General features: G+C 40.7%; 1 protein-coding gene across 3 annotated transcripts; it reads right to left on the minus strand.

Annotated features, from left to right (window-relative positions):
- Positions 1 to 1550: 1550 nt before the first annotated feature.
- lgr4 (leucine-rich repeat containing G protein-coupled receptor 4) lies at positions 1551 to 29609 on the minus strand. Of its 3 annotated transcripts, XM_084014097.1 has the most exons (18): positions 28918 to 29609; positions 20152 to 20223; positions 15218 to 15289; positions 14225 to 14296; positions 11977 to 12192; positions 10658 to 10729; positions 8681 to 8749; positions 8084 to 8155; positions 7798 to 7869; positions 7642 to 7710; positions 7486 to 7557; positions 7091 to 7156; positions 6877 to 6948; positions 6701 to 6772; positions 6448 to 6573; positions 6013 to 6110; positions 5866 to 5919; positions 1551 to 5741 (listed from the first exon to the last, which is right to left on the minus strand). In XM_084014097.1, exons 1-18 carry the CDS (start codon positions 29097 to 29099, stop codon positions 4333 to 4335), a joined length of 2937 nt encoding a protein of 978 aa, XP_083870223.1. In that variant the 5' UTR covers positions 29100 to 29609; the 3' UTR covers positions 1551 to 4332. The 3 variants fall into 3 exon arrangements, with proteins under 3 accessions (XP_083870223.1, XP_083870224.1, XP_083870225.1); XM_084014098.1 differs by lacking the exon at positions 15218 to 15289; XM_084014099.1 differs by lacking the exons at positions 15218 to 15289; positions 20152 to 20223; positions 28918 to 29609 and adding an exon at positions 14827 to 14830.
- Positions 29610 to 72089: the final 42480 nt, after the last annotated feature.

The following is a 72089-nucleotide window of genomic DNA, read 5'->3' on the forward strand; positions in this document are numbered from 1 at the left end:
TATGTGTGAGCTATGTGCTCAGTGTGAACATCACAGAGGGTGAAAGGCGTTTTACTGCTGAAGACGTGGAGATGAAGAGGAACACATGGTGGTTTATGGAGCAGGAGCCGCTGAAACATCACTTCAGTTTTCCCTTTGATGCCCTCCATGTAAATATTTCCTGTCTCCTCTCAACGTACAGCTGCAAAAGATCCAGCCAGCCTTTTTACATGTCACCAGGACACTTTTAACACACGGGACGGATGCCTTACAGCGCTCCACGTTCGCCAGGTGTCAAAATCCATAATTTATGTGTCCTCTCAAATTACATGTCGGCTTCTCTACACAATGCCAAGGGATATTTCTTCTCTTCCTAAACCACCAAAACTAAAAGTATTCCTCATGCATTATGCATTTTAATAATGCAGCTAGTAAAGATGTTGCAGATTAATACATCATGACTTATTTGTTGAGTTTGTGAAACTGGAGTGAACGGTGTACAAGTACAGAGCAGCATGACACGGAAAAAGTACAAGTCCCCCAATATTGTACTTGAGTTGATATACTTTTCTGCCAACAACACTAGCCTGCTGATGTGGAGCAGGAATCACTTTAACCATTAAGCTTATCGAGTCACAATGCAAACATTGATTAGCACTGAACACAAAGCACCTGATGATGATGCTGGATGAAAGTAAGATTACATATCATGGATGTCTGTACATTGTTTATGCCAATATGTGGAGATATTTCAGTGGATAATGAAAACGCTGAGCCTGTTGTAGGGTTCCTTCTCTGGGGAGCATGAATGTCATGGTTCTCCGTGTAACGATTGTTGGGATACAACAATCATAGATCAAACATAGATCATTCTAGACCAGAGATGGACTTTCTATGGACATTAGCTATCTGTGATTGGACAGCTTGCTGAAGACGCTTCCAGCTGTGTGTTTAAGTAATGACCTGTCTTCCCATGAGGCCATTGGGCAGCCTGTCAGCCCGATGTTCCCCAGTCCTATAATACTGGTAAAATGTAAAATAACTTCAGATATATGATCAAATTGATGAAGATAAAAGTCTCTGAAGTGCTTTAATTTGATAACACATTTGATTAAAAATGGTTTTGTTCATCCAATTTTTGTGACAACAAAAATGTGGAGAGGTCAATATTAGAAGTTTAATTTAAAAAAAAATAAAAAAAATCTGAGAAAAACATCTTGAATATTCTCTGAGATTATGAAGTCTAACTCCTATATAAAAGTATATTGTAATGAGGTCATCCACTGCAAGCATCACACAAGGCAAGTTTTTTTTTCTGGCAAATTTGTGCAGTTTTTGGGGGGGAAATGTACCACTAAAATATCATAATACATTATTTATATATGTAAATATGTAATAATAGTTTGTAAATGTAAGACTTAAATCTAATCTTTCCTGGCTATGTTTTTATTATTATGATTTATTTTACCTACAATGGCCCTAATACGGCGTTGTGTATTTAGTTAATTCACAATTTTATGGAAATATTGTTCTACTTGAACAGAATAAAACAACTCAGGGAAATCTCACATAAAAACTACGCATAGGATTTTAATTTGAGCTGAAATTAAGTGAGATTCATTTCATAATCTGTATTATTGCTGAAAACAAAAAAAATGTCATAGTTTATAGTTTGGTTAAAAATAAATCACAGTATACAGTACATAGATTTCTCCCACAATTTGCACTTATCTAAAATGATGTACAACCATGTGTCAACATAAAGCTACGAATGCAAACAAAAAGAAGAACAGATGAAAACAGACTTTTCTTTTACAGAGCACTGCTGGTAGCCACTACAGTCGAGGAGGTAGCTTCCATAGTTAGCATCCCATTCTTGATTACTTGCTTTATTTTCAAATAATTTACATACAAAAAAAAAAAAAAAAAAGCTACTAAAAAACACAAAACATACATTTTCACCACATGGGATATCTCAAACAATCAACGGACATTTTTGTTTGGTGCCAGAATTTACACACCCGGTCGAGACAAATGCTGAAAATCCAATTAAAAAAGATTCAAATTAAAACGGTGCATTATAAGGACACAAGAATGTCTTGTTGAAAGAAAACGTTTCCCTACATTGCCTAAATTCCTGAGCACTCACATGGCGTGCACTTGTGGCTACACGCTCTGAGGGTGTAGCCACCTTTAATGTGTACAGTCACGCTCCGGCACACCAAACATCAGTCAATCCCTCGTCACACGCGGCCTCGCTCAGGGTGAAACATCTCTACGTTCATACGCTTACTTTATGATAACGCTCTTCTCATGACCTGTGCAATAGCACAGACTGACATTAACATAAGAGTGTATAATACAACTGGGTTGGAAAGACATTGGAGGCAGTGAATTGGTTTAAAGATAATTCCTCTTATTTTCAACATAGGCCTTATTTCATACAATCATGACCGTTTAAATTACTTTGCCTTAAAGCTGAATGTCAACATGAAAAAAATAAGATCCACACTGCAGAAATGTGTCTTTACATATCTGTGGTTAAGTAATAACCACGCACATTTCAATTAGAACAGATAATGTTGTACTTTTTGGCAGTGCCGACACACTTCCTTGTTAACTCAGCTGGCTGCCAGCCTTGTGCTGCATTCACGTCACGTTGGAAGAGGTGGAAGAGAGGGATTATATTTACTTGTTTGACTTGGACGGTATTCCTGTGTTTCATTTATTGCTCACAAGTCAAATGTTTAATGATACGTTTGAAATCAAACAGTAATGTTGGCCAGCTATCACTCTTCTCACGAGATTGACTGTGTTGATGCAATGGATGACATTTTTTGGGGGGATTTTTAGGTTTGTTGTTGCTGATTGGTCACCAAACATCAACATTAGTCTCACTCTGTCCATATGTAACATACCAGCAGATCTAAAGCTCAGTAATTAACAAGGTATAATTATTTCTTTTTAATCCTTCAATTTTAGAATGGATTAAATGGGTCAGCTGTTTACCTCTGCTTCCATTCTTTATGCTAAACTAAGCTAAGCTAAGCTAAGCTAAGCTAAGCAGTTTGAAGCTTAATTTCAGCATACAAATATGAAATGAGTTGTATTGATCTTCTCACCTCACATATTTCCCAAAATTATTCCTTTGATTCGACGTGAACTTTTTAACACCGGATGACAGTTTTTATTTAGTTTATGCTCATTAAACACGCTGTATTCAACAGAGCAATGAGTCAAAAATCAGATAAAAGCAGGTCTTATTTTATTTTATTATTGAAGCGTTGCTGCACTGTAAAGGAAATATTTGTTGGAGTGATGTAGCTCAGAAGTTATCAAAAAAATGTTTAAAGTTTGACAATCTAACAGCAAGAAGTCAAAAACTCAGAAAATAAGGCCCAGATTTAAAAAATAACTACAATTAACCTTCAACTAACATTAATGACCTAAACCTGTATCTGGTACTAGTTTTTTGTGATGAATTTAATAAAGAGAAGTGCTGTCGTTTTGGTGAACGCTCGGATTACATCATATGTTCATCATTCAAAGGCCACCTGAAATCGTCTCCACCCTCCTACTGCTCAAACAATAAATAACATCTTTCACCACCACCAAGCATAGCGGTTGCTATAACAGTGATATCTGCTACTTTTATCACATTCTTAGTCTTAGTAACTTAAAGCAAAGACAAGTTATTATAGACAGGCAGTTACTTCTACCAATCTCACAAGGAGAGATTACGATCACAGGTAGGCGGGGCAGGAGTTATTGCTCACGTTACATTATCCCCCTCTGGTAGGTGAAGACCACCTGAAAGTTACATTCACACAGAAAAGTCTAGGATGATTATTACATTTGCTACATTTATGTAAAAAAAAAATCAAAGTATAAAATCAACAGTTGCTGTGGAGAAACTCTTAAATTGACACGGCGTGTAACAATTAAAATTGAAAAGCTTATAAGCACAGGTAAAACAGAGAAATCACAAAATCTTTGACACACATTGAGGCTTGCAACATCGTGACATCCAATCGATAGCAAGAGGGCAGGCACTGGTGGCAAGATATTCCTTTGCAAGATCCTTTGTCGGCCAGTTTCTAACACGATGTGCTCGGTTCATTTCACGTATAGAAATGCTCTCCAAGTCCAAAAAGCATACCAAGTTCCCTTTAAATGATTGGTTGCACCTCTGTTTACACAGTAATTACAAACATAAGTGCTTGCTGAAAAGTCTTTTAGTGTGGTAGTTGGCACATTTTGTTGTTTGATATAAAAATGTTTATATGTTCTTGTTAGCATCTAAATTCACATGACAGAGAGATCCGTGCACACAGACGGAGCTCTGCAGCTTCCTTAGTCCTTGACTCGAGGTATGTTGTATGAGTAGTGTACCAGAGGAAGGCCTCTGCTCTGACAGAAGCAGGCCCGGCCACAGGCCTGAACCTGGTCTGAACTGTCCGACACAAACGAGTCCCCCTCGTCTGCGTACTCAGACTGGGCAGAGGGCGTGCCGCTGTCTGCCCAAAACCCTGCAGCGCGCTGGCAGACTGCAGCTCCCGCCAGGAGGGTGGGACAGCTGTGAGACTTCACCAAGTGTCTACAGATTGTGGAGGACGAGGGAGAGGAGCAGGTCCTGGCATGTAGCGCAGCTTCGCACTGCTCGCATACAACCGTCTCTCCACAAAGCTGGGAGTACATCCCACAGTCAAAGCCCAGGTGGGTGGAGGAGCCGCTGTCTGTGAGCTCCGACCCGGCGCCGCCATCATCTCTGTGGCTATCGGCTCCGTTTTTCACCTCCCTGGTCAGTCCTCCGCGGCCGCGTAGTCTCAGCCAGTCCTCCCTGAAGGCCGGGCTGAAGAACACGTACAGCACCGGGTTCAGGCACGCGGGCAACGGGAAGAAAATGAGGGTGACAGACTTGGCGATCTCTGGGCCGCCGCCTGTAGAGCCAGTCAAGAGAGGGGCGAAGGAGAACGCTGCCACCGGGCAGAAGAAGATGCAGTTGGTGAAGATGAGCCAGGCCACGTGTCGCAGGGCACCCGTCTGCTCCGGGTCGGCCAGCTCCACCCTGCCCAGATGGCAGTACAGCTGGGTGTACACAGCTGCAGTGAACAGGTAAGCCAGCGCATTGAGCAGCACCAGAACAACCGTCACACTCAGAGCTGGACTCTCTCCTCCGGCGAAGGGCAGACAGAGAGGAGAGGCGGACTGGTCACTGGAGGTCAGCAGAGGCAGGCAGGCTCCGGCGGCAGCCAGCAGGCCCAGCAGTCCCGCGGCAAGTCTGAAGCGTCGATCCCCTCTCCAGCACCCGTGGTGGCTGCCAACGTTCCTCCTGGGTGACATCATTACCTTCCCGAGAATCGTCCGTACGGCCACGCTCCGCTCCACGGCTGCCAGTGAGAGTAACAAGACCGCCCACTCCGACGAGAAGACGGCCAGAGCTCCTGTGACCTGACAGCCCGGCCCCATCTCCCACCACACGCCGAACTCAGCGAAGGAGCCCCAGGTGGCAACGTCCAGCACGGTCAGAACGCCGACATACAGGCCCGTGAGCAGGTTGGCCACGGCCAGAAGGCCCATCAGCAGCCGTGCAGGGGAAAGGGTCGGCGTGTGGGTGTGGGAGTGGCCGGCAGCTCGGTGTGTGGGGGAGAAGGTGGCCACCAGCACCAGGCTGTTAAAGACCAGCGAGACCAGGCAGATGAACCAGACGGTCAGACGAATCATCCAGTTACCCAGCAAGTGCTCACAAGGCTTGAAGGCTCCTGAAGACAGAAAACACGTTGTTGCTCAAAAGTTAACACTTCATTCATCAATGTACTGTTTTAGCTGTTAAACATTGATACACAGACACATAAGCAAAGATATAAAGAGGTGTTTAATGCTGACCTGGTGAAGGAGAGCAATGCATAATCATCGATATCCTTTCCACATCCTCCCCTCCTAGAAATAAAAAAATAATGTCATGTAAGGAACACAAACGTTACAAAGATTATCTCAATTCAAATTCAATTCAGAGGAGTTTCTCGGGCTCACCTGTAGATTTCTTTACTTCATTTTCATCAGAAGAACTCGTCAATGAGTCACATCCAACAAATGCACAGCATTGGTAGGCATAAGGGACAGAGATGGATCTACAAACAAACAATAATCATTTAGAAAAACTGCTAGCATCCTTCTGATGTCCAGTGTTGAGAATTTCACTTTGTCTAGTTATGATGTGATCTTTATTTCCGAAACTGAGATTTCAGGGATTTACCCAAAAGTTTTAGCTAAGCCTTTTACATAGTTTACTCATTTTGCTTATTGGAAGATTTTTATTATTTCACAGCTTGATTTTTGTGTTTGTCTTGTGTTTTAAACTAGAGCATTTAAAGCATTTGGAGGGAACATTTTGTACCATAGAGAGAGTGAAATGAAAACACTTGAGATAACAGAACTTGACAGTAGACCACATTAGTTCTTCCTCACCTGAGTTTGGGCAGATTTTTTGCAGTCAGGACATTTTTCATCTGCGGGTTTCCCGAAAGTTTCAACTGACTGAGCATGCTCAGTCCAGTTGTCGGGATCACAGTGAGAGAGTTCATACTCAGATCTCTGCAAAAAGATATTAGACACAAGCAGTTTTATTCTGAGCAACGCAGTCAAACCAAGCGTTGTGACTGGAGAGTCCAGCACTCATTATGATCAGAGGTAGTAAACCAATAAGACGGGTCATACTCACAGGTTGGTGAGGGCCGTGAGGGAGAGGAAAGCATCTCTGTGAATAACTCGGATCTCGTTTCTACTCAGGTCTCTGTGTAAAGCAACAAAATGGTGAACTCACAAGGCATAAAACATTTGTTTATACAGCATGCATCGTGTGTGTGTGTGTGTGTGTGTGTGACTAAGTGGACTTACAGTAAACGGAGTGCAGAGAGACCCTGGAAAGTGTCCCTGTGGATTTGTTGAATATGGTTGTGCTGAAAGCTTCTGTAGATTGAAAACAGATTATGAACTAGTTAACAATTACCTTTATTCCTTGTGTTTTTTTTTTTGTTATTACACATTGTAATATGTTTTTCTTCTAAGCTTTTAGGATTTGTGAACTGACTGCTGCACGTTCAACACTCACATCTCCTGCAGACGGATGCAACCCTGGAGGGATGGGAGCTCCTTGATCTCGTTGTAGGACAAGTCACTGATGGATGAAAACAAACGGCTTCAACAATTAGACATGTGGGACTCATTTACATTAAAGAATGAAGACAATAAGTTGGATTGTTGTCATGCTCCATGAATTCCCCTAAACCTCAGTATGCACACTTGTCTAAAATGCCACATGTTTTGGAGTGAATGGGAATCCAAATCCTGTCTGTCGCAGTGTTTAAAGCATCGTTTACCCATCGAGCTATACTGGGACAGTTTTTACTGTCCCGGTAAGTTCCTAATGATCTTAAATCTTCAGGGAGTGCAATTAGTTGTATTTTAAGCACTACTGCAGGTGTCAGGAAAGGAGAAGTCTCTTACAGCGTCCGAAGCAACTTGAGGTCCTCACACAGGTCGGCTGGGATGGAGGATATCTGGGTTCCTGACAGGGTCCTGGAAATGAAAAACCTAATCAGTCCCCTCTCGAGACACACAAAAGCACAAGCAGGAACCGATGCTGCATCCAAGTTCACTCACAGACTTTCTAGGTTATTAGTCCACGTAAGGATGGGGAAGTCCTGCATCATGCTGGCCCCACGCAGCATCCTGAAACATAAATGTGGACGAATAGTAAAATCACTAAGTCACAAGCTGGGATGGATTAAACAAGACGCCAAGTCTGATTTGACTTACAGGGAGTGCAGGTCAGACAGATTCTGGAAAGCGGAAGCTCCCACGAAGGACAGAGGGTTGTCATACAGATGTCTGGTAGGGCGGCAAAAGCAGAGGAGAAGAGTTCAAACCAAAATCAATTACGATGCGAGAATGGCACCATCTTCTGGACATTCATCAACTGAATCCTCACATGGTCAGCCGATACTGTATGTAAGCATACTGTACACGGTCCACTATGTAAACAAATATGAGTTGGTAGTGTGCTATGTGTGTTTCCAAGCTGTGCCGGTGAGTTTGACCTTACATGGTTCGCAGCAGGGGGTTGTTGTGGAAGGCCCCTTCAGGTATGGAATCAATATCGTTGCTGTGAAACCCGCTGCAGGAAGAATACGAAGGAGACCACGTGATGTCACCAATATGATACCGATATGAAACCATGACATAATAGGTAAGTTCAGGTTAAGTTAAGAAGATTACAAAAGGCAAAGGGTGTGCAGGAAATCCTATCATTAAATAAATAATGTTCTTATCAGGGAATCTAGGAAATAAGACGTGTTCTTTTTAGCCTTCAAAATAAAAGCACAGATATTTAAACATGTTTCAAAAGGCTTCAGCTATGTATTTTCTATTCTGTTCATAATATTATGCAAATAAGATGCATTGCATTTTTACTTGTGTGTGAATAGGCACTTTTAGACCAAAGAAGAGTTTTGCTACTTTGCGTGTGCACTCTAGTTTTCCTCTTATTCAGTTCAGAGCTATTTTGTCAGATGTGTCTGTTATAAATCACATAAAAACTAAAAGACATTGAAAAGTCTCCCACATGCACTGATAAGTTAACCAAGTCCCTGACTTGAGTGTCGGTACAAAATATTGAGGAGAAGCAGGACCATGTACTCACAGTTCCTTGAGTTTGGGCAAAGCCTGTATTGCTTTGGGAAAAGCCATCAGGTTGTTGAAGTTGAGATCTCTAGGATGAGACAGAGTGAGATGCAGAAAGTCATTGATGTTTTCCTGCATTTTGATGTAACACATTTATTCTATAAATAAAAAATAAATGTAAATGTATTATAACAGAAACAATAGTTTTTTTTATAATTAACCAATGAAACAACTGACCATTACAAATACTGAAATTATATACAGAGGATAGAGATTTATTTGTCCTTGCCGAAAATTGTTCTGCGCCATACATCTGATACATTTATACAAAAAGACAATAAGACAGTTAGACAAGACAGGCTAAACAAACAGAGTTTCCCTCAAAACCCTATATAACCAACGCCTAGTCCACTGTTATGGGAATTTTTAATTTTTTTAAAAATTAAATCATAAATTGACTCCAAATGTCCAAACATGGTGAAAATGTTTGGAGAATGCATCTTCACATTGCTTGTTTTGTCCAACACCAAAAGATCAGTTTACAAAGATATGAAACAAGGGAAATCCAGCAAATCCTCACTTTTGAGAAACCGGAAATGTTTTTTCCTTAGTAAATGTCATGTAATCCATTATTGAAAATCTTAATTTAATTTCTATCAATCAACTAATCGAGGCGTGGTTATCGTTTCATCACAACATGAAAACACATGAACAGCATAAACATAACAAAACACTAAAGGCTATAAAACACTATTGGAAGCCATTGCAGAAAACTTTTGGAACTGCGTTTACCAATTTTAATATATGCTTACATTTGGCCCCTATGGGTGGTACGGGACACAGAATCCACGGTTTGGTACGAACCTCGGTTTTTGGGTCAAGGTTTAGTATGGTTTGATTCAAGGGTTATCTCCATCATACAACTCTGATTAAGACCTGTTGATAATGAACTGACTCTAACTTCTACTCGTTGCTTTGACATGTGAAGGTATATAGTGGGAGGAGCCTGAACGCTGTGAGGAGGACTCGACTGTTTCGTTCCGTTAATCGACACATTCAGGTGATGCCATCGTAAATTAAATGTCTGCTGTATCAAAAGGTTACCGGACGTCGTGTACCGAACATTTCCAGTACAAGTACATGTTCTGACCTTCTACACCCATAGTAGATACTGTGCTGTACTATTATGTAGGAAAATGTAAACACCGGATCAGCCTGATATTAACATCTTTAATTTAAAGTTGAATAAATTAAAAAGATTGGGATTTCGGTTGCCTCTCAACAGCTCTCAACATCGCAGCTAATGTTCAAACTTCAGCAAACGTGCTGACGGAGCTTCCACTGTTTACCGGAGGGGGAACTGGAGGCAGGGTGCTACATTTCACGAGGACGCTGTCTGTTGGGGATGACGCTATCAGCTGTAACACATGAGAGCATCGCAGAGCGGTGGCCGTGAGCTAGCCAGTGGGGCGCGCTCTCATGAAGGAACATGCACTAAAAGCATACGCGCCGGGCCTGGCTATGTAAACAACGAGGGACAACACACACAGAGGGACAGCGATCGTATTCTCTTCTCAGGTAGAAGTTACTCCAGTATGTTTTTACTTAAGTAGTTGTTTGCTGCTATATAAATGCTCTGAATGTCGTGCATTGCTCCTTTAAATGTATGTACGATGGTATTCAGAAGGAAAACTCTGAGGACATTCCAGGTCTCCTGTAAAGGCATGTGTGCTGTGCAGTAGCTGTTTGCCTTTAGGTACGGCTGTCACTAAAAGCTTTTTCATGGCTGTGTGGCAGGCGGAAGTGAACAGTGGGAGGGCAGATATGATAAGCATCATGTACTTTGCTCTATTTATCCTAGAGCAATTAAAGGAGGAAGTGGACACAATGATGTCTGGAGGACTGGAGCAGAGGTGGGTGGGGGAGCTGTTAGCATACACAAACACACACACACACACACACACACACACAACCTGCTGTACGAGGGTGAACTTACAGCGTCTCCAGGTTCATGAGTCCGGCAAAACAGTTGTCTCTTATCTCCTTAATTCTGTTGTTATGAAGATGCCTATAAAGCAAAAAGAGTTTTACACACAGCCGTGAGATCGTTATGCCATGACAGATTTTAAATCATTTTTGCATAAATCATAGGTTTTATTTCAGTCTTGTTTTGCAGTTTCGTGAGACGGTCCACCAACCATGTCTGAACGGCAGGGTGTGTTGTGAATCAGGTGTCTGTACCGTATGTGTGTATACAGAAGGCTGTCTTGGCCTAATAGATTCAAGGTCTGTTCTTCCTGTTTACCCTGACGTGTTTATGCTAACCCTGCCGCATACCACTCAATGTGTGTGTCTGTGTGTGTGTTTGCGTGAATGTATAACAATCCCACAGATTCGTAATAGGCAACATATTTGTACAAGCTCCTCTCATGGAAAGTTGTAGCATTTCCCCTCCATGCATAAAACAACAAGATTATCTTGATTTTACATTGATGCTCAAACTTTTGCAGTGAACTGTGCCGTTGGAGTTTGAATGCCAACGGCACTTTGTGCTTTTTTTGCATGCAATAACATGGCAGGGCAAGAGTAGCCACCTGATTTTTTTACTTATTAACTTTAAATTGTGGAAATGAATAAAGCAGGTAAGTTGCATTAAATTGTGTTGACAGAATAATAGATATGATGAACCGATGAAAACCTTAATTACATCTGTTAAAATGTAGTGCAGAGAACTAGCAGTACAGTCATATGGTGCTAACTGGAAGGTACACAGTCAGAACTGAACGTCCTCTTATTACACGCCATGGCTCCGGAACCAAAAGGACATCAAACTATTACTGTTTACTCACACTACAGAGAATGTGCATGTTGTTGACTCCCATCTTGAGAATTATCCTGATCTACTTAACACCCAATGAATTAATTTCTTCAGCTACACCCTCGGGTCATTTTAGTCAACATGAGAATGTTCTCAGTCAGTGCGCCTGGTTAATTAGGGTTTTCAAAAAGCACCCCAGCAGGTTGTTCCTGCTGAGTTATTTAGTGTATAGGTCTACAAAGGCTGCATGCAAAGTTCGCCTGGCTGTCCTCGGGAAGTTCCCTTTAATGACTCTGAAACTGTTAATTACTCAAATAAAAACTACCTTTTAAATGACGTCTTATCGATTCTTGTGTTATTGATTGATCAGATGATATATGTGACTGTCCAAACAGCAGTGAAACAGATACATAGTAAATGTGTGTACTTTAACACTACTGAGCAGATTGGTTTTTTTTTTTAAACCACAATTAGAACAGGAGCTTAATATAACTTACAGCACAACTAGACTGGTGAGGTTTGCGAAGGCGTTGTCAGGTATGTACGAGATGCGGTTGAGCGCCAACGTCAGAGCCTGTAGATTCGCCTGGTGTCTCAGAGAACCGACGGGGACCTCCGTCAGGTTGTTATCATCCAACCAGAGATGACGCAGCTGCTGAAGGCCTTCAAAACTGTCGTCTGGAACGGTGGTGATGTGGTTCGCATCCAGGCGACTGCAGCAGAACAAATAAAACAAAACAATATTCAGACACACTGCTATGAATGCCTCAAAAACAGCAAATAATAAAAAACAACAAAGAGAAATATATAAATATATTAATCATATCACAAGATTTGGGAAACTTGTACCAGAAAATGTATCTTGCAGCTCCAAATCCATCTATTTGGGTGGATTTACTTTTAGTCTCCGGTTATTTAAATCAACCATCATTTCGAGCACCACTTCTTCAAGGCATCGAAAAGTCTTGGAAAAACTCCAAAAATAAGCACCCAAGTGGTGTTTGCACCGAAAGGGTTCCTGTCAATGCAGTGGAGCATTGCCTTACACAATAATAAGTAATATAATATAGCAATGTTGTTCATGATGTGAATATTCAGGGAATCGGACGTTCAGTGTTACCCATTGGCCAGTAAGTTTGGTGGTAAAAAAGGAAATATGTTTCATTGAAGACGTATTATGAACAGACAAGTGTTCTTTTCACCATCACCACCCTGTTTTCTCCTGCTAGCCTCCCTCACTGACTGTCTCGCCCTCCCTCAAAATTCCTCAAGTGTCTGGGCTGGAAGGAAAACAGTCTTGATTGACATTTAGCTCTCTAAGGCTTTATACAAACCAAGTCCTGGCTCTGTCAAAGCATATTACTTCAGCTACAGACCTTAAAACCCTCACAGAGAAAAGACATCTGCTAAAAAGAAAGAAGAGTGGCAGAAAAAAAGAGGGGGGGAGCAAGGGACAAGGGGAGGGATAGAGGAGTGATAATAGCTGAAAGCTGGACTTTCAGCACATTTCCCCTGCTGGATCCATTCTGCCATTTGTCTCTGGAGGTGGCAAAAATAGAGCCATGTATGTATCATGGTCTCTATGAAAATGACATTCGGTAGTCACAGAAAGAAAAATGCTGAGACTGAGGGAGAGCGGAGCAGGAAATCGTGAGAGTTACGAGTAAACAGGTGGAAAAACATGTTCCTGGAAAACTCAACAATCCAACATAAGAAGGAAAAGGTTAGCTATAGATCTGCTAAGTAAGACTGACCTACATTTGCACAGGGCTATGGCTGGATTTAGTGAACAACAAAAGCTGCAGCAGGAGTAAAGTATGTGATTTGAGTGGAGCCGCCCCTAGATGACATCAACAATGTTTTGAGTAAATATTTGAGCTTTCAACAGTAATTCTCGACTTGGAGGAAGAGTAAAGTCTTTACTCTCATAATGTTGCCATCCTACCGTAGAGTAACAACGGCCTGAGTCTATTCTATAGACCACGATAGAAGCAATCTGATGCTGGCTGTGACCAGGACTCCACTAGTAACTATGGTGAAAGTTGATGAGTCAGTGACATAAACCCATTTTTGCATATATTTGTTAAGCAAATTTTCAGCACCAAACGTTTAGATTTCTGAGTAGATTAACTGTTCTGCAGTATTCCTGTTGCTTTTTGCCGTATCTTTTTTTACACGATGCATTGTACCCTAGATCGTCAGTTGTGTAAATGCACCACAGTGCTTTCTCTGACAAAGGCACTGATGGCTGCAGCGGATCTTCCTGTCCAGGAATTCTGGGCAAAATTCTCATTAACTGCACTTTCTAGAGAGAACATTGGTATTCATAAATCTCGCAGGGTAGTGTGATTTCTTACATGTTAACATGAATGTTTTTTGCAGCAGCAGCACCACCATTGATATGTATATCTTCCAATTCACTGTATACCTTCCAGACATTTTTGTGTCCAAAGATGAAGGTGTTTTTCTTCTGCCCCGTTAGGCCATGCTTGGCACTTATAATCAACTGAAAATACTTCAACCCAACAAAACACAGTGACCTGTGTGATGACGCTGACAAATAATTAATACAATCACCGCAGCCATAGCAGTGTGTGTTTTTCTAATACAGTATGTTTTTCTACTACAGCGCAAGATGGAAACTTCCACTTAAAACTCAAAGGTTTTCTGAGCAGACAATACCCGGCACGCGCGCGCGCATGTGTGTGTGTGTGTGTGTGTGTGAGTGTGTGTCAGATGACTTACAGAGACTGGAGAGAGTGAAGGTTCGTCAGGGCTGCACTGGGCACAGTCTCCAGTTGATTATTCTGGAGCATCCTGAGGGTAAAATGGTAAAATAATGATTTCAACTCAACTCACGGCACCTTTTCTTGCACCATGAATATAAAACAATATGTATCCATGGATATATTTGTTGCCGACTATGGCTAACTATGGAAGGGAGCTCACTGAAGGCCTCCTCTATGTGTTGTTGTTGTTTATATGGCTCCACACTGAGCGACACTGACTTCATGGAGTTTCCCTGATCCCTGATACTGTCGCCAACAGAAGAAACTTTAAACAAGGACCGCATTGTGAAGGTATCTGTTTTCATCTTTACTTATAAGAGCATGTAACATTGTGTATGATCACGTCATTGCAGTATTTGTTAAAAAAAAAAAAAACTGACCCAAATCTGATGTGAATGGGGCTTGTTTGAGCTGCATTTAGTCAAAATAATTGTTTGTTTTCACTTGGGTGGTTACGAGTAACAATGTGAATAAATCACTCGATATAATAAGTATATACAATGCCTCCATGTGTTTGTGTTTGCAGTCACGTAACCAAGACCCCACCTGTGGATCAACAGGACTTTGAACTTTTGGCCCGTTGCAGAATCAACAGGGAAGCGCTTTGTGTGTCGCTCAATGTGTTCGAGCCTGTGCAAGCACACTAGGGTGTGCTGCCCAGTGTAAATTACGCAGAACTAATTTTTACACATGGGTTGTATGGAATGCTCCGCTAGGTGTTTTCACAGCCACCGATACTGTTAGGGCAAGGATGGAAATTCAGTCTATTCAAAGTGGATGTAAATTGTGTAAATATGTTTAGGGTGACTTTCTGGCAGCACCACAAACAATATGCAACATTTACTCTCTCTCCCAGTGAGCGGAAAAATTCACGGCGTCACACCATAAGTGTGTGTGTGTGTGTGTGTGTGTTGACGGTGGTGGTGGTGACAGAGAGGGTCATGCTTACAGGACTTTGAGCTGATGCAGTCCAGACATGGCTTCAGGGTGGATGAATGACAGGTCATTCCCCGCAAGTCGTCTGTTGTGAGAGAAAGATTCACACGTTTATTTTGGAAATTTCTCAAACATATAAAACCTACGAGCTACATCTCCTCCACCTCCCGTGCCTGAGTCGATTCGTGTCCAGGTCTCAAGTTGAACGTGGGGCCTGGGGTGTCAAAGACATGTATCTATCCCATGGCCTGTTGTCACTTCGTCTGTCACCTACGAGAGATTAGAGCTGTTCCTGGGTATCCCCTCTTTAGACCCCTTTCTGAGCCTCCCAACTATTTACAATTCGGTGCTCCCTATCGAGAGAGAGAAAAACTGATTCGCCCCTCTGAGGCTGATACAAGCAGTGGAGCCTTGTGAGAGTCCCAGCCTGGTAACATATATCACTGGGAAGCTTCTTCAGCCCCTGCATCAATTACTTGAGACAGAGGGGACACCTCCCTTTCCTATTGGGAACAGGAAGCGTATAGGAAATAGTGGTGTAAATAAGCATGGGACAGGCCGACGGGGACACACAGCCCAAGTATACTGGCCACAGAGATTAGCACCAGATTTATCACTCTGCAACGTGAGTCAGACCAGGCTGAATTCCCTGCAACAAGAGCTGCAGGGTGTGAGCCTGAGAATTAAAGCTCAAGTGTTAGAAGACTACGTACCCTTCTTGTGGACTAAAAACTGCTCATTTGCCATTCTTTTCACTGAATTAGAGAGCTGGTTTAAGTATAAACAGCTACGAATCCCAGATGAGACTGAAATAATTAGTGAATAACTTGTTCCCATAGTATACTGTACAAATACAAATAGCCCTCTAGCAAAATGCTCCCCAATGTAAGCTTAGACTTGTGTAAATCCCGATAAGCATGACCTTGTTGGAACAAATCAGAACTGAACCTGATCAAGGTATTTTTTGATTGATCAGTCCTGCTTACAGGTGCCTTTTATCAAATCGTAATCCATTACCTCTACAAACTAAATGTATGTGACCTAAATAATGTTGCAAAAATTCCCTGCAACATTCAATTTGGAAACTTTCCACGGCAACTGCAGGAATTTATGAAAATTGACTGGAATAAAAAATAAATGGAGGGGTTATTTGGTCAAGAAGTGTTTACCTTGTAATATGCAGCTAGAAATGAACATTTTCCCACATAATAAAACTGACATCATTTGAAACCCTTCTAATAGAAAAAGAGTTGACTCATTTAATATGGTATTGAACTTTCAGTGAATAACAATACAAAAAAAATCCCTGTGATGCCCCTCCAACAAAAAGCAGACTTTTCTCCAATAATTTGCCTGAATATCCTCCTCATCGTCAGACACTGATGCCTCATCTTCACTATCACTTTGCTTTAGGTTACTTTCTGCTGGCTATCTTAAGTATCATCGAATACATTAGCATATTCACTCCGGTAATGTAATAAAAACTTCCCTGAAAGCATGTAGTCCTTTGGCTCAGACAGTGCAGTGGTCTGCACATGTGATGGGAGAATGCACTGTGCTCACAGATGTTTGTAATTTTACTGAATTCCTATTTAATGAGATGCTGGCAAATAATCTGTACTTGTGATTGAAGAGTAGTGCATGCAGGGCTCTCAACTCCACCATCCTCCCAGCACTGTTCTGAAATACGACCTAAGACATCCCAAAATGAATGTGGATCAAGATTTCAAAGTGTTTTAAGCGTCTTAAACTTGAAGGAGTGTACAATTTATGTGTCTATCTTTGTTGTGGTCAACAAAAGCTGCCATATAAGGATGTGAATGCTCGCCGGCTTTATAAATTAGGTTTACTTGGCTTTGTGACAAACCCAATCAATAACTTCAAGATCGATTCCAAAATTCACAATACCACCAGATCAACCGATCAATGTGTCTACTGAGCCACAATACGCCAAGAGGAAGTCTTGTGGCAGCTTTAATAATTAAATAACGCCAAACCATAATCTGCCCTTATTATCATGACTACAGTACAAGTTGGTGTGCAGCTGTTGGTTCATTGTTCTTGATTTCCAACATACAGGGACCTTAATTCCTAAAGAACTCGCCCAACGAAGGGCCAACAATCAATGTCACAAACAGTTAACCACCACATGCCAACATGGTTTGACAAATCATTCAGAAATCCTCCAGGTGACATAAAGAGCTTCTCCTCCTCTCGCATCTTTTAGTAAATTCAGTACACGTCCCCCCCGGGCTTCAACGAGGAAAAAAGAATGTGCTAAGTCTCGTTGAGGAAGGGCTAAATCCTCTCCTTGTGTAACACCACTTCCACAGGTCTACCTTCGTCAACAGCACATTTACAAAGAGCCCTGCAGTGCACTCTGGCTACACAAACTTGTGGGCTTCAACTTTTGCCAAATAATACAGTTTAAGTTTCAAATTACAAAACTGCTATGGCAAAACCCAAACAAGCACCCTTCTTCCATGACATGCTCTCACCTGTAGTACACACCTTTTTGTACCATTGTTGAAATAGGTAGCTGCGGCAATAAACCTATGACTTAATTGTATGTTGTTTGCAATGAAGATTTCCAATAATCATGTAACAGAGTTGTCAAGTGAGAGAAGTTATTTCAGGCGCCTCTGGTTCTAGAAGTAAAAGTCACATTCATTTTCCCACAGACAATGTGACTCACAGTTGGAGCACTTTTTACGGCTTGGATCAGCATCACACTTTCCTGGTTGAATCATCAGAACAAAAGATTAACAAGTGTGTTAGAGATTAAAGTACCTAACACCTCTGATTAAAAAGTTAAAAGGTACAAGTCCGGGTACATAAAAACTTAAGGGTAGATGTTAACTACGGCTCCCAAGGTACATTTCTGGAGGAAACATCCTATCACCAAGGTTACCATGCAGCAAGCAGTGCAAGTTCAAAATGATGCTGTTGAGAAAATCCATTTAACAACAGTTTGAAGCAAATTTTCTTCTCTATTCTGGCTTCATTTTGGATTAAATCACCAGTCGTGTTTTATTCCCAACTGTAATGGCAAAGTGTTTTACATTTCTAAGACGATATCTCCAAGTTTTTTTTTGCTGGCAAGACAGGCTCTTGGCTGCTACTGGAGGCTCAACTGTGGGGGAGTGCCAGTACATAGCTGTAGCCCTGCTGTTTATCATGTTAACATTATTGTTCGTCTCAGCCATAAATAACTTGATAAGTTCTGATAGGGCACAGCAATAGTGGGGCCCACGTGTTGCGATAAATCTCTTTCATGTACGACGGGTCTTGCCTATTAGATCACGGTTTGGGGGGGGGGGGGGGTTACATAAAGCAGATACATAAATGCTCATTTCCAGCAAAAACACACTTTTGACACACAATACGTGTATTGCTGGAAACACTAGTATAGAGTTCCTCCTCAACTGGACCAATTCAGCACAAGCCAAAAAGGATGCTTCGGCTTGTCTGGTCTCTCTTTGTCCGGCCTGTCAGGTCTGTGAGCCTCGGTCCACCAAGGCGCGTGACAAAGGCGGAGTTACACCCCAAACATGCCACATACATAAGTGAGTCAGTCATAGGTGATAATGAGAGGGCTTATTTTTGCATCACTCTACACATTGTTTTTTAGGAAATTGCTGCATATTGTACCTTTAAATCATTCCATCAACAAAATCCAACAGGCTGACCCAGATGTCATTAACCACAATTTACTAAAGACATATAGGGAGCCTATCTGTCATAGGTTATTCCAAGACTATAAACAAACGGCAAAGGAGACAGAGAATATCTGTCATCACGTCTGCTGAGCTTTGTGGTGCCGTTGGCAAGAAAGAAAAAGAGCAGAGGAGATTGCGTGACTACGAAGGAGTGCATATTCCTCCCTCGTCTCCGCTCATGTCCTGTATGAGGACGTCCCACTCTGTTTTCTCTCCCCGATGTCTTTCTCTGTCAACTCTTTCTCCCCCTGTCTTTGCCCTCAGGGCCCATGCTCTGGTTCACTGACACTGCTGCAGCCCTGCAGCGAAAAAAGTCATCCACCAAAGTTTACTGAGACACGCCTGCAGATCTGTTCCCAGAAACAAGGTTAAACAAACACGCACATGAACTAAGGGAATATGTCAATCAATGACACCCCAACGACAGTCCATCCATTATGATGACCTAAGAAAAGAAAGAAGCAGGAGTGAGACTGGGTCGGTTTTCTTTTTCAGCTCTGTTGCCGTGGAAACCATTGTTTTGCGCTCTTCCTTCCTGCCTTGCATTCCTCCACACAATGCGATGAAAAGTAAATTGCCTTTCGACAAAGCAGAATGGAGTGGCGTATGGAAAAGAAGAGGGTGAAGACTCGGCCGGCTGAAAGATGCATGAGAGTTTAAAAAAAAAAAAAAAAAAAACACGCCTGCAAAGAACCGCTGGAGTTTGTTCACTCACCGGTAATTTGGCTTTCTCAGGGCTGCATGTTACCTGATACCAGGTAGACAGATTTTATCTCTGACTCCCAGCAGCACTGAGTGAGACAGCGGAGAACTTAAAGAGTAAAGAAATAACAAACACCCACTAAGATTAGATGTACGGCACTCAAAAAGCCCCGGAGCAGAGATGTGCTATTGCCACCCCGATAATCCTTTAAAAGCAAAAATGCACACAGGATGTCAGATGATCGAGGCTTCAATAAATGTTGTCTCACGTCACCTTTTTAATTGAGCTTTACTGCACCTTTTATAACCGCCCTTGTTCAACTAAACTTGAATGGTTGAGTGATTGGTAACCTCGCGTAATTGCGGTGCTTATCTTCTTCAGCTGAGAAGAAGGACATGTTGTTCACCTATAATGTGTGTTTTGCAGCACGAGCTCAAATACCCAGGTGCATATCATGAGCCCTCATGTCAACATTGTATAGAGCAAATACATCATTAGCAAGAGAGAAACGGGGCATGTACTCACAGTTCTTCCAGGTAGGGGAAGTTCTTGAATACGAATGCTGGAAGCTCGGTGATGTTGTTCATGCTCAGGTCACTGTGGAAACAAATCATCAGTTAGAAAGGCAGACTTAACTGATATCTTTAAATCAGTTTGTTAATATATTAATATATATTTATTTTTTTGTGAAAAATGTGTAGTTTTAAAACTGTCTTCTGTTCACTTCCACTTTCTTCTCAAAATGTATATCCTTAATACTTAAAAAATGTTTTAACCATTTATTTAAATGATTTGTATCGCGTTGCCTTTTCTAATTATGAAGACCTTGAACCCCTGTTTTAAGTAGGAATTTTACAATTAAATAATGATCTGATTTTTTTTCCTGTGTATGGCCCTATTTTATCTACTAAGCTGTAGACTACATGAAGTTAATTTATTGACATGATGAGGTTTTTTACTGTAATTTTAAATTGCATTAAAAGCAATATGGTAGCTGTGCCAACATCCCTTATGTGGATTTAAAGTCTTTTAACTGTGCCTGCATGAGTGTAACCTCAACCAAAAAAAGCCTTGAAAAAGCCCTTCTCTTTTGCCCCAGGGATCTTCGTTTTTCTGAACAACTTTCAAGTAAAGATAGGCATGTAGCAGCATGAAAAATATGCACACAGGACTTGATTTGCTTCCCCACAAAGCTAATATGAGTATATGTGCTTATATTATGCTCTCCATAATTATAATAATCATAGAAAAAACCACATATACATATGCTAATAGAATGTGTTAAGTGTGACAATAAAAGAGACAAAAGGCTGTCTTTGGTTTACTGAGGAAACCTGTATGGGGGAGAGCAGACTCAGCTCTGGATGCCTAATCTGATTAGGAATCCACGAACCCGCTTTCCTTGATATATAAAGAGACGGGACATATCAAGAATGAAAAAAAAAAACATAAGGGATTCACAAATGAAGCAAACCCCTGCCCCCCTTTCACTCTCCAACTGGCCATCTTGAATTTCACTGCCAGATCTCTCTAGGACCTTGTGTGTGGGCCCCTGAATCCTACAAGGATCATATTGCCCTTCCTCTGCAGTCCCAACCACACACACACACACACACACACACACACACACACACACACACACACACGCACACACACACAAGCTTTAAAAGGCGGGTCCTAACAGAACCCTCATCATCCATGCTACCTGTGGCCCATCTCCACTTACCTGGTTATCCAATTACTATACAGACTGAGCAGCTGCAAGAAAACTTCCATCAACAACTTATCTTTTTGTTTCCTAGCCAGACAACATCTCTGGTGGTGTTCAGCAACCACTGCTGCAGATCTGCCACCACTGGTGGTACCTCCCTAACCACATTTGAAACAGTTTGACTACATCTTCCGCAAACTGTTGACTGGTCTGGTCTGAACCACATGCAGGGCTGGGGAGTACGGGAGGCCTGCAGGACTATCACACTTCCTCCCTCCCCTCTGTGTCTGGCTGCTTTACTCATCAAGGTCCTGGCCTGTCCCATGCTAAGAGAGATTGAAGGGGACACTAAAAATGCAGCTGTGATAAATGGTGACAAGCCTAAACGCTTCTACAAACAGGTATCAGTAAATGTCTATCCCATGTGCCAGTTGGCTTCACTTCAGCAGAGAGGAAGCACAGCAAGAATCTCAGAAAGGTAGCAGACACCACTGAGAAAAGGGAAAATACAGCTGCTAAGGTGAAGCATGAACAGATCCTAATCGTCAAAATACAACATCCACTTTCTATATTAGTCAGTCAACATCTGAAGTACTGTTGTGTTCCTGCCCTGCCGTCACATCTCTGACATTTCTTACAACCTTCCACAAATATATACACACAGAATGGAAGCACAGAACTGTTTTGGCCTGGTTATACCGTGTTTACCAAGTACATAAGGACGAGTCACCAAATAACCACACAAACTCTTGCACAGAGGCCAGTTGTTACTAAATATTTACATCTAAACTATTACTGGATGTAGCTGTTGTGTCGCTCATCTGACAAAAATTACTTGTTGGGAAATGGTGTAAAAGAATTAAAAGAAGAGCACAAAAGTCGCAAAAAAAACATATCTTTTAATGAATCTTGTCTACTGACCAAACAAAACCAGGAAAGAACTTGGGTTGAGCTCTTCGCCAAGAAGCGAAAAACTCAAGTGATAGAGCCAACAATCAGTGAAGCCCTTCACAAATCAATCCTGCATGGCAGAATGTACAAAACAAACACACTCCAAGTAAAAAAGCACATGAACAAAGTTCCTGTGGTCTGATAAAATTACAATCCACCATTTCAGCCATAATGCAAACTACAATTCTTCATTGAAGCCAGACCCGGCTACTGTATTATTCATTCATTCAACACTGTGCTACCACATATTGTAAAATGTTGAAGAAAACTTTTCATTTTTCATTTTAAGTGAATACAAGAAAGATAATTTAGTAAAAAAAGGCCTTGTTACATATGCTTTAAACAGATGCCTGTCTGTCTGTCTGTCTGTCTGTCTGTCTGTCTGTCTGTCTGTAAGCAGCAATACTGAAAGCTAAGCAATCTGTGTGTTTTGAACAGACCATTACACTAGTCCATTATAATGTGATTCAATGCTGTGAAACTTTAAGACTTGAACAGGTATTGTTTTCTTTTTTTAAACAGCAAGCAGCCTTTAAACACATTTGGATGTTATACACATAGCTAGGTCCGTTTCCCTAAAGTGAACTGGTAATGCAAAGCAGGAGACCAGTTGCCGTGGTAATCTTCAGTTTAATAAGCCTTGCACACTGACGGTGGTTAAACTGCGTGACCCGTTTTTATGATCTTAATGAACCCAGAAAAGAAATATACAAAGGCTCCTCTCATGAAGATATTCAACGGCACGTATACAGACAATCTGTCACATGGTCTTCTTCTCTTTCTGTCACAGTTTGTTAGTAATGGATATGACAGCAAGGTCACTCGGGCAGTCTGTTAATTGCTTCACCATCAGATGGTTTAAGTGTTTTGATCTGGTTAGATGTCAGCAGCAGCTCTAGAATCTGCAAACACTTTTGTTTCCCTTTCACTTAGGCTTTCATGATGCTATACCCCTGTGACGGTAGGATGGGTGATATAACCTTAAATTGATATCTCGCTGTTTTGGGATATTTTTTTCCTGAAGTAATGAAACATAATGAGGTATGGACCTACAGGGTTTTGGGAGCCTGCTCCATAATATAAATGTAATGTAATCCATTCAGAGTTAGTAGCTTAGTAACAGCCGCGCTGTTGTTTTGAGTTGTGAGTGAACTGTATTGCTGGGCAACCTGGATCTCAGCAATAAAGACAATTTGGAAAGAAGGTTTGTTTTTACCACATATTTACTGTTTTTTCCACCTCTTTTCACCACAGGCAAAATGTGAATTACACGACACTTGAAACATCTTAACCCACATCAAAAAAGGAGTTTGAAATGGACCAGCACTGTACAAAAGACACGTGGACCATGAGCAGCACGGCTCGGCTCAACTACAGATTCGGCATGTGTCGCCTATTTTTTCTCAGCTAAAATAGACGGTGAAAATGATCTGTTAAGTGCTGGCTGTAGCAGCGCTGCAGCACCAATGCTGTTTGTGTGTCCGCCACATGCGTACGGGTCACCGCAGTTCAGCGGTTGTGGCTGCGCCGCTCACACTGGACGCTCACGCTGGACGCTCACGCTGGCCGCTCACGCAGGCCACTCTAACCTATTAACATGGGGGCCAAAGTTAAACGCAAGAGGTTCTGCACCGAAGCGGAACAACAGTAGATTGTACGTCACCACAGACGGTATAAGCTCTGTGGGGGTGTAGTAGTAGTTAAAACGGCTATTATATCTCCTTCATGCTCATAACATGTGTGGGTTTATCACAGTAAAGTGAGACCGGTGACAGTGATGAAGCCGGTATGCCGCCCATATGTGAAGGCAACTTTCCCCCATGTTTTCAAAAGGAATGTGTAGGTTTGCAACAAATAGAAGTAGTTTTAACGCGTTTTAGTGTTGCAACTATTAGTCAATGAATCTCATCAATGTTTTGCATCATTGTTAAATGTCAGACAAAACATTTGAAGACAGAAGACTACACAATCGAATAGAAGCTTTTCACTATTTTCTGAAATATTAAAGATTAAATAACTGATTGAGATTTGTTGTTACTGTTTTTTAAAGCAATGTCCAAAATGAAGACTCCGAGATGTGGAAACCCAGAGGAGGTCTAGATTCGGGTAAAGCAAGGTTCAATTCCTGACTGTGTTTCTGAGTTGTTTGAACCAGCTGCAGCAATACACTGGCCTGTACAACAGCTTTCATTTGACTTGCATACTTGCAACCTGAAATGTTTATTTAACATCAAGATGTTGTTTTTTTCACTTAGGAATATAAGAAGGTCCCTGTGTGGCGGGCACTGAGCTCTGTCAGACACCTCAGAGTGCAGCAACACTGCAAGTGAATGGATCCAGTGTGCGCTGACAGTTGCTGCTGCTTTCACTGCACCGCCAACAGTGACTAGTGTTAGTTGTAAAAATTCAGTTGGAGTGGACAAATATTTTTATATGGAATCTGTACTAATAGGGAAACAGCTTCAGATAACATGTTTTAATTTTGTGTTTTTTTTAATCTTCAATCAAGACTGAAATTGTGTCTCTAATTATTTCCCTGTTTTCTGAAATGTATCAAAAAAGGATTCTAAACAGTATGACTCTCGTGGGAATGTTATCAATAATTTAGTGCAAAAAGTAACATAAAGAAAATACCTTTGAAGGCTTTGCAACCATATTGAAGAGCCTAATACCGACTATTGCATACATTACATTTCCATGCACCATGTTTAATAGTAACAAATTATTTGGCTTTTGTATAGTAGGAATTACAAATCTCAGAATGCAGATTATTAGGTTTTTATTTTAACAGTATCTCTTTCTTGAAAAAGGGAAAGCTGATTTCCAGACGTGGAGGAGCTTTCCCCAGTCTTTCCCCAATTTAACACTTTAAACCTTTTTGGAAAGTAAACTGCATTGCAAAGATCAAGACCATACCAAACTCTCTCCCATGACTTTTGGGAAACCTATGTGTGTTCTGGCATATAACACTCTTTACCCCTTTTTGTAATCAGGCACTGAATGCCAACTAGACTTATTTCTACTACCCACTAAACGACAGCAACTACTTTACCCTTCATGTTATGCCCCTGATGCAATGCATCATAACTTCCAATAAAATAAAGGATGAGTGAAGGTTTTCTGTGTAACCTACAATTAAACTAATGCTGCAGCACAATCACAGGCCTTTCAATATAACAATAAGTATGCAGTTACGACAAGCTTGACCCTGCAACGGGTTTGCAAAATCTCATCAGAATTATCCAATAAAAAACTTTTCTTTTTTTTAATTTATGAACACTGGCACAAGATTCAGAAAACCAGCAGCCATTAGCTGTTAGAAACTGTGATGGGGGGATGGGAATAGGTGTATAAGTGGAGGACGGGGTTGGGGACTCAGAGGGGGAGGGAGCGTTAATATTCACCCATCCACAAGTCATCCTGTTTTGAGAGTGGGAACCACTGACTGGCTCCTTTCACCTCTGCTGACCAAGAACAAAAGTATCATTCAGTTAAAAATGGATTGAGGGCACCAATGGAGATGCCGGCAAGCTCCACCAGCAGAGTGCAAGACCCCTGACGCCACCCCTCCTTTCTCCCTTAGTCTCAACCTTGTTCAGGCTATGAAAGGACCCAACACAACTGAGATGCATGCTGAACTAACCCACTTTTGCTCCCTTAAAATGCACAAGAGTCCATGCAAACACCGTACCAAAAAACTGGGCAGAGACTTGATGGCAGGTAAACTACATACCTTCAAAAGGAGTGTTTGCTTTGTAACTGGCTGAGGGGCCTCCTCTTTTCTCTCATCTGCTTTTCTGTGACAGAGCTGTTTCCATTACAGACGCCAAAACTCAAACCCCTGTGGGCTGTAGGTAAGAGTCCACTCCAACATCCTCATATGATTTATTGTAAAACGTGTGGTCTCCCACTGCCATGAGGTTTTACTTTTTATCCCGAAGCAAAGATACAAATCAACAGTAGAGAAGCAACAACAGAACTCCCCTAAAATACTCGTCCTTGATACTTCTTCACCTTTGGATACTGCTGCACCTACAAAACATTACTTTGAATCTGTTGTATCTTTAAATTTGCAACCTTCCTGTTGTTGGCAGGCGAGGCTAGATTTTTTTTCCTGTGTCTCTAAGCCGTCAAACTGATTCTGAAGACATGATAACTGCACACACAAAAACCTCTCCAATCCCAGTTCAAATGTTGTAACAACAAAACAAAAATATGGAAAAATGTTTCCCTTTACACATCGGCAGACCATTGTGGGCGCATTAGCCCCGAGATAAGGAGCCCTTGCAGCTGCAATATGTCTCACTAATCCATCATGATCCCTAACCCCAGTGCTCCACATACAAAAGATGAAGGGAGTGGGAGAGGACAACTTAAGTTCAAGAGACCAGGAGAACAAATGAGAGTGGGACAGAGAGGGGGACAAACAACCTTTCACATACTTTTAGGTGGAAACAAAGATGTGAGGCAGTTTGGCGTTTAAAACCATTCCCAGCATTTAGATGACCATGTGCAGAGCAGAGACAGAAAGCACAATCTTCAACAACAAAAAAACATATTGTTGTGGAATTAAACAGGCCGGTGGAGTGTCAGTAAGGGACAGGATATAATTCAGTGAAACATCGTCATGTTGTGATAGAGATATTAGTCTGCCCATGAAAAGTATGCTTAATTTCAGGAATAAGCATTAGTCATATGAATCCACTTCCTCTGTTTACTTTAACCAACACGTTCCTAACAATGGTGATTTCAAGTGGCACAATATATTGGTTGTGGTGTAGCCAGACTTTGGCCACCATTCATAAAAAAAAGGTGGCAAAACAGCACAGAGGTTTCCTTAAAACGACAACAAACATTTTTAGATTAAAGGTTAATTTGTTGACCAAAATAACAAATTTAATGTAATCTTAAAGTCATAACTTCTTCTATTTGTTTGTGTTGAGGAAGAACAGTAATAACAAAAAAAGGCCACAGTTTATTACTGTTTTAAATGCTGTTGTTGAAGTGGTTACTTTAGTTTATGATTAACCCAGAAGTTGTGAAACAAAGTTTCTCCGTGGGGCAATCATCAACTGTATCGGCACCAACCCTTAGAGATCTGACCTACCTGGTGCACATTTGCTTCACTTTCTATTTTAAAAAAAAGAAATGAGCCCTACCATGAAGCAGTAGTTAAACTCTTACTCTGACTTGTTGTGAGAATGTGATATTGGCTCCTAATTATTTTGTTCTAATCATACCGCTGCTGGCTACAATCCACCCAGCATTGCTCAACCGAATCAAGCCCTATATGTGACCTCAGCAACGCTATGCTTTGTAACCGAACCATGTTACATAGCATTTCCTAAGCAAACCTTGTGGGTAAGGGAGGAGATTAAAGCATTGTGTGTTTGCCTGTTATCTAGCAGCAGGTTGCGTCTTCGAAAAGGTATTTTTGTGATCCTAGAAACATCTTGTGTTTGTCCTTAAAATCCCACGAGCTACAGCAAAGTTTGAATCCTATATTTCCACAGCCTGCACCAGCTTCTACTGCAGTTTGCACTGGTTTGACTAACTACGTCTTAAAGATCACAAAAAATACCTCTGAAGATGCAACCTGCTGCTGGACAAGAGAAAAAAGAAACTAATAATGCTTTGAGGGAACATGTGGAATGCTGGGATTACAGATGGGGCTAACCATGTTTATCAGAAAGTTTGGGGAAAAACCTCACCAACATGTCTGGAGCTGCAACAAGTTGTTGATTAACAGCAAACTAATCTGCAACAATTATGATAATTGATTAGTTTGTTATTATAATTTAGTCTTCGATCAAGCAAAAATGTTCACCATATACTGGTTCGCCATATTTTATATAATTGTAAATTGATTTAAATATTTTTAATTGTGTGCTGTTGTTTGGAGCAAACAAGCAGTAGATGGAACATTGGCCCTGGAAGCGTGTGGTGGAAGTTTTTCACTTTTTTATAGACTAAATGCAGCACCTAAAAAATATTCTCATTACTGATCGAACTTAACATTAAAAATCACCCGAAAACTAGTGACCAGAGCATGTCGAGAGTCCAAGATGATCCAAGCAACAAGACCCAAACCCCAAGCAGTTTAGCCTCCTATCATACATGACAAAGAATCCACTCTGCATGTCTGACATGCTGGAACCAGAACATGTTATGCATGCTTACTATGCTTTTGCTTGAATTTTATTTTTATCGATGATTTCTTTTAAAAGGTGCAGATAGGTTTTGTGTAGATTTGTGAATCTAGTGATTCAACTCTAAAATGATTGTTTGAATAGCTGATCATGTATATAATCATTAGTTACAGCGTTACGTTGCACTGTGAGCAGATTTAATGTTGTTTGAGGGAAGGATTTAACTTTTTTTGGCTGCAATTGAAAGTTTGTGACAAGCTGTCAAGCTTCAACCGTGTATAGTTGAGCTGAACTCCGAGTTATGGCACATTAATGATGAGTATAAACGAAAAAGATCAGGTCTTTCTTCCCCTCTGGTGGGCCGTCTGTAGAAGGTTTACCCCCATGGTGGTGCCTGTCCACTACTCGTGTAAACACAGCAGCCTCCCCGGGCCTTCACCGGGAGCTTTCGAGCCTGTGGATGTCGATGGGTCTACTTACAGGTAGTAGGTGAAGGCGCGGAGCCCGGTCGGGACGGCGGTGAGCCCTCTCCCGGAGCAGTCTGCACCCCCATCTTCATCGCAGCTGCATGAGGGCGAACAAACGGCCGTCGTCTGCCCTTGACCGGCGGCACAGGGACGCAGGAAACACCACAAACACATCCAAAACAAATCCACACGCATTTTCTCTCCGTCCGTTCAGGTGGCAGCGATAAAACGGGGGGCCTTTCTTTGTGGTTCGAGTCTATTCCGGACGCGGACTTCTCATGTGGTCGGTCGGTGGAGGCATTAAGAGATGAAGCCTAACCGACGCTTTTCAAAACAACATAAACGTCCGAGCCCTTCATACATTCACGACCCGGGAGAGAGACGGTCGTAGCGGCTCCGCTAGCGTCGACAGCCGGACGAGTGTGTTACCTTCCTGGGAAACATTTCTCAACCCCCCGTGTGTCGTATTAGTCCATAAAAATAAGTAGCAGGGCTCGGGACAGGAGCGGTAGCCTACCTTGCGTCTTTTTTGCGTTTTCGCTGTCCCATCAAATAACCCCCCCAAAATAACGAACGGTGCCCGCTAATGCCTCGCTAACAGGCTGATCCGGGGTCGGTGGAGTGCTCCGTTAAAACAACCTCGGTCTGTTTCCTCGCAGAAGAGCACCGACAGCGTTCAGCCATTCCTCGCGTTCCCCCCTCCGCTCCTGACATCAACAGCGTGCTGTAGCTCGGCGGGCACCCTACCGGACAACCTGCAGCACTGGGCCCGGCCTGCAGCACTCCGAGACCTGCGCCGACGTCACAGTCCACCAAGCAGCAGTTAGGGGGGAAGGAGTCAGGTACAGCTATGGAGGTTCAGTAGCCTTCCTGTGAAAACTACTCAGTTACCATGTTACAAGAGGTGGAATATATCACCTAGTAGGCTACAGTGGTGTAAACAGGTTACTAGGGAAGCCCACACATCAGAATAATGACATACTACACTAACACATTATGTTGAGAAAGAGTCTCACTATTTTGAAAACGTTTCTCATTGTTTTAAGAAAGTTATTTCATAATTTTAAGAAAGTGTCTCATTATTTTGAGAATGTTTCTCATTATTTTAAGAAAGGTTTTCATTATTTTAAGAACGTTTTTCATTATTTTGAGAAAGTTTTTTCATTGTTTTAAGAAAGTTTCTCATTATTACTACCACTATACTACTACTAAGCCATTATTTTTTTTAAAGTTTCTTTATTTTTTCTGACATTGGTGGAAATGGTATTCAGTATTCAGATACATTTATCAGGGCTGCATGGTGGTGTAGTGGGTAGCACTCTCGTCTCACAGCAAGATGGTCCTGGGTTCGATTCCCGGGTCGGGTTCGAGTTCAGGCTCCTTCTGTGTGGAGTTTGCATGTTCTCCCCGTTAAAGCGTGGGTTCTCTCCGGGTTCTCCGGCTTCCTCCCACAGTCCAAAGACATGCAGGATGGTTGATTGGTGACTCTAAATTGCCCGTAGGTGTGAATGTGAGCGTGAATGGTTGTTTGTCTCTACATGTCGGCCCTGTGATAGACTGGTTACCTGTCCAGGGTGAACCCTGCCTTCGGCCCTGTGATAGACTGGTTACCTGTCCAGGGTGAACCCTGCCTTCACCCAATGTCAGCTGGGATCGGCTCCAGCCCCCCTGCGACCCTGAATACAGGATAAGCGGTAGACAATGGATGGAGATACATTTATCAAGTAAAATTATCAATAGTGATACATCCCATTACTGGGAACTACTCCACTACAAGCAAAGGAACTATAAGTAGCAGGAAATGAAACAAATACCTCAAAAATGTACTTAAGTACAGTACTTAAATACCCTAAAAGCTGTTCAGGGACCCGGCTACTTTGATATTTTTGGTCTTTGAATAGTAAATTTCACTTGTCAGACATGGCCATGTAAACAGTTAGAGGTCAAAAGGTAAATCAGTTGTTGGGCTCCTTTTGACCCCTCTCCCATCTTTTATACTATACGCTGGAAGAACAGTAACTGTCAGTTTGGGGCAATTTGAGGAAACACATATTTATTTTGGAATATGCACCATGTGACCAATATAAACCATACTATATAACTCAATATTGTTGGGGAATTTCACCGCCTTGGAGCATCCGCCTGCCTCTCCCGTTGTTAACCCAGCCTTGCTCATGCAGGCTTACATACTGAATTGTTATTAACTTTCAATGTCACAGCAAGATAAGATCAGATTCTTTAAGCAAAATATAAAAGTACAGAGTTCAATTATGATTAAATATAGCAGCATTTGAGTATAAGCATTGAAAGAAAGCATTACACATTTCACGGTATTGGCAGAGAAATGTTTGTGAAGTTAGTGCAGAGTTAAGTTGTGAATAGGGACAAATAATAACTCACATTCAGGTTGTCCATACTACCATGTCTGACTCCTTTTCTATACTCAGGCTTTTCATCGCACTTAATTATGTCATTGCGTGTTTATTGTGTAAAATCTTTATTTGAGGAGTAACTTAATACATAATAAACTGGAGTCAAAAGGACACTTTTTCCTATTTGTTCCATGAAAGGGGACCAAAGTATTACATTTCTCAGAACAGAAAGTGCTTTTACTTAACATGCTTTACACCTCTAATGTGATGATTATACCAGTAGTTTTCCTCACTGGTCTGATGCGTTGGATAATTGACTGACAAGGGAGAGTCACTATGTGCAGAGTTCAGTGGAGATCACATTAAGTATGCGTGCATAATTCAAGTATCCGTACATGGCGTGCCAATGGGGATGTAATTACAAAATCATACAATAATAAATAATACAAGGTGAAGAACGCAGGGACTAACACATCCTGCCTCAAATGGATAGCATATTGTTGTTTTTAGGGTTACTTATTACTTCCTTCATGTTTAACCTACAATACACAAGAAAGCACAATCATGAAGAGGTGAATGAATAACAAAAACTAAACTAAAACAGTTCCCATCAAAGGCCTTTAAGCAAGAAGACATTAAACCAGGATATCCCGTTGAGTTGTAAGTTCTTTCTCCAGGCCAAAAGCATTTACAACAGACTTAAAACAATGATTTAATAGTATTGTTCAATAACAGAACAAAAATGAGGAGCAGTTTACGTAATACGGCCATAAAAGAAAAATGTACCAGTATTCCATTCTTCTGTTTAAGGAAGACGAACTGATGTGTGCAGAAATCAGAGTCAGAGACAACGCACGGCACATTCAATATTTCACAAAAGATGGATTTTCATCTATATATGAAATTACATAGATTTGTTTCCATAAGAGAAACCTAACTTCACACTGAGTTTGTGTGTCGGACATTAGATCGTCTTTTTTCTTCTGTGGCTTATTTTAAATTATATGCCACTTCTTTTAAATTTCTCTTCAAAACACATTTTTACAGAATTGCTTTTATGTGATGTCATCTTTTTTATTTATTTTTTATCCTATGATCTGTTAAATACATTTCATTTTTTAGTTATACATTTCTTATTATTGTCCTATAAAGGCGTCCTCCTTTTATCTTATTTCACGATCATTAAAATGGATATAGGAAGGTCTTTCTATCAGTGATCTTGCTCCTGCCTCCACATCTTTTTTTCCCCCACAAATATTTACACAATAAATAAAGAGCTCTTCTTAACACACCAACTCACTCTTACAGCACTTGACACCTAGAGCATCTCCACCCTTCACATTATGGGATAATCAATGGTGCATGAGGGAAAGGGCAGTCAACCAGACAGGGAACAAGGTGCATGGGGTGTGGCGACTATGTTTGGTATTCTTGTCGCCAGAGGCATACGGCACACCTGCAGCATGTATGGGAACTGGGATTGGTTTACGAGCAATACATTATCGGTGGGGTGGTTCGTGTGTCAATCACGGCCAGTCGGGTCAGCCCGCTGTCCATACACCTCTCTACTGTGGAAGCAAGTTGCTCGGAGTGGTTTCTCACCAGAATTAACTAATATCTCATCCAGAAGTTGCAGAAGTTATTTCAATGAAATGTCCCCTTGCTGACGTTGGTGAAATAATGCTATTACACTCAAACTGTAAGCAACATTTTTGTTTACAGCCAAACCAATTTTATTGTAACTGCACACAGCTCCTCAGAGGCCCCCGCGATCAGCTTCGCACACTGTTGTGCTGTATTACAGGTGATGCTTGAATGATTTGCTGACTAGTTTGCCAGCTAATGGAATGCAATATGTAAAAAAGACACATTTGGAGCAGGAATTCATGTTTTTCTTTCACTGTTAATTTGATGGTTCAGTCTCTTCCTTTCATAAAAGCCGGGCTGAAGACATCCTGGACCTCCATGGATCCACAAACTAAGATGACAGATATCTCAAGACAGAAACCAAGTTATGTAAAGTAGCAAAGTTTCTATGCTTCAACCTGTAATTAAATTAGGAAGCTCTATTCTTTTAACATTGAAATATTGTGAAAAATCATATGAGAGAGCGGATTAAGTGAGCGAAGGGTCAAAACACAAAGATTCATCCACTAGAGTGAAGTTGCAGACAACCTTGAGTCCATAGTGCCTGCAGTGCATTGTGCTGTCCTATGACGAATGAAATGAACCCACGCAGAGGTAATCGCACAGACACCTTCCATTTTCTTTGTTGAATCAGTTTGTTGAAATATTCAAAAGGATTAGCAGTAAAATCTTGCGTTATTACTACTATGACTAAAATCAAGTCCGTGTCCACTGGCATGAGTCAAACATGCAGTGAGGGCCGGTATTTCTTTAAATTCTACTATTTAAAATCAGTACTATCACCTTGCATTCATTTTTTCATTCATGTAGTTTTGTGAGACAAAAAAATAATGTAGTGAAAGTAAAGTACAGACATGAAATCAGGAAAAAAATATTAAAAAAAATATGTGATTGGTTCACAACTTATTTTGGTCAAGAATTCTAGTTTACTTATTACAGTATGTTCTTAAATCCTTCCATTTAGCCTGTTTCATGACTTCAACAAAACTACACTTTATTTCCACTCCATATACTGACATATATTTGACATATACTTGTCGTATGTCTTAGAGGAGGTAAATGAAAACCAACCTTCGTGTTTTAAGGCAGTATGCCAACAAACACTGATCAAGGTCCATTATTACTGATTATGTACACTCTCATATTTAAACAAAAGTACCCAGATATTAAGCATATTAGTTTTTGTATCTTACTCAACACAGTTGTGGGTGTAACCAGGTTCTTCTGAAGAGAAACACTACCCCACAGTGGTTAGATTTTCTCAGTGCTCCAAACTACTTTCCATTCACAGTCAATGGTCTGAATGAGCGTCGCCCCTCAGGAGTACAATCCTGTAATGAATCAGAAACTGGACCGTACCATAATGCATTCCACATGACAGAAGATTAAGACGTGGAGGAATTCAAATGCGACAACTGGCTTAAATCTTTGTACCATGTGTGAAAAATGTCGTCTCTGTTGTTGGAAAGGCTTAAAAAAGAAAAAAAAAAGACAAAGAACACGAGACAATAGAGGAAATCATCCGAGCAGCACACCAAAATAAGTGAAAAACGTGATATTGAAAAAAAACGGTTGATGACAATACAATGCAATAAAATAAATCATTATTTTGAAATGACTAGCAGAGCTCCTTGATACAGCTGTGATTCCCTGTAATGCCAAACAGAACTGTGGTTTTCACACATGCCTATCCTCCTCTACTGAGGTCGGATTGGACTTATTTGTCCCGTCACCATACGAGATGTGCAACCCCACTCGATGCTGTGAAAAATGTCAGTGATTGTCACTTTTTTGTGTCTCTCTGCTCGGCGATTCATTTTAGCTCTGATGCTCAATAAGAAAGCCAAGCCCCGAGGGACAATTTGATGCTCAGGCCAGATTAGTTATTAGCAAGTAAGGGATAGTGTGACCATAACGCCAGATGATGCTATCTGTCTGTCCTCAGAGGAGTGTCACTGCTCACAATGATCACCTTCTTCTGTGACGGCTTTGGATGTCTGATCTTCGTCATTTCGAAGGCTATAATAAAGCTTCTTTTGTCTGACCATCACTGACACAAATAAGAACTATCTCAGGCAAAGACCGCAGAACCAGAAGGGGGGCGGGGAAGCGGACTAATGAAAATAAGTCGTCATTGACATTTCAAGGTAATGAAGCACTTGTGATTTGGTACAGAGAGTATTATATAAATAACCTTGGGACAATGCTGCTGTGTTTTTGGGCATGTGAAAGGGGGCTTTGAGGTTTGTATTGTAGCCATTCAGAGTCTCAATGTGCTGTTGATGCTCATGAGTGTCATTTACACCCAATTTTATATCGCCCAAACAAGAGCTACGACGTTTACCATAAACCTGCGGTCATGGTACTAAATAGAAACTGGATCGGGTTGTACTGACTCGGATAGATGAGGCTTGTGGATATGGTGACCTAGAAATGTTAACTATTAAGGCCTACAGCTAACAGTCTCATATTAAAGGTTACTCAAGGATATAATTCCTCAGCAGCAATGGAGGACAAATTGGTCTAAAGAAGCGTCTAAGTCTTAAGGCCTAAAGCTACCACTCTCATTAAAAGTTACTCATGGATATAATGCCTTACCAGCAAAAGGGGGCAAATTGTTCCACGTTTTTAAATAAAAAAAAATGGTTGTTAATGAAGCCAACGTCGCATATTAGTGCATGTTTCAGTTGTGATTTTTTTGTTGAAATGCTCCTGGCGAAGGAACGTTGTGGGACACATTTTCTGTAAGTTAATACATTTCATCCCTAAATTACCCTTTAAATCTGGCAGAATGCATGCCCAGTTTTTGCATTCTTTTATGATCGACATATGTGGTCCTGTCATTCATCCTTTCTGTCTGTATAAATGCTCATTGTGATACTGTCCCCTCCAGCTATATTCTAGTGTCTGAGCATGCATCAGGACAGTGCTTGCTGTTGTTTGGTGACATATGTCTGATATAGAGTATCCTCTCAGATGAACAAGATGTGCCTTCATCAGATTGACTTCTGTCAATGTTCAGAACTGACAATGCAATGACGTGGTGGAGTTAACTGTCCCTGTCGTGACCCTCAATGTATTCTATTTTGTCCCAATTTTCTTTGTATTAAAAAGGATGGAGTTTCTTTCATACTTTCACAAGTTGTATTGATAACATCCATGCATGCATATTGACTTTAACCATGCAATGCAAAGCAATAGATAGATAATAAAGGGTATAACATACAACAACAATACAATAATTATCTTTTATTCTCAATTATTACAATAGATTATTTGTTGGGTCTAAAAATGTCAGAAAAAAGGCAAAATGCCCATCACAGCTGTCCACAACTATAGAGGTCATTTGAGCAGTCTGGACAGGTGAACTGAGTTGAGATGTGTTTTTCTTTTTTCTTTTTTCAGTTAAGTGTCTGTGCTTTGAAATAAATCAACTCTGGCACATTCCCTGGCAATAAAACATTTACAAGATGTTATCAGTATAAATATTCATAATATACAACAAGAAAACAAAACTCTAGTTGATTAATTAAATGTGGGCCTTTTTAGTCACAAAGAGCAGCCCAGTGTGAAACTCATGCCTAAACAGTCCCATCACATAATAATTGAAAACCACAGAGGCTAGAGAAACGTAGAAACACATATTAGCCCATGTGTGTCCTGTAGCTCCAGGCTGTCTTTTGAAAGCATGCTGTCAGATTAATTTTCAACCTCTCAATCTTAAAGTCCTGCTGATGGCGAGGTTCGGCTTATCCTGCCTGTTCATTGTGGGGCTGCATTTGCAATTGATGGAGCACCAGAAAACCATGCTGCTTTCCTTTTGTGTGCTCACAAAGTCTACTGGGTGTAGACAATGAAAAGAAACAGTGGTGTAATTCGAACAGTGCAGTGCGTAGGGGGTGGGGAATGAAAATCAGTTAAAAGGTTGCAAGTTTGTTGCAGGTTTGGGCTGAAATTACCGACAAAGAAAATGCAATCTTAGTGAGTTGTTTGCTATTGATGGATGCAATAAATTGAAACAAAAGCTATGTAATAAACAGGCCGGATGTTATACTTTCTGACACTGAAGTTCTTGAGGATTTCCTGCTTCTTTAGGGGAAAATGCTCAAATCTCATGAATTAGACTCACATTGAGATTTTTGTGTAAATTCAAATTCAAGTATAAAAATAATAAAAGGGTATGTGATAATGTATGTGAATTGGAAAAATAGTGATGAATTGTCAATTGCACAAACCAATAAACTTGACTGACATTTGATGTGAAGCGGTGTTACTCTGATAACAACTGTCGAAAATGATCATTCACAGCACCCGACTGATGATTATCGCTAACAGCACGCAGCTTTCCATCCAAAATATCAAAAATCAGGACCATTTAGTAGCTGATTGAACTTGCGCACCTTGCAGTCCCCCTGCCTCACTCCCTGCAGCGAACTCTGCCGGGGGTAGAACGAAGGAGTCAGCAGTTCCAGCTGTAGCAACTTGAAATCAGCCAGCGAAAACCCTGTCACAGCGGACTAGTGGCCGGTGTTGGTATTGTGTCGGACTTGTGTAACTTGTGATCTGTCGTGGAGATGAGGTCCGGGATCAGAACCCTGGTGCTTTAGAACTTAGCGGCGAGTGAGTTGGATCCTCTGGGTTCCCCTGTTAGCTCGATCAGCAGGAGAGAGGTGGCGGGAGCTAACGTTAGCTTAAACAAGTTAGTAAGAGGCCCTGGTTTGGTGAGTTGGCATTTTGGGTGGAAGTAGGACAAATTGTGTGCTGTAAACCTAGAATGTCAGTTGGGTTTGTGAATGGTGAATTACAAGAATGTAGCACTATTTTTCAATTCATGTGTTTGCTCTTGAGACCACGTTCCTTAAATGATAAATGGCAATGTTGTGCTTTGAATGGTGAATGTAAGATGGGGGGAATTATGAAACCTGCAAATGTTTTAATCATATCACATCAAATCTGATTAAAATGAATCAAATCACTTGATACTTTATCATTCATTTGAACTCCATTTTATCACCTCCATTTTTTCTATTTTTAGTGTTAATTTTTGTTATTTCCACCCGTTGAAAATATAATATTTTTGTATGATCTGTAATAGAATGTTGTGGTTACTTTGTGTAGATATAGTATGAACTATAGATAGCATGTGTAAAATATACTGTGGCACTTCTAAGTTTACTGACTAATTGTAATGTGATCCTGTTGGATAGGGTAGGGACAACCCTCCCTGGTTTAAATGAAAGATGGGTTGCGGGGGAAGGGGGAACACCGGCGTCTATTAGTATGCAGTTGACTTTTTCTGCCTGGGTTGTTGAATTGCAGAATTTTTAGTGTGTTATGTTAATCAGAGGAACATCGCCAAACAAGCACATCACTCATGCTCATGCATGCAAATTATACAAAAACGGGGAAAAACTAAAATATTGCTCAATAGTGGATCAATGGTGGGCAAAACTCTACTACATCCAGTTTTAATGGTGTAGACCAGTTCTTCCCAAACATGACCCCTTCATATGAATAAATATCTATTCACTTTTTTGAGCAGTTCAATCGAATCACTTTCTTTTTCAGATTGAGTGACTCTTGATATTCTTTGTGAAACTATAGAAAACTATGCAGTATTTCACAAGAAAAACAGCAAAGATTAGTGAAATTTCCTTACCTGGTAATTAACTCATGACCCCTTAGATTCATTTTGAGCCCCCTTGTGGGAGTGCTGGCCCCAAGGTTGGGCACCACTATTGTAGACCAAGAAAACTTAAAGTTGTACTCCGTAAGATTTGAGATATGTTGCTTCTAGCGGCCTCTTTGGCAGTAGATGTAACTGCAGGCGAGCCTCTGGGACCTCATCTCCCAGAGTTCCTTTGGAAGCGAACAGTGTGGACTGTATAACCTCTACGAAGAGAGACGTGGAATGCCACTGGACTTTGCGCGGGATTGTCGCCACAGACACAGAGATCCTATTTCTGGGCAAAGCAGCAAGTACAAGCACTTTCATTAGGGGGTCATATGATCAATCACCATTGTTTGAGATAGTAACTTAAAGGTGCTATTGACAACATTGATAACATCCAGCCACTAGATGTCACACTCGTACTCCCCCCTTCCATTACATTCACGTCACAACACAGCTGTTGCTCGAAGTGCATGCACCCTCAATGGGTTGCCAGTTCATTGCACGACCTGTGTTTTCATGGTTGAGTAGAGTGACACTTAAGACAGACTCAGTCATGTCAATTGATGAATTTTTCGTGGTAATTCATTTTGCAACATGTAGCTATACAGTACATTTACTGAAAATGTACCGAAATGCTAACCGCTTAACGTTAAAACTCAGCCATTTTTCCATTTTTTCCACACTAACTGGCAACCCCAAAGATTCTTGACCTCTGACTACACAAAGATTCCACGTGATACCAACGTCATTATTCTATTGGCTCACAAGCATAGAAGCCACAGCCACACGTCACAAATCTACATAGAGGTAAGCAAAACATTAAATTTGGACCCGTCAATTTTTTTTAGAATGATTATTTCACAATCAAAACATTTTTTTTTTCACGAGAAGTGATTCTTTGATTCTGCACCTTTCGAAAAGCTCTGGGGATTTATTATTTTTTTTAATTATTTGTTTAAATAAAAATGTTATCAAGATGATCTTAAAAGACAATTAAATAGATGATAATGGCTACAAATTTAAAGCACATGAAACATCTAATTTTTAATCCATCGGCTAAGCTAAACAATGATAGAGAATCAAATATTGCATGTTGATCATATCCTGGAATCTTGATAAATATGCTCAAATACATTTGACAAGAGTCTGTAAACATGCCAGCAGCTTGGAGTCTGTATAGGCACGGTACTCAAAACGAACAATGCTAACATACTAATGCAAAGCATACACAATATGCTTACCAATGACTTCGTTAAGCATGTCAGCATACTTATATTTCTAATTAGCACTAAGCACAAAGCACAGCTGAGACTGATAGGAATGGTATTAGTTTTGCTGGTGGTTAGTCAAGTATTGGACCTGATGTAAAGTGAATGGATGACCACAGTTATTAAATGTCATCCTGAATGGGGCATGAATATCCATTCAATAGTTAAGACATGTCAGTCAAAACCATAAATGTCCACCTCATGATGCCATGAGGCAAAGTCGGGGGATCAGCAGTTTTACTAGGATTCATCCCCTGGAGATCTTGAATGTCTGCACCAAATTTCAGGGCAATCCATCCACTAAATGTAGAGCTATCAATCTGGACCAAAGTGGTGGAACAACCGACTGACCGTCGACATTGACATCCATGGGGGGTTTACTCCTGACCTGTAAATGGTGCGATAACAGTTCACCCCCGTGGTAAAATCTGTTGCGGTGTTGACACTTTGCAGTGTTATGACACATCATAGCAGAACAATTCCTACCACTCAGAACCTCACCTGAACTCATGCGAGTGCGTTTAATTCACTCGGTGTACCAAAGCCTTGCGCCACTCTGTAATGACCGTGACATGTGTTGCATAAGAAAACTCCTTCTTGTTTATCAAATCACCTTATTTCCTTTTTCGTCCTTGTAGAGTTAACCCACTCCCTAGTGAGAGAAAACAAACGATTTTCTATTAGTTCTCAAGATTCAAACGGTGAGTGTGACTCACCGTTGGCTTATACAACAACACAAACCTTCATAGTTCTCTAAGCCTTCCTCTCCTCTCCTCTCTCCTTCTGTCACTCCTCTCATTCTATCCATCTCTCTCCATTTTACTTCACCACCGTGCAAAGTCTCAAGGGTAGACTGAATGTCCTCTTCCATTTGGCTGCTATTTTGGTCTCCATGTCAACAAGATATGAGTCACCACACCCTCCAAAAACGTGGACACAATCAGTAAAACATGTTACTATTAATATAGCAATCAACCAATTCATGCGCTGCTCGCACATCACTGAGCGTCAGCCATGCTGGCCTCGCGATGTGAAGATGAATAAAAGTACGGACATTTGAACAAAGCGTCTCACTGTGAGCACTTTTTATTGCAAAGGAGCTGTTTAAATCGGACTCCTCTCAGCCTATTTATATGCTGCTGTTAAAGCACTTTCAGCAAACAAGTGTGTGTGTGTGTGTGTGTGTGTGTGTGTGTATTCCTGGCAGCATATATGTATAGATTACGCATACATTACATCTACAGTATTTGCCTGGAGAAGATTCATGTTTTCTAAGCTGCTTTCTATCTATCTGTCTAAAAATGCAGTTGCAGCCTCTAACAACTGTCCCACGCTGAAGGAGTGCAAAGGCTCATGGGAGTAAAATAATAATAATATAGTAAAAATAACATAAAGCATGGCATCTGTTTGTGTGTATGTCCATTGCGTATCTCGAGTCCCTTTCATCCGATCGACTTCACACTTGGCTGGTGTATTGTTGGGACGCAGTGTCGAATTCAGACACGTGACATGTTCAATATGAACAAACTTTAAATAACTTAACCATAACAATACCTCTGCTAATGAATTCCATGCGCTGAGAATGACATAGTCATATATGTGTACATTCATGTTGTATCAGGGAAACACAGGTGCAACGTCATTGAGCCAAAATGCACAACATAAGGGCCCTGGCACACCTACATGGTACATGGTCATAATTAATGTTGTTAATTACACCTGTGTTTACCCTGTAATGGCATGTGAAATGGCTGCTGTGAAAAGGGCCTATAATGTTCCCTTCAAGGGGAAAGTTCCAGTCGAGCACAAGTGATATCCCACTGTGTTTTTATTCCTCCAGAATTCGTTTCAGTCTAGCACTAGGTGTGTGCACGGCACAACCGCTGAATGATTCACCTCTGCTAACAGGTTACAGGCCCAGAGTTACCCAGAAACAATTATATGGCAATTTGCAACCGGGACAAACGTTGCAACGTACAGCACATGTCCGGCATCTTATGTTAGCACCACGAGTAGACAGAGTAGAACTCGTACTGTGGGAGACAACGTTTTTGGGCCATCTTTTTTTGCAATAAGGGCCACTTTTTCAAATCAGCCAACTGACAACGACGAAGAAGGAGAACCGGCAGAAATTGTGGTGAAACAGACAACGTGCCATACATTGTGAAGCGTGCACTCAGGGAAACATCATCCAAACATGGAGTCTGATGGAAGAGCCAAAGCAGCTCTAGTGTTGGTACACATGATCTAGCGGGACAGATTCCAGTGATGGATATAAGTTTGTGTTATTTTTCACTGATGACTGTTCTAGCACAGTACAAGTAACAGAGTAGTTTGCATCCTATTTGACAAGCTACCAAAAGTGTTATGGACCTTTATGCAACGCAGACAGCAGCGGTAGGGAGGAACACATCACAGACGCTTTACTTACAAATATAAGGATTTACTCAAGGAATGGTTGGACCCAAGTGCCCACATAGACAAGTTCGGAACAGAGGTGAAAGCAAGTGATTTATTTATGATAAAGGGAAGAGTTCGAGGTTCTGAGGGCTTAAGCAACAGGTAGGCAGGCAAATCAAGATCAAAAAGTTTCACTGAAAGGCTAGACGAAATCACAAAATGACCAAGGAGCCAGATGTGGAAGGAACAATCAGGCGAAGAACAACTGCAGGAGTGGAGAACTCAAGCAGGTGGTGATGAGATGATTCAGAGGTGTGTCTCGTCAGGCGCTAATTAGGAGAGGCAGAGTGAGTTTTGCCACACTCACCAGGCGACAGCAGGGAGAGGGCAAAAAACTGACCGCAGGGATTGCAGTTGGTTATAACGTTTGCAGAGTTTATGTTTGGAAATGGACCATGTATGGGAAAGTTTACGTGATGCAAGTTGGAAAAACGTATGATGTTTTGGGTGAAGGAGATGACGGTTGACATATATGGAAATGTTTGCTTTTAATTGTAATAGTTAGACATAGGAAAACTTGACAAATCAATGCAGGTACTGAATGATGGATAATGATAAGAGCCAGCTCCATAATTACTTTCGATCTTGCACTGGGTATGCACGCTAGAGCCGACGAAAAATTCACCTCAAAACTATAGATAAATCTGCAATGACATTTTTCTGGCAACGGGGGTTGCGGAAACAAATTGTTAACACAACACATCCAGCAGTTTATGGAGCAACATTAGCATTCTTTTGATGGATATCCTATTCTCTTTTAGCTCCGTTTTAGTCACTACCACCTCCTAAGGGGAATTTCTGGCTCTTTAAGCTGCTAAGTTTCAGGTACTGTAGAAGAGTTTAGTTGGTGTGTGCAAAAAGTAAAGCATTTTGCCATCAGTCATCAGTTCAGTTCAGTTCATGGCGAGTTTTTATACGGCCAGAGAGACTTTTGGTGTTGGCACCAATCATGCACCTCTTCCTGTCAATCTGCACCTGCTGCCGTTAAAGGTGAATCACTGCAGTGAGTACTAGGTGAAAGATTGACGACAAGTCAGAAGCAGAAAAGGTGCTACCTCCATGGTAATAGTCTTTCACGATCGGCTGCATGTTATTCACCCTTTAAATGAAACCAGATGCAACAAGATTGAACCTGAGTGGGAGCAATTTGTTGATACATTATAAAACAAATGTCCAGATGTATGTGTCCATTGGTGAGCTACTTAGAAACCGTTGCGTTAAATTGCCATTTATCAGACCTCTTTAACTCGCATGATTCATTTTAATAGCCGCTTTTTGTAGTAATTGAGATGAGTTTCTATTCTCTTCTCAAAGTTAATTTCGTTTATTGTGCTGTGTTATTTTATTTGCCACATGGAAATGGTGATTGATTTACTTTCCTCAGTTAAGTAACATCATGCCTATTCGACCACTTTCTCAAGTTCCAGTGGTATGCAAAAAATACAATTACTGTAAGCCATTATGGAAATAAAACAGACAGGAATATACACTTTAAATAAAACGCTCTAAACAAGACCTCCTGTCCATTGAGAGAAACCATCTATAGGAGCCAAAGTTTATAGCCCTAAGTATAGCTGATAGTATTTCCTGCCTACCACTCTTGTGCAAAACTAATTAATAATTTCTCAGGCGATGTCCTCCATGAGAGACATCAGAGGGTTGAATCACGTCACTGGATCTCTCTGGCGCACATATTTCTGCCAGCATAGTTAAGCAAGGCTTTCCCAAAGACCTCGAGGCATTTGTGTGTTTGATGAGATGCTGTTAATAAAGGAGAAAGAAATGCACAGGGGCTGAGAGGGAATGACTGTGTACCATCCGTGTATAATGAGGAGTGTTTGGGCAAACGTGTTGTCTTCGCAACGAAGTGGCACGTATCCGACATGGTAACTTAATTGACTGCACATTTACTACAAGAGAGCGCTTTACGCACTTTAGCCAGGCTGATTTCGTAACTGCGACCACAAGAATGACTGCTCCTCTGTCTTCTTTCTCCTCAAGATTACTGGAAGTTGCTTCTCACAATTCATGACGTGCATCATTCAGCACAAATGCACACACCAACAGTACATGCACACACATTTACACAGTGTCTTTCAATATTTCTTCCGAGGTTGCATGATGTTGTAGTTTTTTGACGCATTGGGATGAGCATATCTTTTTATACATGTGTGTGTGCGGTGAATGACTGCGCATGCATATGGGCAATGTTAATGTACTGTTGCAGGAGCTGCACAGCACATTTCAATGTGCATGCAATGATAGTAGATGTAGTTTATGCTATTCTAGTATTATTGAATCATTTGGAGTCCTGTTTCTGGCCACTTTGGAAAATGTACATCCTATACTCACCCTTTTGGCTCCGATTATGTTCTCCACCAAATCCATCCATCCATCCATCCATCCATCCATCGTCTACCGTTTATCCTGTATTCAGGGTCGCAGGGGGGCTGGAGCTGATCCCAGCTATCATTGGGCGAAGGCAGGTGAAGGTTCACCCTGAACAGGTCGCCAGTCTATCACAGCTCCACTAAATCCTGAGGGAAATATATGGCTCTTTAGCTGCTAAATGCTTCACTTTGTTCACCAGCTAGTTGCTAACTGCGTCTGCCTGTTAACTTGGTGCCGGGCATGTAGCTAGAGTTTGATTATAAAAGCTTCATTGCTGAAAACAGCTGTGTCTTTTAATCACAAATTATCCTATAACTGTGAGAGTGAACTGAAACATTCAAGTAGTATTTTGATCTATTGTTAATATAGAAATATTGATTATTTAAAAATTGTTTGTTGACACGTTAATGCTTGCAGCAGTAGTCACGCCTGTGAACCGCTAGTGGCATTAATTCATGAGCTCTTTTTACGTGGATTAATGAGAGAATAAAACATTTTCCTTTGCTGTAAAACTGAAACAGTAAGCTTACAGCATATTGCCATACCAAAGCACGATCCCCATATGAGCCATTAGGGAAGAGTAGATAGTGATTATGTCAGAAACAAACCTCGAGACATAATCTGTCTTTCTGTTATCCTGCACATGTCTTACCATTAAGGTTTTTACAGCTACTTATGTTTCTGTTTAACAATTTAAGACTTTATCTAATAAGCATATAGATAAACAAACCACTTTAATTCCCACATGGTTCACATTGCAAGGAACGACATAGTGTAGAGTGAAAAGATAAAATCCCAGACAACAGATGTAACAAGTCCCCGTGTCCCTGGAACAGGCATCGTCAATAGGCAGCTGGTGGGTTAGATCTGGCCTGTTAATAATCGTTTTTTATACCCAAGCTTTACAGGGTTCATTTAGGTCCTGGAAAACTGGGGAAGTCACTGACAACAGAAGATTAAAACAAGATTAAGTAAAATATTTCTTCAACTAAAATTTTTTTTAAAAATCCACTTTATGCGAAAAGTTTAATTTTTTTTATTTATGAGTTTCATTTTTCATTTTATTTTAATAAACCATTCAATTCTGTATTTTTTATTTATCTCTATTGATTCATTTCACATATTCCACAGGACATTCATCATGTGATATGATCACATTTAATTTGTGTTCTCTGAGTTTTATGTGGTAAATAAAAGATTTCCTTGCAGAAATAAGATGCCACACAACTTTAATACTTTTATAATACTTGTCTGTTGAGTTTAGCTGCTCACTCTCGCAACAGTGCTCTCAATAGTCTAGCTTGAAAACATACGAAACGAGACAAGATATTTTTTTAATGATGAGGAACATGGAGGCTAACATCTACCGACTTTCTCTCATCTTACAAGAATGATTTGGTAAATCCCTTTCCTTAAACCTTTATTTCCTCCAAATTAGGTAACATTTTTATTTTAAGTAAGGAAACACATCTCCGGGTCATTCTCGGTTGAGCTGATCATTTCTGATATTGGTTACTTGTTGTTCCCCTGCCTATATGGAGGTGAAGTCCAGTACATGTGCAGTATTTTTTGTAAGGTTCTGTAAGGGCTCTGATGGACATCTGGAAGGGGTCTATGAAACAATATGATACAGAAGATATCAGGGGATTTAAGCAGGTTGCAGTAATGCCTGTATAAGGTAGTTCTGCAAAATATATTTGAGTAATTTATTTTAAACAATTTCTATAAAGATGGTTCCTTTTTGCATTGAAAACCATATTTCAACCCATCTCTGGGTTTCGTCAGGGTAATTTTCTGTTGGCATCAGCGTCAGACATCAACAAGGAGTTTAGAGTTTGAACGGAGCTACTTGAGGTGGTTTCTGGCATCTGTCCAGAGAAGATCTGGTACTCTTCCCTGCATCCGTCTTGGAGGAAATCCTAAAGGGATTAGATGCCCATCTGGCCTGGGAATGCCTCACGATTCCCAAGAAAGAAGTGGAAGGCTTGCCTGTGAAGATGTACGTCTGGACTACCTCATTTAGCCCCTGCATAAACTTCAGAACTTGCGTGTGGTCATCGGTTCTCAAACTAGCTGCGAGAAACTGCTCCGTTGTGAAGGCTTTGAATGGGCGGTAAAATGTTTCGTAATATCCATCCATCCATCCATTGTCTACCGCTTATCCTGTATTTTTAGGGTCGCGGGGGGGCTGGAGCCGATCCCAGCTGTCATTGGGTGAAGGCAGGGTACACCCTGGACAGGACGCCAGTCTATCACAGGGCCAACATGTAGAGACAGACAACCATTCACACTCACATTCACACCTACGGGCAATTTAGAGTCACCAATTAACCTATCCCCATCCTGCATGTCTTTGGACTGTGGGAGGAAGCCAGAGAACACGGAGAGAACCCACGCTTACACGGGGAGAACATGCAAACTCCACACAGAAGGAACCTGGGCCGACCCGGGAATCGAACTGTTTCATAATATGTAAGTTAATAATCTCAATTACTGTGCGATATCATGCTGGTTCGGCCATTTGAGGGCAAAATTGTGGTGATGAACTTAGAAATCTTTGACGTTGTGATTTGAGAAGAACTGCCCAAACACAGCTGTTCAGCCTTGCCCTGACGCATCGTTATGGGTTCAACACATCAAGCTTTTGTAAAGGGATGCACCTGTGTTAGTACACGGCTCAAAAGAATATTTTTTTTTTTCACAAGTCAGTTTCCATGATGTAGTGTCACAATGTTATTTTCTTAACACAAATATAAATTGCCAGGAGGCCCATTTTGCCCACTCTGTCTTGTTTCAATATTCACTTCTATTATGTTCATGGAACTCGTGGAAATGAGTGGCGTTGTCTCGTGTGTTGAGACGAATGTTTTTCTTGGTCTATGAAAGTCAAGCTGACCCAGAGACCAAATTAGTTGTTAAGATGAATGTCTTTGCAGTGAAATAAGCATTTTTTCAACGAAAAAAGGTTTCTCACAGGCACTGGCCACATATGATTCATATCAATTTACAGAAATCTGCTGCATTCAGGTACATTTGAACACAGGGGCTGCATGGATGGAAATGAGTGACAGTCTTTGAATGCTGTCTCATAATAAGTGCAAGAAATCTGGCTTCCTTACCATGAGTATTTTGAAATGTGCACGCAGAGTAAGAAACAGGCTGTCACCTGCACTGTGAAGAATGCTACAAGAGATTCTGCCCTTCTAATGATTCTGCACCTACTTCAGCCTCCTTTGAGTCAGAAAGACTTGATTAAAAAAAAAAAAAAACATAGTGTTGTTTATTGTTTACTGATTATTATATTGTTTTATATTATAAAAGATAGAAAAATGTTTTTTAGTAACAATGTAAAACATACATAAGTGAAAAAACTGGAAGACAGCAAATTTGCTTTAAAAGTGCTCAATACGAAATTAAGAGCATATCTATTGCCTCCATATGGCTCTCAACATGGTGGCTGAGCTGGAGTGCCAACAACAGAATGGCGGCCATGAGTGAGCTTGAATAACAACACACACAGAGGGAGAGTGACTTCATTCTCTGCTCAGGTTTACATTGCTCGACTACATCTTTGCATAGCTAGTGCTATATTCATATTGTATTAATATTGAATACAATCAATATGAATATTGTATAGGCAACCTTAACATTGAAGGAAACACTGTGTGCTTGTTCACTTTCTTGCCAAGACTTAAATAAGAGGATCAATATCCTGACTGTATGCAAACAATGAGTGGTTAGCTTAGCACGTAGCCTGGAAACAAGGAAACAGCCAGCCTGTCTCTGTCCAACAGTAACAAAATACGTTTAAACGAGAACGTGTTCGACTTAAGCAGTAAGTATTTTTACATCCCGGCTGTTTGTTTACATGGCAACGGCTTTTTTGGGGGCTGCAAATGGAAACTTTGGAAACCAGGTTCCAGAGTGAAATCCTTACTCAACTCCAGCGGTGAGGTTACGGCTCCACCTCGCACATTGCAATCAAATAGCAAACAGTGCGGATCACCGAGCTAAACCGTCCCAAACAAAATTATCGTTTTTTTGTTCGCATAATGTCCATGATGTTTGTCACTGCGCTGAGAAAACAAAGCGTTTCTGTGCAGGATGAACAGCTTTATTGGGGTTAACCGAAAGCACTGGAAGGGTTATCTAATACAAAGTTGTACCGCCAATATTGGCCTGGCATGCCTTCTACAGTGTTTTAGGTGTCCGTGTGCATGCCAATTGATTTCAAAACAATATCGTCTAAACAGGGACCCTTTTTAGAAACACAAGGGAAAAACCATTTTTGGCGAGACTGTTGTCATGTAAGTGTTGTTGTGGTTATAAGCCAAAAGTCAGCAGGGAAAAAAACGGCTTATGAGTAATCAGACAATCGTGTGTGGATTTGTGATATAGTATTTTCCATGTCATTTTCATTTATTTAATATTATTATGAGAAAGTATTTACATTTAATCATCAAGACATTTCGACACTGTCGGGAAAAGGTCAGACGAAGTAAAAAAAAGACTGATAAATAATCCCACTCAATCGACGAACTAGAAGTATGATGGTGTCCGCATGCGAACAGTTGAATGTTCATTTTGTTCTGGTCACTACTTTCTGGGCGTCAAAAATGTAACACCCAAGTGCAAGATTGTAAGCGTGCAGCCAAGAGGAAGATATACGTAAATGGAGGACCCAGCGCTGAAGAAATGCAAATATAGGAGGTAAATGCCAAGTGGACAAAGCTTGTTTCCAAGACAAGAGTCTGGTTGGTTTCTACCCAGTGGCGAGCACCGTAACTGTCATTGAGCCGGAGAGAAGGGCCCACTTTCTCAATGTGCCTTCAACAATGGCTCAGTTCTGTCTAAATCACCAGTTAATCATAATACTGTGACAGTCAGCTGATATGCACAATACAGGACCCTAAAACTGAAGCAACTAAATGGAATTTTCATTTCCAGTATTTGTGTTTTTCCTGTACAGATTAAATTTTCGCCAAATATGTAGCATACCTTTTAGATGAGCCTGAAATGCAGAAATAACCTTTTATAACAGCTGATGGATGTCTTCTAACATCTTTTGGGGGTTTTTGTTGTTCAATAGCAAGAACAGGAATAGCTCCAGTGTTATGAATGAAAATACCACACTGTCTAAACTGCGGCGTCTCATACCCAAACAATGTCACTGGATGCCTCTGGCAGTGAAAATACAGTCAACTATTAAATTGGTCCATAATTAACATTTACTGTCCTGTTTGAAAATAAAGACCACAAACTAAACACAGGCATGGAAAGCTCTCCTGTCATCATGGTATTTGGCGGGATATGGAAGGAATGCTACAAGTCTGGCTCATCAATCAGGCTGATAGGAGGTATATATATGTGTCTTACATGTTTATGCATCCTGGAGGAAACATTTTCAACAACATTTATGTTCATGTTATCCGAACCAAGTAGAGCTGCTTTGATAACATGGGGGCAGGTCCGACCCAGACTCCTGATGAAGGGGAGGCATTCTTGGACTGGAATGTGATCTATGCATGGAACAAATCTGCTCTTTCAAAGGTTAGTAGTCATCTTGATGTTAAACATTTCTAAGAGGACAATTAACGAGGTGTCTCGGGCACTAACAGACCTTTTGCATTCCAACAATACTTAAGCTGTATGACTAGAGAGAGAAAAAATCTGTTTCCAAATTCAGTGTTTTATTCACAATTGTATCCCTTATTCCCTGCCTTCCTTTCTGCTTGTTTCTCTCTCTCTCTGTCCCTGCCTCTGTTCCGCCTCCCCTTGGTGTTATTCTCACCTCCAGCTCCCAAAACTGCAGCCTGGCTGACTCATCACTGGCCTTGCCATTAGGCTCCTGCCAACACTCACTGATTAAATCATAAAGGAAGAGAAGAATGAGGGTTATTGAACATACTGGGCCCCCATGCATGTGCCAGTGATAAATAAGGAGAATACAGTAAACAAGGTGATAAAGCCTGCCCAGGCAGCAGTCAACGGTATATTTAAAGCATATTTGACAAATTAAATTCCCTCCTGTCTGGCTCGTATACAACAGGAGTTATAGATGTATACAGAGTGGATGACAGAGTACAAATTCTGAGAATGTGTTTCAGCAGTTTAACAGCGAACATGGAGATGATGAGTCTTCCACTTATAGCTGCAATAATCGATTTGTGGCCACTAGAGGACAGAAGAACTCCAAAACCAGCTGATAGACGCACACCTCTTCAATATTTATCATCATTGGAATCGGTTTCTGGGAATAAGTCTTCCAAATTAAACAACAAAATATGTTTTTTCATCTGACCCCCCCTATCGGCAGGACAGTGTAATTGGCCTGTGCCTTCAAACTTACAAATCACTATTGAAAAATAGATGGATGGGGACTATGATGGGCTGCACGGTGGTGTAGTGGGTAGCACTGTCGCCTCACAGCGAGAGGGTCTTGGGTTTGATTCCCGGGTCAGCCCCGGATTTGCATGTTCTCCCCGTGTGAGCGTGGGTTCTCTCTGGGTTCTCTGGCTTCCTCCCACAGTCCAAAGACATGCAGGATGGGGATAGGTTAATTGATGACTCTAAATTGCCCGTAGATGTGAATGCGAGTGTGAATGGTTGTCTCTCTCATGTCGGCCCTGTGATAGACTGGCGACCTGTCCAGGGTGTACCCTCCCTTCACCCAATGACAGCTGGGATCGGCTCCAGCCCCCCCACTACCCTGAATACAGGATAAGTGGTAGACAATGGATGGATGGGACTATGATGAACAGCAGCTTTATGGAGCTTTATGGTGAGTTTCAGCTTATGTTTTAGCTTTTCTGTCCTTCATTTTTATGGTTCGGCGTTACTGGTCTCCTGACTTTGTTCTAGGAAAAAAAGCTTTTAATAAATCCCTACACATTAGCACAGCAGAGTGGAGCATTTAGCAGCTACCCGGGGAGTTGGTGGAGATCAAACATGGAGCTAAAAGAGAGCACGACTGCAACAAAGATGTCCAATCAACAACAAAGATGTCCAATCAACTAAAAAGTTGCTAATATGTCATTACAACAGAATAATAATCTGGTTTATTGCCATATAGATTTTCGCATGAGCAAGGAAGCAAGGAATTTGGTATATTTGGCGAATAAAAACAAAGATTGTGAACCTTTCAGTTTTACAATGAAAGAGGTGAGCCGTTTTAGTCGCAGCTTTGTACAGAAATGTGCAAAACATTGTCCAGGGGATGTGGCAAAACTTACGGTGTTAAATTTGTTACACATTAATGAAACAGAGGTTAACCAGGTGTGAATATCATCATGTCATGTTTACAACTTGTTTCTTTTGCCCCAAAAAAACAGTCCACAGGTTTAATGTTTGGTTAGGGTTTGGGGAAAGAGCCGGCAGCCTGTAGCTAATAATGCTAACAGCGCGAACAGTACAAACTACGGGGTCATGCTGATAGAGCTAACAGTATTAAACTGAGGGTGGTAAACCACGGTGATTATGCCATTAGTTGGGACGTGTTATCAGCTATAACTGCAATATGAGAGCAGTTAGCCAGCGGGGTACGCTCACATGCACAAACATGCACTAAAAGATCGCAGGGCTGCTATGTCAACAATGCAAGCAGAAACACATACAGAGGGACTTGATTCTCTGCTCAGGTAGACATTACGCCACTGTATCTTTACATAGCTCATATATGTTTGCTGCTATATTACTGCTATAAATGTTGTAAATTGCTCCTTTGAAGGTTAGGAAATTCACAAAACACAAGTCCAGGTCTCCGCGTCTCAAGCTTATAGTCTTAGTCAAATGGTCAAACATTCACAGGGTACTTTAAATAGCTCCAGACATTTCAAAATAACATGAAAGTGTTTCATAAGCAAAACAAGAAATTCTATTTGATATAGAGTCATTGTGAAAACACTGTAGGGGGTGTCTCAACGGTAATGCTTTGATTCTGGGAACACCTCTGGCGTTTCACATCGTTGTATCTTGGTTATGATCCGAGTAACATAAACAGTCCCAAAATAGCATCTCACATACATGTTTCCTATTTGAAACCCCCTGCTTTAGGTATTTAGTAACGTCATATTTGTCTTTGCTGCAGGTTAAATTTAACATTGCAAGACATTCCAGCTCTTCTTTACGTCATCATGACATCAGACACATTTTTTAGTAAAATGATATTCAAAAACTGTTTACAATCAATTTGTTGCCCCTCTCTTTCTTTTGCATTGGCTTCTCCATTTCATTATAAGGTGTGTGCAGTAAAATAATCCTGTAGTCCGACGATGGAGAGTGAGTGCTGCTCCCTGTAATAAGGCAGGGGAGATGAGTCATCGGCAGAAGTGAGGCTTGGAAATAAGGAAAGTGGAGACTGTGACCTCTGGCTGAGATGAAAACCTTTGGTTCTGAGGAACAGACACACTCCTGCACAACTAAGGTGACCCACAACGATCGCTGCATCCCTTGTTGTATCAGTGAGCCTATACTCAGTTACCATAAATCAATATTGTTATAATTCCTTGTGGCTCCGACACAGTGATTCACTCCACCAATATTTCAACCCACATGATATTTTTGAACTAATTTGTGAAATTAGCACATTCATTCTGAAATTCATAATTCATTTTATGGATATTAATTTTCTCAATGTAACGCAGCTTTGTCAGTGTTCCTCGGCAACCGAAACTGACGCACATTTAGCACCTGTGGCATTATGGACAGAGCAACTGATGTACAGGACTTTCGTCCAGGAGACCACTGTTGTTGTCCTGTGCAAAACTAACGGTAAAGTTGACATTATGTGATGAGTCCTAAACCACTAAGTGTTTTTTTAGCCAGAACGTCCAGTCAAAATGGAGGTTTGTTTTGAAACAACACTATGCATGACACAGCGCCCCTGATCAAACCCCTGGAAGAGCACCAGGCCTACAAGATAACTCTACATAGTGGCCGAATACACTAAAAGTTACTTCCGTTCAAATTAATGAGGCGAGGTTAAAGGAAATGCTAGCAGGACATACTGAGGACATGGTGTCTCTGTGGAAGCTGGGTGGCGATGAGCCACATACTGAGCATGTGGCTGGACAGTGAAGAGGTTGGTCATGCAGCAGGGTTTGGTATAGAGACTTCTGTGATTGTTGAAACTACGACTCAAGCTCACTTCAATTTCAACCAAGCTATCATTGTCATTTTAACAAAAAGGTAATTTTATTTTTCAGAGAAGAGACAATTCATACTTGCATTTTAGGGTTGCACCTCCCCAAGTTTTCAATAAAATCTCGTTAAAAGGGTGAAATAGCGCCCGTTGTACTGTGTGGTGAAAACAGGTAATGCAATAAGAAAACTGATGCTCCATAAAGCCTATACTGACGCTCATGATGGTGTCGGTACGGTTTAGTGCTTAAAGCACAAAAGGTTTTGCCAGTTATCTTCTTGGCAGTTGACCTTGTTGTAAATTCTACAATATTTACATGTTTTGTCAGTCTCCAAAGATCCAGATTTTTATGTTTACTTGCACAAATGTACCAAGCAATTTACCAAAATACTTGTCTGACTCACCGGATGTAGACTGTGAATTGGGCAGTCAGTGCCGCCTGGGCTTAGCACCACCCAAGATTATTGTAATTCTTTAAGCCAATCACAAACAAACCAGAGTACTATATCTATACCAGAATATTAATCGATGCAGCCAGACTTGTCTTTTGTCCTGATACAGCACTGTGGAAATAGATCTGGATATGCGACACTACCAAACTATAAATCAAAACAGATTTCTGATACATACCTGTGATTGAGCATCCTTGTTGCCATTAATACAATTGCCAGTGGAAGCTACCATTATCCAACTGTGTGGTATTCAGGGAACTCCTAAAAAACAAACTTCATACGAGCAAGTAAGAAAAAGGTCTGCTCATTATTGACATTAAAATTTTCTGAAATGGTCTTGTGAGTGATGTTTTGCAGGAAAAATAAACTTGCTCTTGTACCACAAAAACACAGTAAGTGAATCATTTTAACCTCAATCTGTACACATTTTCTGTCAGGTTATTCTTTCAAAAAACGAATAACTTACGAATATTAAGTGACATATAAATAATAATCACATTTACAGCACTTGGTCTGATGTTGTTAAACTCTCACTTAATCATCTTTTTCTTGCAATAAACTGGTATAGTTTCAAAATTTGTAAGAACATTGAGATTTTAACGTTTGTCCTCAGCTTCCCTCAAGGCGCCTCAAACAGTTTATTTCATGATTGAGCATGAGACATACCAGTTCTCTGACCAAAGTCACTCCATAATCTAAATGAAGTGACGTTAAGCGTCTAAACAGCCCTATGGTCGGTCACACAGGGCTGCGGCTCAACCAGTCTGGTAAATCTAAATAAAAATTAACTGGCTCTTTTTTGTGTATCATGCTGGAAGAATGTAAAATATGTGCAGTGTTTTTGCCGACACGGGCCAAGCGTGTGTACGTCATTTATAGGAAGAAGGTGAAATGACGAACGATGAGGAGCCGGGGGTTTGCCCTCAAACCTCCCAACATGATGCCTCGCGATTAAGGTAATGTAATAAAGGTTTACTATGAGGACAGAGGGGCTGGTGAGTCATAGGTCAACAGTGGGTGTAAGGTGAGAACAGCGGAAAGCCTGAGGCGTTTAGGGAGATAATGAGGCCTTGTGCGTCTCCTAAGTGGCCAACATTAAGAGTTATTACTTCCTCTCCTGCTGTATAGCTACAAGCACCTTGTTTCATTCACAGCCTCGGTACAACTGACACGCATGTACAAACAATGTACTGATCCCGCCTTTAATACGTACTGTTGTCTGACTTGAAAACACTAGAAACTAGAATTTCTACTGATATTTCACTTAATTGCTTACGTCTCAGATTTGTACTTCAAATTGAAAGCTTTATCCTTCACATCCAGTTCAAAGCAAAGCCATGTTCAAGAGTAGCTTTTGAATTTTCCACAAGGTGCTTTCTGACAAAAAAAAAAATCAATTTTCTTGATATATGATGACGGTGATGATGCTCCGCTCTTTATGGTTGTGTTAATGCAGCTGCTGGTTTTTCACTCACCCAGCTTTCATTTATTAGTTTCATTTCATTCAGGAAACCGCGTGCTTGTTATCGTCACACCGCCACCCTCTTCGAAAGTATCAAAAATGTAATAGTTCAATCAAATTTGCCTTTCCATCCTTTGAACAGTGTTTTTGTGTTTTACCATGGGAATGGCAGGCGTGTTACAATTACAAGGTTAGCTTGATTGTGGCATTGTGGGATATGAAAACAGGTAGAATATTTTCTTTTTTTCCTTATATGTGTCACACTTACTTGGCCTTAACTGCATATTAAAAAAATAAGGATAGCTGCTAAAAATGTCAATAAGAGACTTACAAAATCTGATGCGGGGGGGGGGGGGGGGGGGGGGGGGGGTTCCAGAAGTAGTTGAGGGTGGACGAGGGAGTGTTGACGTAGGACGAGCATACAGCGTGAGGAGGAGGAGTGAGCACATATCTGACATTCATTACAGCTTACTTGTGAAACACGTTATCGGAAAAAGTTAACAAGACTTACTGAAAGCTTGCCACTTTATCATAAGTCAAGTTAAATACTCCACTGGCGATGCTGATGTGAGATATTTATGCAAGACTCATTCAGAAATATGTTTCTCACCGCTAAAATATGTAAACTGTCATTCGCTTTGTTTCCTGCTCCCAACAGCAGTTCCTGACAAATTTCAATATTTACATTTTTCTGTGGCATCACAATGCAGCAGACTTAAGAGCACTGAATATGGAGCAGAGCTCTTGCTTTGTTCTTCAAAATGAAATAGTTCCTCATCCTCAAAATATCTGAGGCACTGTCACTTGGACTCCCTCCATGGAATTTAGAGCATTTACAGGCTTTGTCTTGTAACTGTCAAAGTGCTAAGTGTTGAGGGTCAGTGTCATTCTACAGTTTTTGGAATACCTGTTGTTGCGGGTCTTTTTAATGTGTTTTGTGGATGTATTGTATACAATACAATAAATGCAATTTAGGATTATTTTCAATATCAATCAAGTAAATTTTCTTCAACTGGTTTTGACTGACCAAGAGTACAAACCAATATTCATTGTGTTTAGAGTGATATTAAACTGAAAATGAACTTAACTTTAATAATTTAATTTATTTTCATGGTTACAATCAGTGACATCTGCAGAGCAGTGTGTCCCCATGGTTACAATCAGTGACATCTGCAGAGCAGTGTGTCCCCATGGTAACAATCAGTGACACCTGCAGAGCAGTGTGTCCCCATGGTAACAATCAGTGACACCTGCAGAGCAGTGTGTCCCCATGGTTACAATCAGTGACACCTGCAGAGCAGTGTGTCCCCATGGTTACAATCAGTAACATCTGCAGAGCAGTGTGTCCCCATGGTTACAATCAGTGACACCTGCAGAGCAGTGTGTCCCCATGGTAACAATCAGTGACACCTGCAGAGCAGTGTGTCCCCATGGTTACAATCAGTGACACCTGCAGAGCAGTGTGTTTCCATAGTGATAATCAGGGACACCTGCACACCTGTGTGTTTCCATGGTAACAATCAGGGACACCGGCAGACTGTGATTTCATGGTAACAATCAGGGATACCTGCAGAGCAGTGGCATGAATGATAGAAAAAAAGGCAAAGGGTGGCTTATAATTTGTGAGGTTTTATAATTTTATCCATTAAGAGCATGCAACAAGAACATGCTTGTTTTAAAGAGAACACAGTGACTTGTATATTCACACACACACAGCTGTGAGGACATTGTCAGTCATTTTACCAAAAGAATCCTGAGTCACTAGTTAGAAATACTGAGCAGTTCCACATTAACAAGCCATGCGAGGTACCTGCACAGGTGCTTACATTTATTGTCAGCCTACGTACTAAAAGAAAAGAGTGGTCACTCAGTGGTCTGACATTAAGTTAGCATTGGTTTGCAGCATCTCGTCTTATATTTAATTTTTTTTAAGTTATTTTAGTGGGCCGTTTTTTGCCTTCTATTGAGAGAGAGTGTGAGAGTGAAAGGGGGACGACACCTTTCCGTTGACGGACAAGGGAAGGCGTCTCTGGTTCATGGGGGAGATGCCTTTGTCGATGCAGCCAGCAGTCATTGAAATCGCTAATTCATGCTACTTCCGGCTACTTCCGGCAACTGGGAACTGATCGTAAAGAACCAGCCTGTTCCCAACCGAAATTATTAACTATATTTTGTTTATTATTTTATCGTCTTTTTACGGTTTCCTGGTCGTACCAAAAAGGTGATTTAATTGGCCAGCATCAGAGTAGTTTATTTGCATATATTTGCATGACACGATCTGATTGGCTGACGTCGGGCGCCTGAAAAGTTGACTTTTCTCAACTTTTTTTTTTTTTACGCAGGCTGCGCAAATAATGCAGCGGAGAGAACCCACAATTAATTTCGGCATAACGTGACGCAAGCCCATGCAAAGTCAATGAGGTCCGTCGACGGAAAGGTACAGTCTGAACAGGCCCCAACCGCTGCTGACTGACATAAAAAGCCTCATTAATTCTGGATTTTGCGTGGGAATGTTGCCACAGACACAGAGATCCTATTTCTGGTCAAAGCAGCAAGTACAATTAGTGGTTCACATGATCAATCACCATTGATTGAACTCACTCTTTGATAGATAGTAACTGAAAAGACAATTAAATAGATGAAAATGTTACGGACTGCCACTTTAAGCATCTGTTATGGAGACAAATTTAAATTCAATAATTTTGTTTGTTTTGTTGTTTAAGGGGATTTTAGCCTTTTCTCATGCGATAAAACTGTTGGTGATCCTCTGCATTGGTTGCTATTCACTTCCAGTTTAACTCAACATTTTATAGTATGTATGTATGTATGTATAAAAAGCACACTAATGTTTCTTTAATTAGTCACTTCCTATTATGGTTCCGCAGTCGTTCATCCAATCAGTGAAGATATTTGTTTTCGGCTGAGTGGTGATAAAAAGTCAGTCTTGTTAATGTGCCCTCCTACCATTCTAGACTATGACTCACATCTAAGCCTCACTGCAGAGAGTTATGTGATGTGAATACTTATCAAGGCAACAATCCGAAACTTGTTCCTACAGTTCAGCCTTGTCGTTACATATCCATCTATAGGAGCACGTCACGGGGACATAATGTTTGCTTTTAATATGTATGACACCTTAACGCCATGACAACCGAAGGGATGCAGATAAGCTGTTTGAGGGAAAAAAATGTAAAAGGGAAACGTGATTGATTGATTAATTTAGAAAGAGACCGATCGTTGCTGTGTTATCATAAATATAAGATGCATTGATACATTTATCATAACTGTTGCTTGATTGCTAAACAACATTGTTACACTTTTTGGTCTAAGCTGGAAAGTTGCTGTTGGAGTGCATTTTGAGAAGGGAGGGGGGAACGCTAGCTGACCAACTGAAATAACCTGTTTGACGTCATGACTTTATTTTTAGAAGGTAATATATGGGTGTGGAAGTGCCTTTTCATGTTAGAATCAAAATACAAACACAACATACACACACTGATGCTCCCATGTGCACACAGACAGACAATCACGTGTGTAGTCAGATGAGCTTTATTCCTAATACCAGGAAAACGCACATTCCCACCTGATGTGAATATGCTATTTGAATGCACATGCACGTGTGCAGCGACTGAAAGGAGTTACTTGTGCCTAAGCCGTATAGAAAACACTAGATTCAACATCTGCATCACACACTGAAGGATTTCAGATATGTTTTTTTTTTATTTTCCCTCTCACCTGTTATATCCTCACAGTAGATGATAGTATTAACTAGGATTATCCGGTTGGCTTCTGATTTGTCACTCAGATCCAGATCCGAGCCCACGTGGAGCTGTGTCATCCAACATGCCTCAAAAATATTCACATCAAATGTGTGTGTTGCAGTCTGGGGAGACGCAGGGTTGGACCCAAACGCAGATCAACAGATGAGGAGGCAGCAGGAAGAGTTCAAAGATGTATTGTTGAAACACATTTACAAAGTCTAGATGAAACTGGAGGTTGGTTAACAGGTTAATCCAGAGAGAGGGACTAAAAGGAGGGCTGGACGCGAGGTGAGAAGATGAACTGGCCCCTTGGCAGGTATTTTATAGTGTATGGGTGATACGGGAAATGAGAGCAGGTGAGCAGGAGGAGGCGTGACTGCAGGAATAATGAGGGACAGTTGAAAGTAATCAGGGCAGTGAATCAAAAAGTAGCAGGAAAACACATAGAGACGTGAAGTGATGAGAGGAGAATTGAGTGACAAAATAAAACAGGAATAAATGAAACAAGGACAAATAGAACCTCAGGACATGAAACTGCGTGATAACACAGAAATATGGATTTGCAAAAAGAAAGAAACAGCAACGGTTACACGTTATGTCACAGAGAATAAATAACTGTATTACAGTCGTTAGACAAGAAAACACTACAACTCAAACTACTATACTTTTTCAGTGTAATCCGAAAACACAAAGCTGCCTGAAACGCAAAGCATCGAAACCTGTCAGCTACTGAAGACATCAACTGTTAACTCAGGTTAATAGTTTAATTTACTAACTTTTAAATCTTAAAAAAAATCATTGGTTTGGTTGTTTTTCTTATGGCTCATTGTGTGCGCAGAACCTTTATCATTTGATAAGTTTGACTTTTTTTAAATTAAATGATTGATTAAATCAGCGCTATATAAATGCAGGTCCATTTACCATTCGCTCTTCACGTTTTCTAAAACCATCTATTTCATCATATATTTCATTGTGCTTCATACTTCAAAAGAAATCTATCTCTCTTCATCTAATGGTTAGGTACAACCTTCATTTTATGTGATATGTCTATCAAAACTAATTGATGTAAACATATTGATAGTTTTCTTTTTCTTTATAATTTTCTTACCAAATTTGGTGATCCATATGCAAGTCCAGGATTGCCAATATTAAATACAATTAAAACCATTTGTGTTTTCAATTATATACTTTAACGATTCAATTCAAAATGTTACAGCAAGCATTGTAGTATCCCATCTGAATCTAGCTTTAATTATTTTATAAAGAAACAATATAACTCGTATTTAGATTGATGAGATCGTTGAGAGCTGTAATCACATTTAACCAGTTAAATTTTGCATCCGCTTCTAGGCTAATAAAGTAACTACATTTGCTAAACTGCGAAGCTATAGCTAATCTCTTTTTTTTAATCTTATGAATCCTAACTCTATTTTATTTGTTGCAAAAAGCAATATACAAAGAGGTCTTCAGCTTATTGACTTCAATGTACGCAACTTGAGAAATGGCAAAAATTAAACATGGGTTAGAATCCAGTTTCAGGGGTCCCAGAATGTCCCAGTTAAAACTTCATGCACATCATAAAAGCAATTTTAACTTATCAAGTTAATAGTTTTGAATGAAAACCTCTGGTATTTGGAGCAAATGGCTCATAAAAAAATCTTCTTTTTCATCTTTCGGCTGTCCGCGTTGGCGGTCGAGACAGAGGCTCATCTGTTTCCATTTAGTTGGTAACCCCTGTCTCGAACGATCTGGTATAGACATCTGATTTTATGATCTGCATATTTGATTTAACCCTAAACCCCCCATTCACAGGGACCGGGATACAAGTTTTGGTACTGGGAGGAAATCGGAGAACCTGGAGAAAACCCTTGGAAGGAGCTAATAAAAAATAAGATGTGCAAAAGTAAGAAGGCTAGACCTGTTATTTGAATGTGTCATAAATTCTATCATCATTTCATATTTTATTTACATTTACATTTAAAAAAAATAGCACTTCCATGTTCTTACCTATAGCACTTTGATCATAGCACTGTTGTTCTTAAGTTATGTTTGATGAACAGCTACTACTTTACTCAGACGAGGACCTAACACTATTTTTTAGCTCTTACTTTATCGTCAATGATATGTTGTTGTTTCTTTCTTTTGACAAATGTACTTATTGTAAGTCGCTTTGGACAAAAGCGTCTGCTAAATGCTAAATTTTATGCTACTCAATTTATTTTCAGTCTATGCAACTTTTAATTAGGCTTCCACTAAAAACTGTACCATCTCAACAAAATGTTTTAGTTTTAATAAAGTCAATTATAAATGTTTCTACTCACAAATGTTAGTGCTTAAATGGATTCACTGAGGGATTTGAAAGGACTATGAATATTATATACTTTACTTTTCATACTATGTTATAATTGTATCTATTTATTGAGAACAAATATAAAATAGTGTATATGGTAATGTAACTACTATTCTAAATTATTGTATAACGTATATCAAGTGTTGGTAGCAATAGCAACAGTGCTAATGCTAATGCTAAATTATGAGTTAACTTTTTGGTGAAACTAACCTAAACATTAACTGAACCATGGAATACATTAAAGGATTATGAACATTAAAAAGCAACCTGTTTTTAATTCTTTCACAAGGGGCCACAGTACAACTGCAATAATAAACGTCTATATTAGGTGTCATTCATTATAAAATCAATATATGATATACAATACAATATACCAGAACTAAATGGTTCTGCATAGTTAATTTCAAACAAATCAAAAAATGTGATAATATGTAGCCTACTTCTTTGTCAAGGCTCTACTGTTCTTGAAAACCACAACAAAACACAAAAATCCTCAATTGACGTTTGAGGGTTGAATAACCTTAACCCTTACCCTAAAAACTTTAATTAAAACAAGTAAACACTAAATGAATGAATGAATGAATGAATGAATGTGGATCTGTGTTTTTATCTGCATCTATGTTTAATTTCCACTGGATATATCAGACAGCTTTTCAGTCAGAAGGGGGGGAAACACTTCACCCCACTCCCTTTGTTTCTCTCTGCCTCCCGTCAAAGATACAGTCAAAGCCTCACAGTCTCGACTTTGTTCCACTCTCCACATTATGGGCAAATAAGTTCTTCATGAGGAGTCAAAGTCGTACATGAACAAGCTATCCGAGCACCCAGTTTGAAAACACAACATGGACACTGACACAATCTACAATCGGAGCTTTGAGGCACACATTTGAAAGATTTGAAGGACAGGTGAGTGAGTAGTTGTGATTCCTCCAGTCTGTCCAGGGAATCAAACCAGCAACCTGCCAATCACGGAGCTTACATGCTATTAAATCAGTCTCACGTCTCTCTTTGACTGTCGTGAATTAGGAAGTTGTCAAATCACGTCACGTTGTAATACAATGTAAATGCTTGCTGTCAAAAGTGAATTATCACAGTGGATTTGTCAGATAAACTCAGCGGTACAGAGATGTTAATCAAAGGCGAGTTTAATTCAGTCACAGCTGCCAAAAGAATACAAGCTATAGAACAACAACCCTCTCTGTAATACATAGAGATAACTAAGTTTTATCCTCATAAGGACAACACATTTTTACTGAACATATCAAAGTGTTGAAAGTGAACATTTCAGCAAAATAACACATGATACATTTTAGCAACTAAAGATTTATTTAATGTTATGTTCAGAAACACAAAAAAAATTAACGTTAAAATGAAAGAACCGCTGTTGTCCAAAGTGACTGGAAGCATGAGTTTACTGAAATGACCTGCAACAATCTTTCCATCCATCGGTTATCTGACAGGGTCTTATCCTGTTCAGGGTCGCGGGGGGGCTGGAGCTGAGTCAGTACACTCTGGACAGGTCGCCAGACTATCACAGGCCTGACACATAGAGACACAACCGTTCACACTCACATTCACACATATATCTTAGGACTGGCACGCTAACACAGGGAGAACCCAGGCCCCTCTTGCCATGGGGAAGCCATCCAACCATGATATTTTCCTAAACTTAACCGTAAGTGCTTGAGTTGCCACACCTCCCGTCACCCCCGACCATCAACAGGAAACAGTGTGATACAAAACCCTCCTGCCCGAAAGCACCGCTCGTAATCCAGGCCGCTATTATGATTCCTTCCAAACATATCTGGCAAAGAAAATCAATAGTATTTTAATAATTGCTGGGAGACAGGGGTTCAAGGAGTCATAAACATAAAGCTAATAAAAAACGAAAAAAACTAATAATACAAATTGCAAAGTGGTCAAAATGTTACATTTTTCATTCAGACATTGGTTGAGTTCATTCAATAGCTTTCACTCTGCTTTTTTACGATCTTTTAAAATGCTTTTGTGAATGAAATACTTCAGTGGCATGTTTCTGTACTTTAATATCGTCTTTTACTCTGCAGGCATCTGTTCGAGTCTCGTTTTGTCTCGCTACGACTCGGCTTGGAAGCGACAGTAATAATGTCCTCTTTTAAAAAAAAAGCTTACTACCAGATTCTAACCATAATATAAACATGCTCTTAACCCCCTGAAAGAGCATCCCAAAGTGTCTTGGGAGGTGGAAAGGGCAAAGGCCGGGATGCAGCAACGGGCAAAGACAGAGCAGAGTTCGGGGGCAGGCCAGAACGCAGAGGCCAAAGACTGTCGGATGGGGAGAACGGAGGACATGCTTTGCAAGTTAATGAAGTCAACATTCATGTTGCTTTAATGGTTCAGGTTTTCTACTTGTTAGAAAAGTCTTTTACGTGAGCTGGCTGACCAAGTTGACAAGTATTTAATGATTGTAGAAAAAGAAAATGTTTGTAGTATTTGAGGCATTTAGTGAAGCTGACCATAAAGACAAAAACGGGGAAACAGTTAGAGAAAAGTTGCCGTTGACGCAATTTGTTGAACAGCTTCTCTAAAGCTCAGTAATTAAAATGTTATTATTTTGTTCAATGTGTTTTTATAAGAAGACGCTGCGCCCAGCCAAGAAATAGTCTGGCACATAACCATCCGTAAAAACACAGCATGTTTGGTTTTACACACTGGTGTAGTTAAAGAGCTTCAGAGGGGCTGGATTTGTAACCTTGGTTGGGACTGCCAGCTAGAGCCACATATTTATTTATCCGGATTACTTGGGGACAGCAGAACAACATTAGCAACACAAGTATTCATTCAGAGTCCTGTTTCTGGCAACATGATATGTAAAAGGAGCTTTTTTTGCTCTGTTTTGGGCTCAACCAACTCTATCAACATGTCAGGCTCTGTAGCTGCTAAATGTTCAACCGTGCTCAGCGGCTAGCGGCTAACATCGTCTGTTTGCTGTTTTTACACTGGGTTTATCTGAGCTTTTTCATTGAAAACAACATAAATGGTGGCGGGTTTGGGTTCCTGCACGACCAGCAACGCCTTTCACATAACACATGATCACTTGATCCATTCTCACATTGATTAGTGCAGCTTTAAGAACGATTGTCTAAAAATAGTTTATCTGAGAATGAGACATGTTCAGCAGCGTCTTCAGACTTCATCACAATGTCTTCAGGTTAAATAACACAAATTACAAGCAATGCAAGGAGACACATTTTCCTCAAGAAGAGTTTATGTTGATACCTTTTACATATTTTATATATGGATTTGCTAAGTATATTCTAATTATATGGTTTTGCTGTAATTGGTAGTTTAGTTGCTAAAAGTGAATGATAATTTTCACCCTGCAATATGAGTTCCTTTAAGATTAATTTCAGAAATGTGTTTAAGACAACCTTTTTTTATGAATACCGGCACACGTCATTTTGCAAAGCACAGCTATATAACGCTGAACAATTAGGTGTAATGTGAGCAGGAAACCAGAATGCATGTCAGTGAACCACGTACGCTCCAATCTGAACATATCACTACAATTTGAATATTCTTAGATGGTGTGCACAACAATATATTAAATACAAATGAGGGAGTTGAATAAATGTGATGGAAACACATCGACTGGATGCATCTCAAAACCAATCAGAACGCAAGGGCACACTAGTAGGAGAAAAACAGGGAGTCACGATTTCTGTGCCTGCCTTTGCCATATATTGGGGACTGCATCCTAAATAAAATGGAAGCTATAAATAGAAAAATTTATAAATGGCATGACACACACACACACACACACACACACACACGCGTACACACACACAGACATGTTGTGCATTTTAATTGTCTCACCGTTTGAAGTAACTCAAAGTGAATATGTGATTTGTCAATTGATTCTTTTTCTCCCAGGCTATGAATAAAATGCTTTAATTATTGATGCTCTGACGTCAGATGTCCGCTTGAATGTTGTATGTGGTGCAGACCTCTTTCTCCGGGCAAGCTCCCCCCCCAGCTCCCAACCCAACAGCACCCCACCGCCGCCACTGACGCCCTCATGCTCCCCCCTAGCTGAGCATGCTCTACCTGGAATGAATGGAACTTGAACACGTTGCAGGCTGCTTGCAGACAGGCGTCAAGTCGACCAATTGGAAGGACGTTAATATAAAATTAAGTCTGCTTCTCTATATCTGCCAGCCCTCCCCTCCATCTACTGCAGTCCTCCCCACTAGAGGCTTGTCTGTGCCATGCCATTTTAGCACTGCTCTGCAGAGCAACTGGTCACGTAAACTGCATGTCAGAAGAGATGGCCGTGTGTAGAAATGATCAACTCTGAGTTTTATAGTCTTCAAACATGTTATGAAAGGTATTTTTCAGATTCTGACAGCTGTTGATTTTGCCAAGATTGAAATCTCCATGTTCTCCTCGAAAAGCAAACGTGTCAGATTTGTTTTCATGAGAAACAACAGAGTTGTAGGATAAAAATAGAGGGTTTCAAAAAGGATTAGAGATGCAACTAACAATTATATTCATTATCAATTAATCTGATGGTTATATTATTGTTTAATTGATCAGTTAGTCTATAAAACACCAGAAAACCACCATATAAAAGTTCTCAGAGCCCCAAATGATTTTCTTAATTTTGTCTGGCAAACAGCTCAATACCCTTTCATTTTGCAGAATATATGATGTATGTAGCCATGCATTAAAAAAAATAGCTGGTGTATTTTTGACATTTTTGCAAAATATTAAAAAAAGCTTATTTAAAGCGATTATCAAAATGTTTGCCAATAAATATTTTGTCAATCGACTAATTGTTTGAGCTCTACTGCAACCTGAGCCCTGTGTACGTTCAAGCTAGATACTCAGTGAAATACAATCAAAGTAACCATTTGAAAATGTCATGTAAACTCTGATACTGGAGACTGTCATAAAGACTACCGCTATTTCAAAACTCATTTCATACTCATTATTATTTCTCATTCTGATGTCAACTGTTGTCGATCTGTTTGTCTTGGATACGTTCATGACTGTGATTATAAAAGTCTTGTTGATTCATCTACATTCCCAATGCTGGCTATTAGGAGAGGCCCTGGGTGGGTTAAGCGCTGAATGTTTTACGGGGTACTTTGTGTCTGAGCGGTTTCTCAAAAATATTTAAAGTGTTGTTCGACTAGTGATGGATGACTCATCACAGCTCCGATGTGCCAGCCCCGATCCATCTCTAACAGTATATCCTGCATTAATGAGCTCCTTATCAGCATAAACCTACACTGCTGAGATACAGAGGCATTTGCTCTCTTAACCTGTGCATGGTTAGGTCTGGAGGATATAAGAGGAATAGATTTTGGTCGGTTGTGCTGTTCTTTGTCTAAGTACCAGCGTCGAGCAAAGGTGTGACTCACTGCGCTTGCACCAGCAAACTGCTATTGTTTGTACATTATCAATACAAAACTATCAAATTCACAACATCAAGGTATAAAAAAAAGCTTTTTCACCTAATGAAAAACTTGGGCTTATCTAGTATGTCGCCTCTTCTTCTTTCTTTTTTTAAGTGCCCCTCTTCGACTACATCATAAAATGACAGAAAGCTTTCACCATCATTAGATACGGGACATTTCAATTCTTGACGAGTACCCACCCGAAAGTGTAGAGAGAGACAAAGGCAGAGCTAGGACTGGCGTATGCCATGGATGTGAAGAGATCCTCTTGAGGAGGCGGAGGGATGGAGGGAGGCAGAGGCACATTGAAGCAGATGCAGAGAAATGTGAGAGGGTGTCAGTGAGACTGGTGATGACGCGCTCATGGCTGCGGAGAACTGGTGAGGCCGCGGCCCTGGCTCTGACTCACCTCATCCCCACGGGGCCTCCTGGTTGACGTCACTCGGCGTGCGCTGTGGCATTTCTCTGCTTCAACTTCTTTGTGAGCAGCAGCCACACTTGAGCCTTTCTCACATCTGAGAGACTCTGAGAGAAAAATGTGCATCCATCTATCTATGTTTCTGTCTGAATACATGACCAGAGCATTGTCTGTTGCGCTCTGTCTGGCTACGAGCATCGAGCAAATGTGTGACTCACTGCGCTTAAACAAAAAAATCGGAGTGCGCCCTGTACGTCGCCAATACTAAGCTATACTTTTCACAACATTAAGGTATCGCACAAATGTATCTTGACAAACGTGACTCTAATAACCTCCAAAGTTAGGTGAAATTCTAAATGATATTGTATTGATGTACTGCGCAGTACATTTTAATCCATAATGGTGTGAACAATGAAGCAGTTTTTGCTCAGAACATTCACCGTCTGCTATCACTGCAGCTCTCACGGACGGCTTTCTTTGTGTGCTTTTATTCCATGTAAATTGGCAGAGCAAGTGAAAAACACGAGGAATTCTACATGTCGGTGGCTGCAGCAAGTAGCACACTTTGCTGTGTTCTGTTCTCACCTCTTGGATGTACTTGAAGTCCTGTTGGCATGTAAATCACTAAGGTACAGTCAAGAGCAGTAGGTGGAATGTTGCATTGCTCCAGTCATTAAAATGGGCTTTATTTTATTTCCGGAAGCCATACCGAGGCATCAATCCTGAAATTAAAGAGAAAAAACCCGTTTGCGGGGGCAATATTTGCAGGGCTAACATTTTAAGCACAAATATTCCTTGGGCCAGTTTTTATATGTCATGTTTGCTTTTTGCTTTTGTTTTTTACGTGGAACATTTTCCATGTCTGGACTTCAGGGGGGAAAGAGGCAAATAATGAACCGCTGTTGCTATAACAAGTGCGAAACTCTATCCGTCTGTATATTTATGTTATGTTTATGTGTCTGAACATTTACTTTCAAAACAAGGAACGAGTTAATGGTTCTGATATTTGAAACCTGCTCTGCAAACTGATGTGGTTTACTAATCATCACATTTGAGTTAAGTTCTGGCTTGGATACTACATCACATACTATATTATGTGTAGTTAGTGATGCAAATCATCACGTCATCTGCATATAAATATCCACAGAGCTGTGTATCAGGCCATCTATGCCTTAACAAGCCTGACATTTTGGGCAACACAAAGTTGATTCTGGGGAGGCATAATAAAAAAAATCCAGTGACAATAAGCCGAGATCTTATTTGACTGATTAATGACAGATTCATATTGCAGTCAGCTGTTCTCCGCTGTTGCTGCCCAGAAGCTACAGCCCTGAGCAGCACTGACCAAGAGGAGGATGCACCACTTCCCACCCAGCCTTATTGCTGCTGAGCAAAATGGCGAAGGTGGGGGTGAGGGAAGTGGAGAGCTAGCCAACACAATACACTGGAAGACAAACACCCACAGGTTTACTCCTACTGTCACGCAACCATCCAAAGGAGTCCAAAAGTGCGTCACCTGTCAAGAATTAGTCCCCACACCCCAACAGCTAGTCTTTAAATTACACACAGCACCGCCACAAGCCAAACAACTCTCAAACACAGTGTTTCTTGGTGCTAAGCAAAAACACAGAGACACCTGGCAACAAACAAACAGACCACACACTGTAACCCATCCTTTCTGCCGCTACATGTCCAACTAGTTTACCCAAAAAAGCATCTCACACACCACCTGATAGTGGAGCGCTGCAGCCGGGATTAGGTTTCTACGGGTCCCAGGGGACTGAACGTAAATGTCGCAAGGACAGGATGCATTTACTCTAATGCCAGCAGAAGTGGGCGGTCAGCACCATAATCACAGGATGAACACGAGATGAAATGCCATTTATGGTATAGCAATAAGAGAAGTCGTTTTTATCTGGCAAACTTTGCAAGTAAATTTATTATCTTTCATGAAAATGGTATGCACCTAAATGCAATCACAATACTGTTTTATATGTTGTGTGTAGATGTCATTCTGTTAACAGTAACAGCTCTGGAGTCGTACTATCAAACATCTGGTTTCTATCTATTTCCAAAGGAAACTAAATAAAGTATCAGAGAAGCAGTGGAGCAATCAGAAATGTATTACGTTTTGTTCTACTGGCTTGTTTTGCTTTTCCCAAAACCTTGTCGTCATTTCATGTCTTCAAAGATGGCTTATTGCATGTCTTCGTATTAAAAAAAAATCATCAGCTCTATGAGATGAAGCAGACCGATTTTTAAGTTGAAAATAAGTGTGAATCTTTGCAAAAGGCTCAGCAAGACTGGGTGAAATAGTGTAACATCCTGCAGGGGGAAGGCCTGTCCCACAACGTGCAACCTGAAGCATTTAGCAACCATGGCTAGCATTATGCTACTGTAAGCATAGCTGCCATTGCAATACACAGGTCAAGCATTTACATTTAGAAGTCATTAAATGTCATAAAATAATGATGTTTTACTTTTTAAGGTTACCGAACCACTGAACAAGTGAAGACAAAGTTGCTGTTATCAAGTTGATAAGAGACGAAGATATAATCTGATCTAATGTTGGCAGTATGAATGAGTCGTAGAGAGCAGGACTGAACAAGGCTCAATGTTTAGGACCAAGGCAAAGTGCACAGATGGGTGGCATCAGCAAAACAAGTAAATTTAAAACAGATAGTATACCAAGGAAGAAACCTTTTTGAATCACACATCACATGTGATGGGCAGATATCAAACCCTGAATGGCAGGCTAGGAGTAAGATGATTTTGAAATTTGTCAAAAACAATGTTTTCCCCGGGCTGCACGGTGGTGTAGTGGCTAGCACTGACACCTCACAGTTAGACGGTCCCGGGTTCGGGTCCTTCTGTGTGGAGTTTGCATGTTCTCCCAAAATTCTGTCCTCCCAAGAACAACAGCTGCACATGTCAGCAAGTGTCCCAAAAGGATTTACTATATGGACGCCATATATGTTTATGTTCAAGTGTTTTTTTTGTTGTTTTTTTTAAAGTCCAGAGCATGGTGGATGGACGGGTCAACATAACATCAGTTACAACGTTAACCACATGTTTTATGTGACGGTAGTGGAGTGTCACAGTTTGACAAGCTGGGCTCCCCATGATGACGCCTAGGGGTCCTGAACCGAGAGTCAGTAGTTAACATGTTGGGTATGAGAATGGACTGGAAATAGGGAGTGGAGCTAAAAAAGCATAATGACACTGAGTTTCTCTGACAGGAAAAGGACCAAAAAGACTAGAATAGATCACCATCTCAGTCCAGTGTTTACATTGTCACGGCAAACTCCACAGGCCAACAGGGCTCACGCTGATAAGATAACTATACAGCAAGACTCAGAAGGTATCCATTAAAGACCGGGAGTGACGGTGTCCCACGTTATGGAGTAATTTACACTCGCACAAACTCTATCATTTTAACCCCAGGGTGACTGTGCGGCGTGTGACCTCAGTTTCACTGTCATTTGAGAGAGTGGTGCTTCTGTAAGAGCCAAATGGACGACTGCTGGGAATATTGCAGGCTTGTACCCAGACAGGCAATTTTCCCTATGGTGAGATAATGGCAGTAAGTAGGGGGGGGGGTCATAGTCATACTGTACACCTACTTGGAGGGTGGTGATTTTATTCCTCTGCCGCCATCCAATATATCGCCTCATTGGTGTTGATTACAGAGAGCTCCTGGTTTCAAGGTTTTGCCATCTCACCTCCTACAACCTAATTTGAAGACAGTTGGATTTTTTTTGCTTTCATCCCGTGTTATTTCTCTTATTTTGTTATTTTACCACCATATAGGAAAAATGCCTTTCCATTCTCAGAACTGCCATGAAAGGAAACACATTTTGGTGACACAGCTTATTTATTAACTTAACTTTTTTGTAAATTTTTTCTATTCATTGATGAAGTTTATTCCAATATGAGGGATGTTATGATATTTTCCCCTGCAGATCTCTTGGTATATGTTTCAATAAAAGCACTTGATTAACACCACAATCTTCTATTTTCGTGTTCTGTATAAAATATGTATTGTTTAATAATTTATCCTGCATTCAGGGCTGTAGACATCACAACATGTGAGCTGCATCTTGATATCTTATCTAGTCACAAAATCTGATGTTTGCATTTAAACCTGGCATTAATAAGCAGTCATGTTATCTCCATTCCCCCTGCATTGTGATTGGATCACAATATGCAAATGCTCCAGGCAGAGCTGGCCGTTTTATCAACAAACATGGCGCATAAAAGGTCAAGGTAAGTGACGTAGGTAACTCTCAAGGGACAGAGGGTCATGTGACGGTAGGCAACAGCTATTAAAACTATAAGATAAGATCCTTG

The sequence above is a fragment of the Eutrigla gurnardus genome (genome assembly GCF_963514095.1).
Source record: "Eutrigla gurnardus genome assembly, chromosome: 1".
In the NCBI taxonomy this organism is placed as follows: Eukaryota; Metazoa; Chordata; class Actinopteri; order Perciformes; family Triglidae; genus Eutrigla; species Eutrigla gurnardus.

Coding starts and splice junctions, on each gene's coding strand:
- lgr4 (XM_084014097.1), bottom strand. CDS start 29,099: ATGCGTGTGGATTTGTTTTGGATGTGTTTGTGGTGTTTCCTGCGTCCC. Junction 8,156..8,680: donor TTGCCCAAACTCAAGGAACT/GTGAGTACATGG, acceptor TTCTTCCTGCAG/CGGGTTTCACAGCAACGATA. Junction 6,773..6,876: donor CTCTCTGCACTCCGTTTACT/GTAAGTCCACTT, acceptor TGCTTTACACAG/AGACCTGAGTAGAAACGAGA.